The sequence below is a fragment of the Gossypium arboreum genome, chromosome 8, assembly GCF_025698485.1.
Source record: "Gossypium arboreum isolate Shixiya-1 chromosome 8, ASM2569848v2, whole genome shotgun sequence".
NCBI classification, from domain to species: domain Eukaryota; kingdom Viridiplantae; phylum Streptophyta; class Magnoliopsida; order Malvales; family Malvaceae; genus Gossypium; species Gossypium arboreum.
This window is the reverse complement of record NC_069077.1, coordinates 129,456,102-129,528,190: the sequence shown is the minus strand read 5'-3', so window position 1 is coordinate 129,528,190 and position 72,089 is coordinate 129,456,102. Positions and strand designations below refer to the sequence as shown.

Sequence of the window (72,089 nt, the reverse complement as noted above, 5' to 3'; positions counted from 1 at the left end):
GCTTTGAGTTAGATTATATGAAAATCAATCCTTTATTTTAAAAGAAAATATGTATTAATTAAACCGGCTTTACTTAGCAATTCAATTACAAGATTATTAATGTGAAGTTTTGAAAATTTGTTAAAGTTAAAAAGACTTTTCAAAACTTAAAGTATTTGTAAAGTAGTGGAAAACATTATTATAAGTAATAGTTTTCTAAACCAAAGAACATGCAATTATCATTTTATTAACTAAGTATCATGTTTAGAATTAATAAACTAAATAATCCCAAACCTAAGATATAAAAGCAAGAAATAAATATAATTACAACCCTAAAAACAAGTAAGGAAAACTTTAATTGAACTTTTAAAATAATAATAAAAGAATGAACAGCTAGTCTGAGGTTCCTCTAATGCCATTTCGGTCCTAGTTTTCTGTGTTACCTGAAAGATAAAAAAGGGGGAGTGAGCTTATGACGACTCAGTGTGAGTCTAATTTTTAAACCATTATATAAAATTGTTCAAACAGTAAAGCATTTAACTTATATCATCATAGAAAAATAAACATAATGCAAGGATCACTTAGTAAATCAATGCATGAACATAATAAATTCATGATGCAATTCAATTTTTAATTTTAAATTCCCATTCATCCATCATAACCGCCCTCAAGCATCGCTCGGCACACCAAAACACATGTCAATAACTTACCATCTCCGATTTCCCGATGACAATGGCCATTCACTTGTCATCTGTGACGATGAATTTTACAACAATAACTTACCATCTCGATTTCCCAATTTTGATGGCATTTTAAACTATCATCCTGGTTTACCCGGTTTTGATGACGTTGATACCTACTTCGTGCAGTACTGACTTTCAGTGTGAACTCAATTTGCCACTTTCTCCTATGGAACTCCTCCATGCTATTCATCATCAATTGATGCTATGCTTATCAAGCACATTTATTATTTCATACTATCATTTAATGGCATGTATTCATGCATTCATTCATTTTAATTTCGCATATACAATTCCTTCATGCAAAATAAAAACCTGTAACAATATATTGATATTAGATTTTTTATCATGTTTGTTCAGCTAACACATACATAACAAGTTCATATGTAGGGTTCGCACATCTAGAGTTCACACATCTAGGGTTTACACATCTAGGGTTTGCATGTATAAGGTTCACATACTAATTCATATAAAGGTTTGCATACCAAATCATATAGGGGTTCACCTACTAAGCCCATAGGTATTTGCATTCCTAAAGGTTCGCACACGTAAGTTTTCACATACATCAGTGTTCGCACATCTAGAGTTCACATATATGGGTTCGCACATCTAGGGTTCGCGCATATAGGGTTCATATACTAAATTATATGCGGTTCGCATACTGAATCCATAAGGGTTTGCATGTAGGTTTGTATACATGGAGGTTCGTACATCTAAGGTTTGCGCATATTAAATCACATATTATATAACATGGGGGTTTGCATACTACATCATACTGTATAACATAGAGGTTCGTATACCACGTCATACTATATAACATAGGGGTTCACATACTATGTCATACTATATATCATGGGGGTTCGCATACTACGTCATACTATATAACATTGGGGTTCACATACTACATCATACTATATAACATGGGGGTTTGCATGTTATGTCATACTATATAACATGGGGATTCACATACTACGTTATACTACATAACATAAGGGGTTTGCATATATAAGACTTATAGGGTTCGCATATAAAAGTTGTAGAGTTCACATATTAAAACTTGTAGAGTTTACATGTATAAAACGTATAGGGTTCGCATCTATACACTAAGGGATCGCACATATATTCCTCCTAAGGGTTCGCAAGAAAGGTTCACGCAATAGATTTGTAACACCCCTAAACCATATCCGTCGCCGGAATAGGGCTACGAGGTATTACCGATCAATCATAACACAAAAGCATACATTTAACATACATTAAGTATTTCCATATAAACATCAATCAAACATAACCACATCGTCCCTTAAGAGAGCCTATGAGACCTTAAAACATGCTTAGAATAAGTTCGGGACTAAACCGATAACAAACAAATATTTTTGAAACTTAGAAAATTTTCTTACATTTAGGGGTCACACGCCTGTGTGAACAGGCCGTTGCCTCACACGGCTACCAGACATACTCGTGTCACAAGCTGTGAAAACAGAGCATACATACTGACTTACACCACACGGTCATGTGCCTTGGCCGTGGGAAATCTGGAGGGGTTACTGACTTAGGTCACACGACTGACCATATGCCCGTGTGTCTGGCCCGTGTACCCTTCGAAATGGCTACATACGCCTATTTGCCAAAGCTGTGTGCCTCACACGACCACCAAACACACCTGTGTGTTTAGGCCGTGCACAAGACTGACTTGAATCTCTAATTATTTCTCAGGGGTCACACGGCCATGTACTAAGGCCATGTGTCACACATAGTTGAACCACACGCCCTTGTGCTCAGCTGTGTGGAGTGAAAATAGGCTTGATTTAAGCCACATTTCTCACCCTCCTCAAGCATACCTAAACCACATCAAATTTCATCATTTCCATACATAGATGAACAACCAAAACATGCTAATTCATTCACAATTTATACCATTTATAAACCATCCACTTAACTACTCAAATCCATAACCAAAACATACCCAATCAATATGCCAAAGTCATCAAACTTAACTTCTAAATGCACTTTCTCAACATTCTATCATCTATTTCATGCCTCAAAACATACCATTTCATTATCTCATCAAACCACAATATGTCAACTTCCAAGCATCAACATATCAATTAATAACTAATCAAGTGAGCAACCACCTAGCCATATCAACAACCATGACAAACATGCCAAAATACATGAATACTTATATACATCACATATATCACTTATCAAACACATAATTTAAGCCAACTTAAATGGCCATACATACCAACATTTACATCAAAAGCAAGCCAAGTCTCATGGCTAATATCATGACTCAAAAAAATACCAAAATGACACTAGCCTATACATGCCATATACCAAATATACAAAGTTTCAAAAGTACCAACGAGATGATCGATAGTGTGATGATGTTTCCCGAGTCTGAGCTACTTCGATAATCTATAAAACATGGAAAGAACACACAAAGTAAGCTTTAAAAGCTTAGTAAGCCATGTATAAATAAAGCCATCATATGAACATTTGCATATCAATTCAAATATGCTAAACATAGCTAATCATATTCAAATTTACAAACCTTTCTCATTGAACATATGTTCAATATCTTAATCAAGTTCATCAAATACTTTCCCTTTTCAATATTCGTATAAATTTCATACGTACCTGAGTCGTTTAACTCATTAACACATTCTTTCTCGACTTATCTTTGCCCATTGAACCATTCGGAATCGTTAAGGATACTCGGAATCACATAAAACTCGTACAATGCCATATCCTAGATATGGTCTTACATGTTATCACATATCGATGCCACTGTCCCAGACAAGGTCTTACACGAAATCGAATAACGATGCCAATGTCCCAGACATGGTCTTACATGTAATCACATCTTGTAACTTAATGTCATGACATTCGTATCTTATACTATTCCTAAGGTTCGTACGGGACTTTTGGATATCGTAACTTTATCGATTCTTGCTCATAATTGTTCATTCAACATTTACAACCTTTCAATGATAAATATACACATATAATTCAATTTAAAGGCATTCATTTGTATATGAACTTACCTCGTATTCGGGATAAACGAATTGGATCGACTATTTGATAACTTTCGATTTACCTAGATCTAAATCTTATTTCTTTCGTTCGTAGTATATATAAATTCAAAATTAACTCTTTTATTCCTCAATTCATTCAATTTTATCCAAAACACACAATTTTAGAATTTTACACATTAACCCCTATAATTTCACATTTTCTCAATTTAGTCCCTATTTCATGAAAACACAAAATTCATGAAATTCAAATTAACCCATGCTTGAAAAAATTTCATAGGGACCTCTAGCAGCCCAAACTTTCATTTATTCACACATTTAACCCACATTTTTATCTTTTCACAAATTAATCCCTAATTTGTATTTTCTTTAAAAATCACTTAACAAAATTCATCAAAAATAATTCAAAAGCTCAAGCATTCATTAATGGAAATTCACAAATTCATCAAAAATTTTAGAAATTAGGGTACGGGCTAGCTAGATTACTAAGCAACGATCATAAAAATATAAAAATCATCAAACATCGAGCTCAAAATGTACCTCAATCAAGCCACACAAGTTCCGAACCCTAAATGAGCTTCAAGCTTTTATTTTCTTTTGATTTTCTTTTATTTTCTTTAATTAACCTTTTATTTTACTAATTACCATAATATCCTTAATGAAATTATATTAAAACTTTTATATACATGATCATAAATGTCCATTAACCATTCCAAAAGTCTAATTTCAATATAAGGACTTCACATTTAATCAACCATAATAATTAAACACATTTAACATATAGAATATCATTTTTGCATTTTACGCGATTTAGTTCTTTTTTGTCAAATTGAGCTATTAAACGATAAAATTAGCTACGAAATTTTCACACATATATATTCACATGCTGCAAACACCAAAAATAATATTAAAATAATTTTACGACCTCAGATTTGTGGTTTCAAAAATACTATTCTGATTTGGCTAAAACCAGGTTGTTACAAGATTACCTTATTTTCTAATACTTTCAATTGATTAATCATACACAATGATTTAAGTTTAGATCCCACACTTGATTGAAGACAAAAAAACCTTAATTTTTGGATGAAGAAATAAACAATTTATTGGGAGGAGAGGGATACAATTCAAAACCTTGAAAACTTTGGTTGAGAATGTGATCCGACAATGGTGAAGAAGAAGAAAAATCTTGAGAGTTTTTCTTGAAAAATTTTCTAAATAAAATTCCTAGGTTTCTAAAAGATTGACTACTTATAGAACTTCTTTCCTAATTGAAATAGAATTAGGAATTAGTTTATAATTATGGTTTATTTAAATTAATGACTAAATCAAAAAATAGTTTTTGGTCCAGGCTAGTTTGAAAATTCAAGACTTTATAGGGATAAAATAAGAAATAAAATATTTTAGCTAAATGCAAACAAGGGATTATGAACTTGAGACCAAAAGGAAAGCTAAGCTTTACCATTGAACTAGCAAACTCATTCTTAACATCACCTTCAAGAAATTGTTTAAAGGTTATGGCTAAGCATTAAGGGAGTTTTAAAATAATCGGCAAATGGTGCAAATAAAGGAGTTTAAACCTAGGACCTCTAGAATAGGGAATAACACTTAACCATCAAGCTTAAGGCTCATTTCTTGTTAATTATTTATTAAAAATAATTTTAAGGTATTCTAAGTTCACTAGGGTGTGATATAAATAGAGGATGAAGAGAAGTTCTACTGAAATTATGAAAAGATAGTTATTCTAGTCAAACTAGGACTAAAATTTGTATACCTTAGTGTATGGGGCTAGATCATCTTGCGATCTGTGTGGCCTTTGGCGATCCGTTCGTCCAAACTCACCTAAGTCAGCCTTTACTCAACTGAGGATTCCTTAAGAAGTCCTCCAAGGCACCAATTGTAGAGCGGATGTAACGCCCCAATTTTCGGGAATTCGTGAATGTTGGCATAGGTTTAATTATGTCAAGGGCCTCTAGAAAGCCCAAGCTTAAGATAAAACCCGCAATTTTAGTTAATTTTGTTCCATAAGAAAAATGGGGTGAAATTATGAAATAGAACCTATGTGAAAATGTTTGAAAATGCTATAAGCTAAATTGAAGTGGCCAAATAAATAGGAGTGCAAAATAGAAGGATTTGCATGACAAACCTTCCATTTTACATGAAGTGGCCAGCCATCATGTTGTTGTAGACAAAATGTACACTTGATATCCATAATTTATGGTACAAATTGAAACAAATTGATAATAGGTTAGGTAAATGTTCCATGATAATAGGTTAGGTAAATGTTCCATGATAATGGGTTAGGTAAATGCTTCATGATAATAGGTTAGGTAAATGTTCCATGATAATGGGTTAGGTAAATGTTTCATGATAATGAGTTAGGTAAATGTTTCATGATAAGAATATCATGTCTTTTGTATTAAAGAATTAAATGGATGAAATATGAAGTTTTATTAAAAGAAAAGGGTGAAAAGAACAAAGTTTTGTCCATCTTTATTCATCATAACTGAAAATTAGAGAAGAGAAAGGAGAGGAGAAAGCTCTTGAGTATTCGGTCATTAGGAGGAGAAAAATTGAAGGTAAGATCTTGGTACCTTGCTTCTATTTTGAGGTTCATGAGTTCTTCTTGATTCTACCTTAACTCTTGAAGTATATTTTGATTTTTAGTTGTGTTGTGAGCATTTAGTCATGAATTAAAATGAAGGAAATGGTTGTTGTTTCATGTTCTTTTGATGAAAAATGGAAGATAGGTGAAGTTGAGCCAAACAAATGAGCATGCATGTGCCTTAGATGTTAAAGGAAAAATCAGCTAACATGTTGTGCTTGAAAATGATGAAATGGAGATTATACTTAAGTAAAATCATAGATATGTGATGATTGATTGGTGATATACATGTTTAAATAACAAGCATGCAAGTTAGGTGTGAAAGAGTGATTTGGTAATAAATCTGCTTGGGACAGCAGCAGTAACGTGACTTTGGAAAATCACCATAAATTGTGGGAGAAGAATTAGAAGCTGAATAAATTATGTAATTAAAGCTTATTGAGTCTAGTTTCTAATGAAATAAACAAGAACATATTTTGAATTCTGTACAATGAGAAATTTGATTCGTAATGAAGAGTGGTCAGATTAGTCAAACAGTGAAACATGGGAAACTTTGAGAAAAATCTGGTATTGATTTGGCTAAACCAAAAATTCTGAAAATTTTATGGATAGAAGATATATGAGTTTATTTTCAGGAAAATTAACGGAACATGATTTGGAGTTTCGTAGCTCAATTATAAATTATTTAGTGACTGTTGCTCGGGAAGACAGCTTGCAGTGAAATTATGATTATGTGGTAAACATTGAAAAAATTTGTTAATGAGTTGCTTATTGATTTCTTATAAGCTTACTATGATCTGTAGGTGTCGTTGGCGAATATTGTAAGGGGTTAATACGTAGTTCGTATTTAAATAGTTAGATTAACGTGTTAGTAATCCAATTGTAGGCGTTAGTGTGTGGATCTCACAAGATATAAATCATAAAAGTGTGTAACTAACACCCTCTTTCTTAGTCTAGATCGGAAAAAGTCGAAAAGCGAAATACCGAAAACTGGTATTTTTAGATTTATGAAAAGCGAATGCTCGTGAGGTAAATTGATTAATGTTTTTGGTAAACTGCAAAATTTGGACTAGAAAGTGTATGATTTCTGTGCCCTCGATATTTTTGGGCTTAATGGGCCAAATTTGGAATGATTGGCCAACGGACCCAATTCGGTAAGAACCCTCGGTACGTGATTCTATTAGTACGTGAAAAGTAAGAATATGCGTGAAAACCCTAAAATAGATAAATTACTGAAATACCTTTAAAAGTGAAAAATTTACAGCTTTACCCTAGGAGATAAATTACCAAATACCCATAGGGTTAAATTGACCTAAATGCATGTTTGATTGTTGTTATTTATGCATGCCATGTTGTTATTATCGATGCATGGGATTGGGATATTGACGAGGAAGTACTGAAAGTGGCTTGTCCACGTCTTGGAGGCTTTGCCTCAATTCTTCGATAATCGAGCAAAGCAAGGTTGCAATCTGTGGAGTGTTGGGTTGGGTGGGTTGAGCTATTCCCACATGGAGTGTATGGTGGTACGGGTGGAGTGTAGTGGTTGGTGGGTTGAGTAGTCTCCCAAATGGGCTTGCATATATTTATTGATGTTGCATGTATTTTGAAATGGGCCTATGGGCCATCTTCATTATCTGAATAAGGGCTAAGGCCCGGTTTATTGTAATCAAAAGGGCTCGCCCAGACCACCATTATTCTGAATAGGCTTAGGCCCAATAGGCTTGAGTGACTTGGGCTTTAAATGGGTTTTCCTTACATACTGAGTTTCCCCAAACTCACCCCTTTTATTTTCATCCACGCAGAAAATCCCCAACCATAGTGGGCTTGGAGCTGTGAGGGAATTCGGAGTGGCCACCCGTTTTGAAAGTTTGATTTTCTTCTGGTGAACTGGACATCCTTTTAATTACGTTTGTGGTTTTGGACTTTTAAATGTAATAAGGCCGCTTATTTATTTTTGGTGGTTTTTAATATGTATTACTAAGATAGGTAATACTTATTTTAACTGTTGAAATTGGATAGCTTTAGGGCGCGTTTTCAAAAATAACAGTTGATTTCAAAATAACACGACAACAAGCAAAGCTTCCGCAATGAAAGTATTTTCCAAAATTAATCACTTTTCCTAAAAATGATTTAATCGAACCGGTTTTCTAGAAATATCCATGACGTTAAGGTGTGGCAATGGCGGTATGCATGTCTAGGATTGGATCCGAAGGGAGCTTGGTACTTAAGCAGTCCGATGGACTCACCACCTATTTTCCGGTTTCCTACCTGGTGCACAGCTTCAATTCACTTTAACCCTTAATGAATTAATCTTTTGAACATCAAGTACGATTTTCTGGACTTAGAATGGAAAATTTTTTTAACATTTTTGATGTGGCATGCCGGATCCGGCCATAACTTCTGGGCTGGGTTTGGGGTGCTACAGCAGAAGCAATTTATGCCAAAAGAACAACAGAAAGGACACACATAGAAGCGATTTATGCCATATCAAATCCTATTTAATCTTTACAAGATATGATTCCCTCTATCTTCTAAAAGTAGTTACCAAATTTTCAATGGAATTAAAAAAGGAAGGGTGTAGCTTGAACTTGGGCAAATGGAAAGGGAATTAGCATGTTAACCATTAGACCTAAGTCTATTTCTTGTTTAGTTTTTAGTGTGGTTTTTATCCTAGGGTGCTAAATATAAAAGGAAAAAAAATTGAAAGGAATGAGATTTGAACCTAAGATTTCTAGGATGGATGCACTATCATTTTAATCATTCAACCTATATATTATTTTTTGTCTATTTATTACGATTAACCCCTTATATTTTGGGGCGTGACATTGCTAGATTTCAATTCCAGACTCAAATAATTGCAATTTTCAATTAGGAACTTAATTGATTTTAAATTATTTCACGTTTTTTTAATTTATGTTGAAAAATTTTAAGTCAACATTTTAACTAAAATAATTAACGGGAGCTTTTTTTTTGATTAATTGATATAAAAATAAAGAAACTAGATTATATCAAATTAAAATATAAAAATTTAAATATAATAAAAGACTAAAACCAAAATTTCAATAATAGATTGAAAATTTAAGGCTCCATTTGATTTCTTACAATATTTTATATTTATATTTTAGTTTTCATTTTTCAGTTGTCATTTTTCACTTTTGAAATTTGAAAAACATTTTGGTAAATAAGAATACAAATTTGTTTTGAAAAATGAAAACATAAAATAATGCTTAATACCTATTTCCTTACAATATTATAAAAATTAGAAAAAAATAGAAATATTATATTTTTTGAATATTATAAAATATTTTTATATATTATGAATACGTTATAAAATTATACAATTATAGAAAATCAGAAATATTATTAAATATTACTAAAATTTTATGAAAATATGAAATTATTATAAAAATTTAGAAATTATAGAAAATTATAAAAATTATTACAAATAAACCAACAAGTGGTTGAGTGGTTCAAATATTAGAGACAACATTGTTGGGAGGGCAACCAAGAACCCCAAATATGGACCGTAAAACAAACATGCATAAGATCAAAAAATATATTAAAACGATAAAAACCAAAAACTTATAAAAATTATAAAAAAATTATAGATATTTTATTTTAAAGTTTTGGAATCTTTAGTTTCGTTAATAAGGAAATAAAGAATTTAAATTATGATGGTGATTGAATTTGTACTGGGTGTCGAGTGAGGTGTTTAAGTGACAATAAATTTAGTGCTTGGCAGATTAAGGTGAGTGATGGATTAAGAAGAGCAATAAGTATTAGTTTTGGTTGATGAGGTGATGCGAGAGAAATTAATAAAGATAGATTGAGGTATGACGTAAGACGGTGTGTAAGGGAAGATAAAAAAGAGTAGTAACTTTTATTCAAAAATTTTTAAAATTAATACAAATTATTGAAATATTACAAGAAATTTTAGAAAACTATGTAAATTATTCAAAATTTATTAAATATCATAAAAATTCAAAATTGCTATTTTTATATTTTTAATAAACCTTTATAATATTTTATTATTTTATATTATTATATAAATTTTTATAGTTTTTAAAATAAAATTTTAATAATTTTCTATAATTTCTAAAACTCAATTAAGCTTCATAAAATGATTAAAAAAATCAATTAAGCCTTCCACTTTTAACAATTTTCAAGGTAAAAGTACCATGAAAGCCCCTGTACTAAGAGTCAAATTGTATTTTACCCCCTTCACTAAAAAAGGGCAAATTAGTCCTTACATAATAGATCAAAGAGCAAATTGGTCATTTCTGTTTAAAATTTCATCCATTTGTACTATTAAAAACTGATGTGGCTGATAGAATAATCAGATATTGACACGTGACATGCCACATGTACCTCATACTGACGTACAAAGATCAAATTTTTATAGCAAAAATGGATAAAATTTTTAAAGCAAAAATGGATAAAATTTTTAATAAAAGGGTCAACTTGCTCTTTAGACCTAATGTACAAGGACTAATTTGCCGATTTTTTTAGTAAAGGGGACAACATACAATCCAACTCCTAATACAGGGGTCTCTATTGTACTTTTACCCAATTTTCAATGACAAACACCACATCAGTTGCCACATCAGTATTTCCCACGCCAACTACCGTGTCATCACTTAACAGGCCGTCAGGGGCTTCAACGAAAAACTATATTTCAAGAGCTCAATTGATTGCTAATTTTTTTATTAGGAGGTTATTTGATTGTAATTTTCGATTAAGGTCTTGATTAATTTTTAATTATTTTACAAGGGCTTTTTTTATATTTAAATATTTTTTTCTTAAAACTCGTTAATGACATTATAATAATAGAAGGATCAAACTCTGTCAATTTGACTAAATTCTAAATTTGAATAGTACTAAAAGGAGTAAAATCAAAATTTGACAAATATATTCAAAATCTAAATTCCTTATCTTTTCTCCCTTGCATGTCTCGTTTTCTAAAAGTAAATTTGGAGCTTTCATAATCCTGATTCGACGACTAACAAGGCGGGATTACAACATTTTTATATACTAGAATAGTGTTGATTATTTATTTGTATAAATTTATTAAGTAAAAATTTGAAGGTAAAAATATGCTTTTAGTTTTTATACATTTATATATTTAGAATTTAGTTTCTAGCCATTTCTTTACGGCTTTATGGTATAATAGAAACAAAAGTTATCTTAAGGGATTAAGGAATGGGTTCAAGATATAGTGGGATTTATAAATGCATACAACTTAGAAATTGAGCAGTTGGGCAAATTGTCGATTACCTTGAATAATCCAAGCGTGTCTGTTTGGAAGCCTCTAAAGGGGGATGTTATAAAGGTTAACTTTGATGCTTCTTACAATCAACAGCTACGCATTTCAAGCTCGGGTATTATAGCACGTAACAAGGAAGGAATGGTAATGGCGTCCTGTACCTATCCATGGGAGAATATTCTGGATTTGACCATGGCAGAGGCTCGAACGTGTTTGCAGGTGATTACCTTTGTAGAGGAACTGGGTTTTCGTGAAGTTTGTATCGGAGGAGATGCCTTAAATGTTATCAAGAGAATAAATTCTACAGGAGAGGACAGATCTAACATTAGCAATATGATAAACGAAATTCAGAGAAGAGCACTTAATTTTAGAAGTGTAAAGTTCAGGTTTGTACCCTGGGCGACGAACGTGTCGGCGCATGGAATGGTGATGGAAGGCAAGAGGCATGACTACCCCATGTACTAGTGTCACGGACTTAGGATTCTTGCCTCACAATCCGTGCGGCCTTAGGCAGTTTCTTACTCCAAAAACGCCTAAGTCATTAACTTCTACAAAAGAAGGATTCAATGAATTCTTCCCAAAACACAACTTAAGCGAAAGCACCTTAAAGCCAAACAAGATGAAAGAAGAACGAAACAAGAACAAGCCAAAGAAAATAAGAACACAAGAGAGAGATTTGAGTGAATGCTCTCAAGAATTCTTATTGCTCAAAACTCAAGTGATTTACAATGAGGAAGAGGTCTCTTATTTATAGTTGAGCCTCTCCAAATCCAACAGTACAAAATTAAGTACATCAATGGCTAAGATTAAAGGCACCTACCACCAAATATAAAATCATATCTTCTAAGATTACATATCTTATCTAAGATATGTAATCTTATAAAATAATATCTTGTGAGATCATGTTTCCATATTTGTCTAACTTGTAGATGGGCCTTCAATCTCTTCAAGCAATGGCCCGATGCGATTGGGCCAAATAACCTCCTTCCTTCTTGATAGTTCACACAGATGTGTCATGGTTACGGGCTCCCATGCGCAACCCATGACATTCTCCCCCACCAAATCTAGCGACGCCCTCGTCGCGTCTTCCGCATGGTATCGATCTATCTTGTCTTGGAATTGCCACAAGGCTTCAGCAGGTTCCCAACTCATCTCACTATCCGGGAATCCCTTCCATCGGACTAAGTATTCGCGCCGCGGTCGGTAGTACTTACGTCTGACCACATGATCCGCTTCAATGTTCTCGACCTCTCGATCATAGGCGACTTTTACCCCCATTGGTGCTCGTTCAGACTTGCTTCGATTTGGGTCTCCTCCATCTTCATGGAATGGCTTAAGCATACTCACATGGAATACTGGATGAACTTTAAGCTTTTCAGGCAACTCAAGCTTGTAGGCCACCTTGCCTACCTTCTTCACAATTCAAATGGCCCTCATACCGAACGAGTCCTTTGTGTAACCCATCATGTCGCAGAATCAGGTGTAGTTTGGCAAGAACTGGGTCACCAACCTGAAATTGCACGTCCCTTCGATTTTGGTCTGCCCATTTCTTGTTGCGCTTACTTGCCTTATGTAGACAAGCTCTAGCTAGATCGTTTTGCTCTTGCCAATCCCTTGCAAATCGATAAGCTGCTGGATTCGGTCCTGCATAACGAGTTGCAACTGCATTGGGTGTAAGCGGCTGTTGCCCCGTCACTATCTCAAACGGACTTTGGTTCGTTGCCCCACTTCGTTGTAAATTATATGAAAACTGGGCCACATCCAACAACTTTGGCCAATCCTTTTGTGTTGCACTTACATAGTGTCGAAGATACGTCTCCAACAATGCATTCACTCGTTCGGTTTGCCCATCAGTTTGTGGATGCATGCTAGTGGAAAAGTTTAGGTCTGAGCCCATTAACTTGAACAACTCTGTCCAAAATCGACCCGTGAATCGCCCATCTCGATCACTGATGATAGATTGTGGTACTCCCCAATACTTCACCACATGTTTAAGGAATAAGCGAGCTGCCTCCTCAGCAGGACACTCCTTGGTTGCGGGGATGAAAGTTGCATACTTCGAAAACCTATCCACCACAACAAAAATACTCGCAAATCCATCAGATTTAGGCAAGCCTGTGATAAAATCCATGGACAAACTCTCCCATGGGCGCTCCGGAATGGGCAACGGTTGTAACAAACCAAATAGGGCTTTCAACTCAACCTTATCTTGTTGGCATATTAAACAAGTTTTCACATAGGTCTCCACATCATCACCCATGTGAGGCCAATAAAATCGATCCTCCAATAGAGCCAAGGTGCGGTGTACTCCGGGATGGCCAGCCCATTTTGAATCATGACATTCCTTCATGACTTCTTTTTCAGAATTCCCATGTTGAGGCACATATAGGCGTCGCCCATGAGTGTATAGTAATTCTCCCTCGAGCCAAAATCGCCTTGTCTTTCCATCTCTAGCAAGCTCCATCAGATTTTTGGTCGTGGGATCATGGGACAGTCCTTCTTGAATGCGCTCTAATAAGGGACTCTCGGGTTGGCTTATCGATGCAAATTCTATTTTTCGGCTAAGTGCATCGGCCACAATGTTGGCACTCCCCGACTTGTATTCCATGGTAAAATCAAACTCTGCTAGGAAAACCTGCCAACGAGCCTGCTTGGGGGACAACTTTTTCTGGGTTAAGAAATAGCTATTTGCAACATTATCAGTGAATACCACAAACCTGGAACCCAGCAAATAGTGTCTCCATGTGCGTAAACAATGCACCACTGCCGTCATCTCTTTTTCTTGGACCGTGTATCTTCGTTCTGTCTCATTAAGCTTTCGACTCTCGAAAGCAATCGGATGCCCATCTTGCATCAACACCCCTCCAATCGCATACTCTGAAGCATCTGTGCGTACCTCATACGCCTTTGAAAAATTTGGCAATGCGAGTACAGGCTCACTCGTCATCGCTTGCTTCACTTGGTTGAAGGCTTTCTTACACTGAGGGTCCCAATCCCACACTTTGCCCTTTTTCAACAGGTCCGTCAAGGGTGCAGTGATCTTGGAATAGCCTTCAATGAAGCGACGGTAGTAATTTGCTAATCCAAGGAAAGACCGCAACTCCGTCACCTTGGTTGGTGGCTCCCAATCGGCAATTGCTTGAACTTTACTTTCATCCATTCGAATCGTGCCACCTCCCACAATATGGCCTAGAAATGGCACCTCTCGTTGGGCAAAGGAACATTTCTCCTTTTTGACATATAGCTCATTTTCTCGTAGAGTTTGGAACACTTTCCCCAAGTGTCCCACATGTTCTTCGAGTCTTACTATACACCACAATATCGTCAAGATAAACAACCACAAAACGATCCAAGAAAGGTTGTAATACCTTATTCATTAGGGTGAGAATGTGGTGGAGCATTTGTCAACCCAAACGGCATCACCAAGAACTCAAAGGACCCATATCTAGTTACACAGTGTCTTGGGCTCATCCCTTGACTATTCTCACTTGGTGGTACCCGATCGCAAATCCAACTTAGTAAACCATCTCGCTACCAAGTTGATCGAACAAATCTGCAATAAGAGGAATGGGATACCTATTTTTATAGTGATTTTGTTTAGGGCCACGTAGTCGATGCACATTCTCAAAGATCCATCATGCTTCTTTTGAAATAACACAGGTGCACCAAATAGGGCTTTAGATGGTCTAATGAACCCGGCATCTAAAAGCTCTATCAATTGCTTCCGCAATTCCTCTAGTTCCGGTGGAGCCATTCGATATGGTGCCCTTGCTGGCGGTTCAGTATTGGGCAACAGCTCAATCTTGTGGTCCACCTCCCTCTTTGGTGGCAATCTTTTGGGCAACTCCATGGGCATTACATCTTGAAATGACTTTAGCAACCGTTCCACTTCCTTTGGAATTTCCCCCTCAAATTTATCATCCATATTGTCTCTCAAGGTAGCTAGGTAGGAGACTTCATTTCGACGGACTCCTTTGGCAAATTGGATTGCCGATAAGGTTTTTCCCTCCATGCTTCCCTTCCTTTTCATTCTCACCATATATCGTTGATTTGCATCGGAGATTGTCATGTAATTCTCGGAAGGGTGAATATCCGCATTAAGCCTATCAAGTAAACTTAATCCAACTACAAAATCATAATCATCAAGTGGGATTACCTTAATAGTCGCTTTGCCCGTCCACTCGCCAAGTTTGAGTTCCACCCCTTTTGCCACCCCCGTTATGGGAATGCTTTCTGAATTCACCGTTTTGATTCGTCCCGAATCTTCCTCGATTCTAAGGCCCAGTTCCTTTGCCATTTCTTTAGACATGAATAAATCAGATGCACCAGTATCAACAAGTGCATTCAATCTTTTGCCAGCTACGATGATGTCCACAAACATCAGCCCATTGCTTGACTTCTCTTCGACACCTCCTAATATCGAATTGAGGCTTTTGGTGTCATCTTCAGCCTCCTTGCGTGCCTCCATGGCATGAAAAGCGGCTCTCTTTGGACAGACACTCATTCTATGTGAGCCTTGGCAGAGAAAGCACTTCATTGGTCCTTTTCTATCCCAAGGCTTACCTTGACTAGACTTTGGGCCTTCGTCGCTCTTTTCCCTTTGATCCTTGTTTCCCCCACCATTGTCTTTTGGTCCCGACTTGGGTTTGGAAGAATCGTTATTATCAAACTTTCTTCCCCCAACATCATAGAAATTTTCTGCCTTTGCCATAGCTTCGGTCAATTCGGTGATATCTAGGCGACGCAACTCTTGCTTTGCCCACATTTTTAAACCATCCTCGAACCAATAGAATGCTTCTTTCTCATTCAAGTCCGAGATCTGAAGCATCAACTCGTCAATTCGAACATAATCTCGAGCAATTACCTTGTTGCGTAGTTTACGCAACTTAGCACGAGCCTCCTTTTCGCATGTTGTGGATAAAGCGCTTCTTCAACTCTCTTTGGAACTCCTCCCAAGTTCCAATGGTCATTCCTCCACGTTTCTCATCCGTGGACCTACGTCTCCACCACAAGAGAGCAACATCGAAAAAGTAAATGGAAGCGGTGTTTACCTTGGTGGCATCATCCTCAATGCCAATTGCTCAAAATATTGCTCCAATTCCCACAAGAAGTTATCCACTTCTCTCGCGGACCTAACTCCCTTGAACTTCTCGGGTTTTGGAACATCCACATGACATTGCTTCGGTCCCGGCCAACATCCCACTTCCTGGCGGCCTTACAGATTCGAGCTCCCCTTAAGCTCAGCAATCTCTTCTTTCATGGCGATCAATAGGGCCTCAAGAGCTTCATCCCTCCTGTCGGTTTGTCCGGTGGATCCGAGGAGTCCAACACAAACTCCTTGCTATCTTCCCTCGGTTCCTCCATACGGGTTAGGACCTCTTGAGTGTCTCCTTCATGTCACCAACGGACTCCTCGAGATTGACCACTCGAATCTCCAAGCTCGACAAAGATATCCTCGATCGACTAGCCTTTCTAGCCCTCCCACGGGTCTCCATTGGCTCATTCGATCAACAACTTCTTTCGACATATCTCAAAAGTGCTTTCAACTCGCTCGATACCAACTGTCATGGACTTAGGATTCTTGCCTCACAATCCGTGCGGCCTTAGGCGCTTCTTACTCCAAAACGCCTAAGTCATTAACTTCTACAAAGAAGGATTCAACAGAATTCTTCCCAAAACACAACTTAAGCGAAAGCACCTTAAAGCCAAACAAGATGAAAGAAGAACGAAACAAGAACAAGCCAAAGAAAATAAGAACACAAGAGAGAGATTTGAGTGAATGCTCTCAAGAATTCTTATTGCTCAAAACTCAAGTGATTTACAATGAGGGAAGAGGTCTCTTATTTATAGTTGAGCCTCTCCAAATCCAACGGTACAAAATTAAGTACATCAATGGCTAAGATTAAAAGGCACCTACCACCAAATATAAAATCATATCTTCTAAGATTACATATCTTATCTAAGATATGTAATCTTATAAAATAATATCTTGTGAGATCATGTTTCCATATTTGTCTAACTTGTAGATGGGCCTTCAATCTCTTCAAGTAATGGCCCGGTCTGATTGGGCCAAATAACCTCCTTCCTTCTTGATAGTTCACACAGATGTGTCATGGTTGCGGGCTCCCATGCGCAACCCATGACACTAGATAGAGGAAGTCCCGAGGGAGGTGGAAAAGCTCATTGATAGAGATATGAGAGGATTTGAGGAGAGTAAACAAGTGTGAAGGCTGAGTCCGGGCTCGAAGGCGATTGATAGTCTGAGGAACTCGATGGCCTAAGAAAAAGGCTAGTTACTAGTGTGTTGGAGTACGAAATGATGGAAGGATCTAATGACCTTTTTGTTTTACTTATGCACGGGGGAGGATCGGAAGGAGTTTGTAGATGAAGGGATTTTTCAAATCTGGGGACGTTTCATTTTATGTTTTTCTTATTTTGTTTTCGGTTGTTGTGTTGGCTTTGTTAGGATTTGTTTTTGTTTTTAATTTTTAGGTTGTTTTGTGATCCCTAGGCACCGTTTTGTTGGCCATTAGTTGAGTAGCAATTGTGTGGTCAAGCTCTAATGGTTTTGTCTCCAAGCATTTATGGCATCAACGGGCATTTAAAAAAAAAGAATTTAGTTTGTTATTTTTATTTTTAGGAATTTAATTATTTTACTTTTTGGATTAAAAATTCAGTTCAGTTCTTATCTTCATTAAAATTCTTCTATTAAATTATATGGTATAACATTTTGAAATTAAAAAAGACCACTTAGTAGTCATACAACAGTAAAAATAATGTTGATAATATTAATTAAGATTTTTCTTAAAAGCGTTCGTTTGAACTTGTCATTATAAAATAATTTTTATTGAAATAGTGTTAAGAAAAATTGACGTAACATTTTATTGAAATAGTTAACAATATTAACTATTTAGACTTACTAATAACATTATAAAAGTAGAAACAAATTATGCCAAAATTTAAAGTATATAGAAATCTCAAGTTTCAACATAGTCTAAGGGCTTTCCGTGAAGTTGCGACACCAAATGATTAATGTCGCAACATCGATCTCTGTAGTTGTGATTCCAAGATTTCAAGGTTGCAACTCCAAGTCCAAACATCAAAGTAAGGAAGTAGGTCACTTGAGGACTAAGGTCGTGACACCAAAAGGTCAATGTCGCGACACTAAAATTTCCAATCACCCAAAGTAGTTGATCGTTGAGGATGTCGCGACACCAAGGTCCAGGTGTCACGACATCAAGCTTGATGAGGAATTTCTATAAGGATAATTTGATATCTAACCAAGCTTTAGTTATTTTTCCATTCAAGGCAATTTTTTTCATTTCTAGGTTACTTTGACCAATGATTATTAGATTTTAGTACTTTCTCTTCTAGGTTAATTTGGAGGGATTGTCTTTCAGTATTTTTTTGCGGTTCTTCTTTTTACACTTGTTTTGGGTTTGCATTATAATTCAATAGATTTTTAGTATTTTTCTTATCCAAAATCTACAAATTGATAATCAGACTATGGAACTTCAAGATTCATCATATTTTCATCAATCAAATCAATGACTTCATAAAAAATTTCTATACATTTCTCAACTCTTTTCTTTTTCGTGTTGTTTGATTGTTTAATTTAGTATGAAATTGACTAGCCTTGTGCATTGATTATGGAAATCAACTAAATATTGTTATGGTTGATTAATTGAAGTGTCGATTAATTAGTTTGAGGTTTAAAGACTAGATTGTAAGAATTTTAATTAAATTAAATGAATTTAGAAACCTAAAATTGACGAATCTAGAGGAACAATTCGATAATTGAGACCGAGAAGAGATCTTATTGAGCACATATTTGATTACCTTGATTTAGTCTAGTGAGACCGAGAGAAAAATTGGACTAAATCTTTTAATTGGGTAAAATAGTGATCGAGAGGTAATTTTGAATCAATTAGAAAACTAACTAGTTTAGATCTCTAATTCGAGAATTAATTATTGACATGGAAATTAATCAACTACTCTATTTTTCGTTGATGATTACATTTTTTATTGTGGTATTTTTGCAATTTAGTCCCTTAGGTTAAAATTTAGTTTAAATCAATTCTTCTATTGTTTTTCATACTATGCCATTTAGCCATTAGCTAGCTAGGCTTTTTATTGTGAGCTTGGTCTTCGTTACTTCACCATATCACTCAATCTTCTTTGGGTTTGATCCTTAGAATACTCTGTGTGTTACATTGTAACAGTTAGAAATATTACAACTAACATATTACACTTGCAGTAAAAACCACTTTATAATTATCAATATTTGTGCTTATTTCTCTATGCAAAGTTTATACACTGTGGAGCGGTCATTAGTCTCTGAGATTCTTAAGGCATTCAATTTATATATAACTGATCTGCCACAAATCGATGTGGCAAATTAGGCTTTTCTGACACACTTAAGGAGCTTTTTCTCGAGCAACATAGAGTTTTTAGCTTAGTTTTTTTTGTTATTTTCGTATTTTTATATTTTTTGAGTAATAAGTTAAAAACTCTCATTTTTTCTAGTTTTTTACCCAAATTGGCTGATAGTGCCATTAAGAAGTCTAATGTGTGTTTAAGTGATGTAGGGACGTGTTGGAGGTCGAAAATGAGCGAGAACAACATCTAAGGCAAGGGTATCGTGATATCCAACCCTTGGAATTGCGATACCTCCGGCAGTATAGAAGACTAATGAAACCCTTCAGTGGTATCGCGATATCCACCTCTCAAAGAATACCCCCAAGTTCAATACTGCCCGAGATATCTCGATATTCTCTTCTAGGTATCGCGACTTGGACAAAAAGGGCAACCTTTGTCTACCCGACCCACCAATCACACAAGGTCCATGTAGGGGCAATTTTGGCATAAAAAATTCATCAGAATACCCTTAAAAATAGCTAAAATTGCTGAGGAGGAGAGAGGCACATTAACTTAGTTTAAGTTTAGTTTTCTCTAGGTTTTCTTTAGTTTTTCTCTACACTTTTCTAGGGTTTTTATTTTTCTCTTCTTCTACCTTAAATTAGAGTTCATTTTTCTGTATTTACTTCTTGTTCTTAATGTTCTTTATGTTAGTCAAGTTAGTTAACACTGTAGCTAAGTTTTACTTACATTTCCAATCCTTGTACCTTGCTTTCAAGACTCTTTAAGCTTTAGTTTAATATATTTCAGTTAATTTTACTTCAAATCTGTTAAAGCTTGTTCCTTTTATGTTTCTTGCTTTAGATTTCTTTGTTAAATGCTTTTGGTTTCATGTTATTTAAGTTTTATTGCATAAAAATCTCAACTTTCACATTTTTTTTAAGGTTTACTTTCATGGCTGCTTCGTTTTCTATTGTTATGTTTATTTTCTTGACTTTGAGCATGTGTAGCTAAATCCTTAAGGAGGTTGGTTGATAGAGATGTGGATACACTAAAATCTTTGGACAAAGGACTAAATCGTAATGAATTTGACTAATTTAAATAGAACAAAGAACTTAGGTAGTGACGCCTTTAAGGGAATATTAAGATAAAGTGAGACCGAAAGGTAATCTTGTCGCACACCCATTTGTTACTCTCGGATTAACTTGTGAGATCAAAAGATAAACTGGACCTAATCCATCTAAGTCTGTAAAATTGAGATCGGAAGATAAAAATAGAGCCACTTGGTAATATACGCAATTTATGTCCCTAGTCTGAGATTTGGTGAACCACATCGAAGTCAACCAACCCTTATTAGTCACTTGCTAGATAGTCCCTCTAGTTTACATTTCTTGTAATTTAGTCCCTAGAGTAGAATATTTAATTTTCTTGCAAACTTATACTTTATGAATCGCCGTAATATAAAATCGTATCAGTAGTTACTTAGCCTCTATTTTGTATGCTAGTTATTGCTCAATCGCCTCTTCATTTGGGTTCAATTCTTGGAATGCTTCGATGTTTCATTGTAACACAATAAATATTAAAACTAACCTGTATGCTTGCAGTAAAACCGGATTTTAAAAATTATTTCATAAATTACTTGTTTTAATGCGCACGCGCGCAGCCTATCAATAACCACATAATTTTTTAATTTAATAGTTAAAAATATAAACTATTTGGACTAATTAATAGCATTATAAAAATATAAAGACAAAATTATGTTAGAAATTAAAATATAGAGGTCAAATATCAAATTTAAGCATAATAGAGTGACCAAAACTGAAATTTAACTAATTTTATGAAATATAAAAAAAAAGCAAAAGAAAAAGAGAGAGAGGAGCAATTATAGAACAAAATGTTAAGTGTCAAGTTCTTATTAATCATATAACTTTTTATTTATAATTTTCTTTCTTTTTAAATGAAACCTTTTTTAATACATTTGTTAAAAGAAAAGTTAGAATATGCTTCAAGTCCTTGTACTTGTCTACTAAAATTTAGTCCTTTTATTTCAATTTTCAAGAATTAGTTCTTTTACTTTTCAAATTTTAAAATTTAGATTTAGTTGTTAACACAATTAAAATTCTTCTCTTAAATTTTGTACCACTTTACACCTGACTCAGTCGACAGATCCAAATGTGTGACATCACTTTAAATGGGCCCACATAGAAGCTTGGTTTATATGAGATCAGTCACAGAGTTAGGACATGAATCCAAACCCAAAGCATCAAAATTCAACATTGTGTCTCGAGACATGCCTCCCCTATTTTCCTATTTTTGCTTCAAAGTTGATTGTCTTAAGATATTGAGGGTTTATGTCTCAAGACAATGACCCTTATGTCTCGAGACTTGTCTCAAGACATAATTCTCTGTTTGCACCTCTAGCTTCGATGTTTAGTTGTCTCGAGACAATGAAGTTCTTATCTCGAGACTTAAAATAGGGCAAATCTAATTTAGCTTCAATGTTTGCTATATTAAAACATAGGTTATCACATCCCAAAAATCGGGTTAGAAGAAATTGAGTTAGTGAAACCAAGAGTGGTTACGTCGGCTTTTGAGTTAAAATTGTGGAAAATTTTGTAAAATGATTTAATTTGGTTCATTGGTTGAGAGTTGTCTTTGTGTGCATGAGGTTTTAGGTTCGAGTCTTTCTTCGAAATTTTGTCAATTTTTGTTCTAACCCTAAATCCTATTCAAAATCGTTTGACTTAGATATTATTATTCTGTAAGTTATGACAGAATGAGTTTACTGTTTAGTAGTAAGGCATCAGTTTACGGTTAGGTCTTGTGTGCAAATTTGAAATAATTTTGCTCATTGTTATTTGTTGAAGGTTGGGTTTTTTTTTAAATTCTATGAAATCTTTGGGTTAGGATTTGGCTCAAGTTAAAATATCTTATTTTATTTATTTGAAAAGTATCAACACCCTAATTTTTTTATCTCTCATCACTAACAATCCATACACCCCCTCTCTGCACATTTCATATTTTTCTTTTCCAGTCCTTTTTCATGTTTTCTTCTTTTTATTTTTGGCCATTACTCATTTCTATCGTTTGCTTTGCGGTTCAATCAATTTTTTTGCTTCTTTCTTTGTCATTATCGTCTTTGTTATGCTCATTGTTCTTTACGTTTCTTTGGATTTTTGCATTATCCAATCTTAGTCTTTCGTCATCTTTTTTGGGTAAGTGATGTTGATTTTGCTGTTGGGTTTTTGATGTTACTAAGTTATTGGAGAAAATGTAAGTGGTTAATAGGTGTTTGGGTTGGAGATGGGATTTTAATTGTAGTTTATTGGAATTGTTTAAGTGTTGGTTGTGGAACGGCTAATAGATCAACAAATTAGTTGCTATGGGCTGCTACTTTTATAAGAGGTAGGTTCGAATAACAGACTTCAAGGTTTTATGTGTAAGCTAAGTTTGGAAATCAAGTTTCGGTAACGAAATTGGATTGTTAGGTGATATAGTTTAATGACATATGTAGGTTTCGTTAGTTTCATACATGTGGTTGGTCAATGTCGCTACTAAGTGTGTGTTTCTAACCTAAAATCACCGTGTATAATCTGAAAAATCTGAGTGAAACTGTTATGCGTCACAAGGCCATGTGGCAGACCACATGCACCGTACAACCGTGTGCCTGGCCGTGTTGCTAGCCATATATTAGGCCGTGTGAGGGCACATGGGCGTATGCGATTACACAGACAAATCAGGTAGGCCATGTGGGGCACACGGTTATGTGAAATCAAACGGGTAGGACAGGTAGCCCGTATGGGCCACACGAGCTGGTTATTTAGGCTGTGTAAAACCACACGAGCATGTGACCCATTTTGCTTAAATTTTCATTTAAGCCCGATTTAATCTATAATTTGTAATTAGACCCTTCGTGGGGTTCAGTTTGTTTAAAAAAGACCCGAAATGAGGTATACGTGTTGATACATTTGGTAAGTAAGTTACATGTATATTATATGTGTCAATAATTGTTGAAAGCGTGACTATTATTGTAAAGCATCTATGACATTCGTATTTGATGCAGTCGTTGAGAGCACCAAAAATATCCTATTCCCTGTAAAATAATGAAAAAGAACAGTAAAGGGGAAGTAAGGTCGAATCCTCAAGGATCGAATTATACGAATGCTTGTTTCTCAAAATCTAGGGCAGAATCGTGCCCAAGAAAACTCAAGTGATGAAAAAAATAAAAAAATAATGTAATTAAAGATTTGATTTGGAAAAAATAAAAAACAGAATCTAAAGTTGACTCAAATTGTGATTACGAAAATAATAAAAATAATAAAGAGAGTTGAAGGAAAAGAAATTCTTATTGGTAGATTCCAGCCTCTAGTTGTCTCATTCCGCCTTGGGTTCGATCATCGGCTTTTAAATGACCCTTCTCAACTCAAGTAAGCCAGTTATAGTGGAAGAGGACGCCTACGACCACCAGCTCCAGTTATAGTGGAAGAGGACGCCTACGACCACCAGCTCCAAAGATTAGACTTATGATTTTTAGGGAACCTGACTCTAGCCAGTAATCTATGCTAGATCAACGCTTCTCAATGGCGAATCTCACGCCATTTCGTCTCTTTGGCTCGCCAAATTCTGACGCAGTAAGTTAACGAACCAACTATGCAATCCTTCCAAAACAAACAACGCGGTCGCCTTTGCGTATGCTGAAAAACTTACTTCTTAAGGGCCATGGATGAAAGCGTCAGCCCGTAGTGCGGAGAAACGATGAATACTTAGCGAGAAGGCTAAGTACGTATTCTAGGCCTCAAGAACCCTTTTTGGGGAATATTGACAACTTTCGACTAGATAGGTTTTAGTGGCTCATGATAATGGTGGAAAAAGAAATAAATATAAAAATGGAAAAGGGAATTTTATTGAAAGAAAATATGAAGAAACAAAAGCCTAGACTTTTAGGGGGAGAGTATTTACAGAAAAAGATGAACACCAAATAGAGTCACTTCACCCCCTATTTATAGTGCTAGGGAGATAGTCTAATTTAACTTAAATTCTAAAAAGATAAATACATTTAATTAAAGATAAATAAAGACAATTAGAATAAAATCCTAAAATTAAATAATCCTAATAATTATCTTAATATTAATTATCCTAATATAAATAAAATGGAGTCTTATAAAATAAAATCTCTTCTTTTTGCATTTTTAGTCCTTGTGTCTTCCATGCTCGCACTTTTGGCACAATCTTTTTCCTGTGTCGCATATCAGCCCATTGTGTCTCCAAATTCTCACTTTTATCCCTTAATTTTGCTTTTGCCTCCAAATCAATCCCTAATCGATAAAAAGACATAAATAGCTCAAATTCGTAGGATCAAGCTCAGAATAAACACATGATTAATACATAAAAATACGTTATTCTAGAGCATTATCAAATTTCCCCTACTTAGCCCATGCTTGCCCTCAAGTATGGTTCCTATCCACTGTGAAAGTTAGATTCTGCCATAAAAGAAATACCACTCCAAAGTTTTATAAGAATTAGTTAAAAATGCATATGAAAAATAAAGAGAACCCTAAGCCTGCTTTAAGTAAAGTAGAAAAAGTTTTCCAATTAATGCACACAGAGTTTAAAATCGATTTGAATTATTTCATGGAAATTAGGTAATTACCAAACCTATCAAGACACCTTATTTATTTCTCCCTTTAATCCCCAATTTTATTAATGCATATTTATTTATTGTTTTTTCTCTTTTTTTTAGTTTAATTTCAACTTTATTTATTTACTTTTACTTAGGAAAAATATTGAACCTTTTGACGCGAAGAGAGATGACAGCCAAGCACCCCACCTCGGTTACTCAGCCCAACACATTCCTAATTTTTATTTTTCTTAAGAACATATAGAACCTTTTGACGCGAGAGAGATGACCGAGTTCGGGATGAAGCTTGGGTGAAACAAAGTGGAGGTCCGAACCGACCGATGTTGAAGAATCACGGATGAGTTGTGGTTAGGGTGAAATGCCACTCGAACCCGAGCTAGCTGGTTCTCCCGAAATGCGTTGAGGCGCAGCATTGATCGGACATCTAGTGGTAAAGCACTTGTTTGGTCTTGAAGCATGAGAGCGGTACCAAATCGAGGCAAACTCTGAATACTAGATATGACCTCAAAATAACAGGGGTCGAGGTCGGGGGAAAGAAAAGGAAGAACCGAAAGAAGATCTCTCCTCACCCCGGTTACTCAGCCCAACACATTCTTAGAAATTAATTCCGGTTAGCGGAGTTTTACCTAACACGTCACACAACCTTTTGAAGTGAAATAAGATGACAACCCAAGTACCCTACCTCGGTTACTCAGCTAGTCACGTCTTAAGCTGCACTCATAACCACGGAAACGTTGTTATTATTATTAAACGAAATTTTAATTTTGGAGGACTTAGGAAAAATAATCAAGTGTCAAAAATAAGTTTCAGTAACCACCTTAATAGTCATGAAAATATTTTAAGCATGCAATTATATTAAGTGTCCTCTTATATTTAGACTTAATCAAATTTACCAAAATTAAGATAGGGTTAACTTCATTAATCATAATTATTTAAACTAAAAGAAATAAAACAGTGGAGATGAAATCTATCAAGAAAAATCATAATTAACTCAGCAGATAAGAATCATGCATGTGGGTCAAACAGTGGGCAAGTCGTGGTCAAATTCTTGGGCATGAAAAGAGGCAAAATATTCTTAAAAAAAAAATGGCAGCAACAACAAAAATTCAGCATCTAAAATGACAGAAATAATGAGGAATGTCTCTCCCCTACTTAAAACACATAGTCCTCGATGTGGAATAAATAAAATAGGAGAAAAAGGTGTAGAGGAACTCCCCGTGTTATTACTATCATTCGCGTATGATGGCAATGAGATCCGCTAGTTGCTGGCCAAAAGTGTCGAGTAAGGGAAGTTTGGCTGCAGATTTGTCTTTTCTCCTTTCTTCCTATCTTCATTTCGGTTTACCTAGAAGAAGAGAATTTTATTAATATCTGAATAAAATAAAATAATAAGATAAAATAAATAAAATAAAATAAAAATAAAATTTGGGTTGCCTCTCAACAAGCGCTTGTTTAACGTCATTAGCTCGACGCCTTGAACGGTTTTATGGTGGTTCTAACTGAATTTTTTTGACCGTGTGGGCCTGGAAATTTTCGTAAAATGGCTTCAGTCGTTGACCATTAACTGTGAACCGCTTTCCTGATACTTCACTTTCTATTTCAACTGCGCCATGCGTAAATACTTCAGTCACAATAAAAGGTCCTTGCCACCGAGATCGAAGCTTACCTGGGAACAGCTTTAATACGGAGTTATAAAGTAAAACTTTTTGCCCTACCGAGAAATGTTTCTGAGCTATTTTCCTATCATGAAACAGTTTTGTTTTGTCTTTATAAATTCAAGCATTCTTGTAGGCATTATTGTGAATCTCCTTTAATTCTTGAATGTCCAATTTTCTTGCCTTCCCTGGGGGCTCTAACTCCATGTTACATTGTCGAATAGTCAATACGGAGTCATGCCAATCGGGCCCTTATACGCTGTCCGATAGGCCCAAAACGCGTTATTGAGCCGAAGATTCCAATCCTTTCGATTGGGCCAAACTATTTTTTCCAAAATAGACTTGATTTCCCTGTTCGAAACCTCTGCTCGGCCATTCGTTTGGGGATGGTAGGCCGTCAATATACAATGATGAACTCCGTATTTAGATAATAGTGCCTTCATGACCTTGTTGCAAAAGTGGGTACCACGATCACTGATCAAAGCTCGAGGTGTGCCAAACCTAGAAAAAATAGTTCGTTTTAGAAACTCCACAACAGTTTTAACATTATCATTGCGAGTAGGCTTTGCTTCTATCCACTTAGAAACATAGTCTACTGCAAGAAGTATATATACATTTCCAAACGAAGAAATAAAGGGGCCCATGAAATCGATGCCCCATACATCAAAAATCTCACATACATGAATCGGGGATAGGGGCATTTGATTTCTTTTAGTGATGTTACCTGTATGCTAGCATTTATCGCAAGACTTACGAAAGGTATATGCGTCGCGAAAGATTGTAGGCCAATATAGCCCACACTCCAATACCTTGTGAGCTGTCCGTTTAGGGCCAAAGTGACCTCCACAAGCTTCTGTAAGACAAAAAGTAAGGATAGAGGTTACTTCGGTTTCTGGAACACATCGTCTTATTATCTGATCTGAATAGTGTTTCCACAAGTATGGGTCGTCCCAAATGTAATACCGAGCTTCCCGTCTAAGCTTGTCCTTCACGAAACATGCTAACTCAGTGGGTAACGATCCCGTGGTTAAGAGATTAACTATATCTGCATACCACGGATAGTGAGCCTTGGTCGAAAATAAGCTTTCATCAGAGAACTCATCCTTTATGGGAAATTATCAAATGGATTTTTTATCCTACTCAAGTGGTAAGCCACTAGGTTTTCACACCCCTTTTTTTCACGAATCTCGATGTTAAATTCTTGAAGCAGTAAAATCCATCTAATGAGCCTTGGCTTTGCTTCCTTCTTTGCTATCAAGTACCTAAGAGCTGCATGGTCAAAAAAAACAATCACCTTAGATCCCAGTAAATATGATCGAAATTTATCTAAAGCAAATACAATAGCTAAAAGTTCCTTTTCTGTGGTCGTGCAGTTGCTTTGTGCAGCATCTAGGGTTTTTGAAGCATAGCAGATGACATGAGGCTCTTTGGCTATCTTTTGTCCCAATACGGCTCCCACGCTGCATTCGCTTGCATCGCACATAATTTTAAAGGGATAGTTCCAGTCTGATGCCTGTACTATAGGAGCGGTTACCAACTTTTGCTTGAGTGTATCAAAAGCCTCTTTGCATTTTGGACCGAACTCAAATTTCTTATCTTTCTACAACAACTCGCACAATTGTTCAGCTATTTTTGAGAAGTTCTTAATAAAATGCCGGTAAAATCCTGCATGGCCAAGAAAAGAACGTATCTCTCTAACAGTAGAGGGATATGGTAGAGAATTTATAATGTCAATTTTAACCTTATCAACCTCAATTCCCTTAGACGAGACTATATGACCTAGAATCAAACCTCTGTCTACCAGAAAATGCCACTTTTCATAGTTCAAAACAAGATTAAATTCTATGCACCTGTTCAAAATTATCGTGAGATTTTCAAGACATTCAGTAAAACAGTTCCCATACACGGTAAAATCATCCATAAAAACTTCAATAATTTTTTCTACATATTCAGAAAATATACTCATCATGCATCTCTGGAAGGTAGCTGGTGCATTGCAAAGTCCAAATGGCATCCTCCTGTACACAAATGTGCCAAAAGGGCATGTAAAAGTGGTCTTTTCCGGGTCTTCTGGCGCAACAGGGATCTGGAAGAAACCTGAATATCCATCAAGACAACAAAAGTGAGTATTACCAGCTAAACGTTCAAGCATTTGATCTATAAAAATAAGAGGGAAATGATCTATAAAAATAAGAGGGAAATGATCTTTTCTAGTATAAGCGTTCAACTTCCTGTAACCGATGCAGACACGCCACCCGTTTTGCACTCGGACCGGTACTAAGTCCCCCTCAGTATTTTTCTTTACTGTCACACCCATTTTCTTGGGCACGACTTGTACCGGACTTACCCATCTGCTATCAGAAATAGGGAAGATAATGTCAGCATCCAGCAACTTAATTATTTCTTTTTTTACCACCTCCGTCATATTCGGGTTTAAACCTCTTTGTGCCTCTCTCCTTGGTTTCGTGTTCTCCTCCAAGTAAATCTTGTGGGTACATGTCAAAGGGCTTATCCATTTTAAGTCGGCAATGGTCCAGCCAATCGCCTCCTTATGACTTTTTAGTACCTGGATCAAACTTTCTTCCTCGGGTGATACGAGCACGCCCCGCGAACTTTATCGAGCAAGTCTGTCAATCCGAGCAATAACATGTTGGCAAGCTGATCCCAGCTCGTTTTCAGCTCCACGAGCTCCGTCCAGCTCAAATCCAGCTTATTCGAGCTCAATCCATCTTGTCTAAGCTAAACCGAGCTCACTCCTAGCTCACTTTCAACTCACGAGCTAAACCTTAGCTCAACTTCAGCTTAGGAGTTTAGCCTCAGCTCAACTTTAGCTCACAAGCTAAAGCTTAGCTCATTTTAGTTTAAACTCGGTTTTGTCTTTAATGGATTAAATAAAAATTTGCACATATTTATTTAAGCATTAAACTTGTCTTATATTAATATTTGTTATTAATATGTCATAGTCATTACATAAATTGATTATGTTCACATAGTGAATTAATGCATGACATTAATGTGTTCACATCATGCCAATTTATGAGTGTTCATGAGATATCTTAATGACTTGTTTATTTCATGTAGGTACATCCCTTTGGACGGTACAATGTATGGATGAAGAAACATCTCTTTTGGGCATTCCACACTCATGAATGAAGAAGTATTAAATCTTTGGTGCATGTACGGCTAGATGCAAGGTTTCTACAAATTCATGCATGTGTCGAATGCATGTATGGACATTAAAGGCTAGTCCATGAATGGATCAAATGCATGGGATGATAGAATGCATGAATGGCTTAAGTGCATGTATGGTGGCTGTCTCCTAACTTTCCAAGGCACTTATTCGCCCGAGTAGTATTCACACTTTGAATTGACCTATAAGCTACTACACATGCATGGATGGGTTCAAGAACGTCCAAAGAAAGGAATTAACTCAATAATTCAACACATTGATTGAATTAAGTGTATGCACAAAGGGGAGAACGAATTTACTAGGTTCATGCTGCCATTTATGAACCTACATGCTATTAAAGAGTTTAATTATGAGGATACATGTTCCATACAAGTGCATGAACGTCCCAAGGAGATGAATGCAACCTTTGGTGCACATACAAGTCACTTGAAGCCTTTCTTTATTATTAAGCATTCATGCACACACTTAGGTGGAAGAAAGTGTCCATTCAACTAGTTCATGAATCTGCCAAATTTATGAACTATTTTAATACATTAGTGTGAACGTTTTTATTATTGTGTGAACACCTAGATGCCGAATTTGAATGGTCATCTATATGCCTATAAGTATTTGTTTTCTTTCAATTGTAAGGGACTTTTGCCAAAATTGTTAATGAATAGTTGTTCTTGTAAGGTTGCTTCCTCTCATATCTCGTACAAGTTTCGAAAGACTTATCTGGCTTGTGCTAGTGGCGTCAATTGTCTTGTTTGAACTTATCACCAATCTTGGTGTGGCTTTCACCTATCCATCTATCCATCTTTTCACTTTAACAATATAGGAACCGGGGTGACACTTCTTAGTGTTGAATCATTCCTGACGTTAAGTTCATTTTCCATTCCCATCCTTCGAATTATTTTCTTGTTATTCCAAACCAAGCCATTTAACCATCATCCATCTTTGCTACTAAATCGAACCTATTACTAAATTCACCTTACTTGGAAACCTTCCGCTTACCCGTATCTTTTCATTCACTTCTAGTTCTAAAACCCGAAACACGAACGACGATCGAACAACTAAGTGAATTCGACTCATCATCCCGAGCTGGATCACATCATTTGGTATCAAAGCTTGTAAATCAAGAGGCTCCGACGTTCGTATCAAGATCGAACTAGGTTCGTTGTGAAAAAAACATCAAGTTGTAATTTTCGTTCTCTCTTGTAATAGTGATATTGTGAAGTATTAAAAAAAAAGAGACAAAAAAAATGAAATTATAAAAAAAAAAGTGAAGCGATCAAGTTCTTCTTTTGTTTATATTTTAACCCGATCGACAAAGTGTTCTTTTCCTCAACTTTGCACCCCATTTCCAAAACGCCACACTACACTAAAGAAAAATTTTCTTTTAGCCTACCCATAACCTATACATCTTATCCCTTGTAACAAATTTTGAAGCCGACCCCAAGGCACCTAGACGAGTCTAAAGAAATAAAATACGAGGTTACGAGAGTAAGCTTGAATGGTAAAAGGCTAGAGTGTATGAGATCATTCGAGTGGAGGTAAAAGCCAAATGAGTGTAAACACGAGCGGGAGTGACACCTTTTTTTTTCTTCTTCTTTCCGAGCGAAATTGTGAGGTTTGTGGAGAGGTACTTAATTTTTTTTTATTTTGTTTTGTGATCTAACATTTTCTTTTTAGCAACAAAAATCATGTCATGCGAAGAGTTCATCGAATCGGAATATCAATACTTGGTGCAAGAAATGCGAAGAATGGCGACTAAACAAGACCAAAGTGATCGAGTTTCTTCAAGTCGTAAAACGGAACCAAGAACCCCATGGAGATATACCCCCGACTACTACCTGAAAAAAAGTTCCAATTGTGACTCCTTTTCGCCATCTACGTCGAGACAAAGAGATTCATACTATGACTCATATTCATCAACTAATTCGAGAAGTGACTTTGATCAAAAGTCCTTTTCATCAAGAAATTCAAGAAGACGAGAAGCCGATTACGATTTTGATTCGTTCCAAGATGGCGTTCGAAGAGAAAGACATACTCCTACTAGATCTTCAAAGAAATCTTACTCGAAGTATTCTTCACGAAGTTTTGATTGTGAATCATATGCAAATAGTTCTTCATCTTTCGAACAAGATTTGTATTCTCATCGTTCTTTTGTACATTCTTGTAAAGAGAAAACAAAGAAAAGAAAAGAAAAAGCAAAAGAAGAAAAAGAAAATGAAATAAAAAGAAAAGAGAGGCAAGAGGCAAGTAAGAGAGAAAATGAGCGAATCTTGAGAGAACTTGAAAAAGCCTTTGAAAAAGCCTTTGAAAAGCAAAAAGAAAATGAAAAGAAAATGAGATTGAAAAGAGAACGAAAAAAATTTGAGAGTGAAAAAGAAGATGAAAAAGAAATTGAAACAAAAGAAATGAGTGATTCAGAAGAAAAAGAATCGAGTGAGAAAACAAGTGAGCAAGTGAGGATTATTTCTACTAACCCACTTATTCGATCTTCTTGTGAATTAACTTTTCAGGTTCCTAGAAGTTTGTGCGACCAATTCCATCTACATTACCTTCTAAACGAGAGGTGTTTTAGGTTGTTCGAAAAACGTAAGTTCGCGAATGACTACCACCCACTTGCGATTGAAGGTAAGGAAGGTAAGGATTCTTTGTTTATCGAATCAAAGTCACTTGATTTGGATAATTTTGTTCACTTACTATTGTTAACAATTTGTTTTAAAAGGTGCCATATCTGACTTTGCTTATGACGATTACTACATTGGCAAATTTGTTGACAACATTGGATTAGTTTTCTCTAAGCTTAATTTTGAACATGTTTGATCAAAGTCATCACGTAAAATTCTCATGTGTTTGACCTCGCAAACTTTTTGAACTCATGTGTTAAATCTTTATGTTTAAATATGCCTCGCTCAATTGATTTGTGATAAATCACTTTGTTTGAAAAGTTGCATGTTCGTTAAAAATTCTTTGTTTGGCATCCATGTTAAAATATCTTCACATGATATGTGCAATTGTGTTCTTCATGAACAATCTTTGAGTTTTTATGCGAAATTTCCATGTAGTGATTTGCATTCCCGATTAATACTCGTGAAGTTAAACCTTTTCATTTTGGTATGCTCGGTTTTGTCAAATCAACATGTGTGTTTAAACTAGTGAAATATAATTCGTGTGGTGAGTTGATTATATCTTTTTCTAATATGTTGCTTGTTGGAATTCCTAAACAAGTTCGTGTGTTCAAGCCTGGTTTTTGCTACATGAATTCATTTTATGGAAACATTAAGCACTTTGCATTATTTGCAATCAAAATATGTTTGCTTGATGTTCAAACTTTTGATAAGAAGGTGAAATTCAATGATTTGGGTTTCAATTTTGATTCATTTATTAATCACCTTGTTTGGCCACATCTGAAATTTTCGTTTCATTTCGAGAAGGTAAGGCCAACCTATGTTTTTGGAATTGAATCAAATTTCCATGGTAGCTTTCCTTTTCCATTTAAGTCCATAGTTTTTGATAATACTAACCAGTCTTATTTTTGTGAATTCCACCCCTCGAGGAGCAAGACATGTCATGGTGCGTCACCACCTATTCAAATTTATCAGAGTACTAGGTTTGTCTTACGTTATCTATCCAAAGAGAGAAGCTTCATTTTGACCGAGAAAGGTAAACCCAATCCTCAATTGTCTTCTCTTCATATTCGTCAAGGTAAGTCATCTGAAAATTTTCAAATATCTTTGCTCAATTCGATTGAAGTTGAAAATTCCATTGATTGGTTGTTTGGAAATTATTTATACTTTGATGTGATGGATTTTTCCTTTTGGCATTGTGATGATGTGATTATTACATTGGAATTTGGAGACTCCCCTCATGTTGTTAAAAAACGAAAGGAAGAGTTAGCATACCTTTGGCCATGGCATACCTTGTATGAGCAAGACAGGGACCAAATGAGTTACTATATTCGATTAAAGAAATTAAAATGTTTTGGATGAGGAATAATGTGTTTAAGTGCCTACCATCATTTTCAACCAATTATCCCTTGATCCAACTTAGTTTTCATGTTTGTAACAATGGTATAACGAAACTCTTTGATAAATTTACGTATGCTTGCTTTGTTCAATTGAGATTTTTGGCATATGTTCGATTGAATAAATATTTTATGAACTATCGAACACATTTGAATTTGACTCCTTTGAGTTTCTTTTTACCGGCTGTGGTAAGAATTTTTCAGGTTTGTGTGACATCTTCCATCCCATTTGATCGAGGAAAACCATGCACGAGTCAAAGTTCTTCCATGGATAAACAGCTCGACTTGAGGACAAGTCGCCTAAAAGAGGGGGAGAATGATACGAGCACGCCCTGTGAACTTTATCGAGCAAGTCTGTCAAGCCGAGCAATAACATGTTGGCAAGCTGATCCCAACTCGTTTCTAGCTCCATGAGCTCCGTCCAGCTCAAATCCAGCTTATTCGAGCTCAATCCATCTTGTCTGAGCTAAACCGAGCTCACTCCTAGCTCACTTTCAACTCACGAGCTAATCCTTAGCTCAACTTCAGCTTAGGAGTTTAGCCTCAGCTCAACTTTAGCTCACAAGCTAAAGCTTAGCTCATTTTAGTTTAAACTCGGTTTTGTCTTTAATGCATTAAAAAAAAATTTGCACATATTTATTTAAGCATTAAACTTGTCTTATATTAATATTTGTTATTAATATGTCATAGTCATTACATAAATTGATTATGTTCACATAGCTGAATTAATGCATGACATTATTGTGTTCACATCATGCCAAATTTATGAGTGTTCATGAGGTATCTTAATGACTTGTTTATTTCATGTAGGTACATCCCTTGGACGGTATAATGTATGGATGAAGAAACATCTCTTTTGGGCATTCCACACTCATGAATGAAGAAGTATTAAATGTTTGGTGCATGTACGGCTAGATGCATGGTTTCTACAAATTCATGCATGTATCGAATGCATGTATGGACATTAAAGGCTAGTCCATGAATGGATCAAATGCATGGGATGATAGAATGCATGAATGGCTTAAGTGCATGTATGGTGGCTGTCTCCTAACTTTCCAAGGCACTTATTCGCCCTGTAGTAGCTGTTCACACTTTGAATTGACCTATAAGCTACTACACATGCATGGATGGGTTCAAGAACGTCCAAAGGAAGGAATTAACTCAATAATTCAACACATTGATTGAATTAAGTGTATGCACAAAGGGGAGAACGAATTTACTAGGTTCATGCTGCCATTTATGAACCTACATGCTATTAAAGAGTTTAATTATGAGGATACATGTTCCATACAAGTGCATGAACGTCCCAAGGAGATGAATGCAACCTTTGGTGCACATACAAGTCACTTGAAGCCTTTCTTTATGATTAAGCATTCATGCACACACTTAGGGGGAAGAAAGTGTCCATTCAACTAGTTCATGAATCTGCCAAATTTATGAACTATTTTAATACATTAGTGTGAACGTTTTTATTATAGTGTGAACACCTAGATGCCGAATTTGAATGGTCATCTATATGCCTATAAGTATTTGTTTTCTTTAAATTGTAAGGGACTTTTGCCAAAATTGTTAATGAACATTTGTTCTTGTAAGGTTGCTTCCTCTCATATCTCGTACAAGTTTCGAAAGACTTATCTGGCTTGTGCTAGTGGTGTCAATCGTCTTGTTTGAACTTATCACTAATCTTTGTGTGGCGTTCACCTATCCATCTATCCATCTTTTCACCTTAACAATATAGGAACCAGGGTGACACTTCTTAGTGTTGAATCATTCCTGACATTAAGTTTGTTTTCCATTCCCATCCTTCGAATTATTTTCTTGTTATTCCAAACCGACCCATTTAACCATCATCCATCTTTGCTACTAAATCGAACCTATTACTAAATTCACCCTACTTGGAAACCTTCCGCTTACCCGTATCTTTTCATTCACTTCTAGTTCTAAAACCCGAAGCATGAACGACTCTCTCGAACGACGATCGGGCAACTAAGTGAATTCGACTCATCATCGGGTTTAGAGAGTTTATTTGAAATTATAATGGGTATGGTATTACCTTTTCCTAAAAATGCATATTTAAGATGCTCAGGAAGTGGTTTCAATTCCAAATCTGGAGCCTGCACGACAGAAGGTAGAAGTTTAATTTCTGATGGGGACAATAATGTATTAACAAATTCATAATCATCAGTTCTATATTCAGATTTGTCTTCATAAGTTGACTCAAAAGCCTCATCTACTAATGAGTCAATCATGTCGACACAATTTATGCTCAAGATTTCACTTGGATGGCTAATGGCATCGTAAACATTAAATTTCACGATCTCCTCATCAACTTCCATCGTAAGAGTGCCACTTCGAACATCGATCTTGGTGCTAGCAGTACTAAGGAAGGGTCGGCCCAACAAGAGGTCTGAAGATCCAGCAGTGTTGTCCTCCTCCATTTTTATTGCGTAGAAATCTGCAAGGAAAATAAGTTCATTAACTTTTACCAATGCGTTCTCGAGGACTCCTTCGGGATGTACAATAGACCTGTCCGCCAATTGAATAATAACACCTGTCTTCGTCAAAAAACCCGCGTTAACTGATTCATAAATAGAATAAGGCATTACATTTATAGACACCCCTAAATCACACATAGCCTTTTTAATTCCTAAATGGCCAATTTTGCATAGAATAGTGAACATACCCCTATCTTTGTATTTAACCGGCATTTTTCGCAGTAGCACTGCGGAAACATTTTCACCAACACTTACCTTTTTTATTGCCTGTTAACTTTCGTTTATTGGTGCAAAGCTCTTTAAGGAATTTGGCATACCTTGAAATCTATCTAATGGCATCCAACAGTGGTATGTTGATCTTGACATTTCTGAATGTTTCTAAGATTTCTTTCTCTTCTTTACCTTTCCAACACTAATTTAGTCATCCTGGAAATGGAGGTTGGATTTTTGGTAGTGGGGCTTTCGCTCGGATCTGTTCGTCATTTTCTGGAGTTTCCTGGGCGATTTCTTGGCCAAGATTCTTGCCAGGAATTGGTTTCAGCACCTTTCCACTTCGCAACATTACTACATTTGCATTCTGTCTCGAGTTTGGTTCTGTTTGCGACGGCACCTTCCTTTGAGAACTCAATTTCTCAATTGACGCGGTCAATTCTCTTATAGATGCCTTCGTTTCTTTTTGGAAATTAAGAGAGTGCTGTTGAAAATCAAGGAAATTAGCTGCTAATTTATTGACCAAAGTTTTTAGAGAATTGCCTGAATCTTGTGGCTGTTGTGAGACTCGATTTTGGTATGGCTGGTTATATCGTGGATTAGCCTATAACTAAAGTTAGGGTGGTCCCTCCATCCTGGGTTGTAGGTATTGGCGTAAGTCGTATCGCCTTTGTGGTGGCCCAGGAAAATTTCCCACAGCATCTAAATAGGCCATAGTATCGTCACACAGACTCGGGCACGCATCAGTCGTATGTTCAGGTGTAGCACATATTCTGCATACTCGGGTTGGTTTTACTTTTTCTGCAACAAGAGAATTCGCAATATTAGTAAGTCTATCAAGTCTATCCTCAAAGGTAGAATTACTTAGCTGGTGAACCCTTCTAGAGGGTTCAGGATTAGCTTGAAATTGCTGAGAATTTGTTGCCATTGTGGAGATCAAGTCTCTTGCTTATTGGGGAGTCATGTTGACCAATGCTCCTCCACTAGCGGCGTCTGCCATATTCATCTCCATGGGTTTCAGGCCTTCATAAAAGTATCGGAGGAGAGATTGCTCTGTTATACCATGTTGTGGGCAACTCGCATACAACTTCTTAAATCGTTCCCAATAGTCGTACAAAGATTCTACCTTTTTTTTCCTTATTCCCACGATCTCCCTTCTTAACTCAACCGCTCGTGATGCAGGGAAAAACCTGTTAAGAAATAAAGCGAGATAGATCAGCCCAAGTTGTAATGGATCCAGGAGGTAAATAAAATAACCATTCCCTAACTGAATCTGCTAGGGAAAAAGGGAAAGCACGCAATTTAATTTGATCCTCAGTTACCCCCTGAGGTTTCATACTCAAACAAACCATATGGAATTCTTTTAAATGCTTGTGGGGGTTTTCATTTTGTAACCCACGGAAAGTTGACAGTAGCTGAATCAATCCTGATTTTAGCTCAAAATCAGTATCCATAGTAGGATACGCGATGCATAGTGGCGGTTGTTCTGTTGACGCTTCGGCCAATTGTCGAATTGTCTGAGCCATAGGTTGAGGTGCTAAATTAGGGTTTACGTCAACCCTAGTATTAAGCACTTCTTCTGATGAATCGACTTCTACTTTTTCACCTTCAAAAATTTGAGTAGGGTTTTCGTTAACCCTAGACTCTGCTTCGTCGTCGATTCTGATTTCTGGTGGTGGATTACTTTGAGTCCCAACCACCGCTGACTGCTTTTTCTTTAGCTTTGTTTCCTTGCAATTAGCTCTTGCAGTCTTTTCAATCTCCGAATCAAACGCAAGAGTTCCTGGAGCAAATCTGGTCATAAGAAACAAAAAAACAAGATTAGTACGTTACCGATCCCCGACAACGGCGCTAAAATTTGATGCGTTCGTTGAAAGCACCAAAAATATCCTATTCCCTGTAAAATAATGAAAAAGAATAGTAAATGGGAAGTAGGGTTGAATCCTCAGGGATCGGATTATACGAATGCTTGTTTCTCGAAATCCTAAGCAGAATCGTGCCCAAGAAAACCTGCGTGACAGAAAAAATATAAAAAAAATAACAAAATTAAAGATTTGATTTGGAAAAAATAAAAAATAGAATCTAAAGTTGACTCAAATTGTGATTACGAAAATAATAAAAATAATAAAGAGAGTTGAAGGAAAAGAAATTCTTATTGGTAGATTCCAGCCACCAATTGTCTCATTCCGCCTTGGGTTCGATCCTCAGCTTTTAAATGACCCTTCTCAACTCAAGTAAGCCAGTTATAGTGGAAGAGGATCCCTACGACCACCAACTCCAAAGATTAGACTTATGATTTTTAGGGAACCTGACTCTAGCCAGTAATCTATGCTAGATCAATGCTTCTCAATGGCGAATCCCACGCCATTTCGTCTCTTTGGCTCGCCAACCTCTGACGCAGTAAGTTAACGAACCAACTATGCAATCCTTCCAAAACATACAAAGCGGCCGCCTTTGCATATGCTGAAAAGCTTACTTTTTAAGGGCCATAGACGGAAGCGTCAGCCCGTAGTGTGGAGAAACAATGAATACTTGGCGAGAAGGCTAACTACGGATTTTAGGCCTCAAGAACCCTTTTGGAGAATATTGACAACTTTCGGCTAGATAGGTTTTAGTGGCTCATGATAATGGTGGAAAAAGAAATAAATATAAAAAGGGAAAAAGGGAATTTTATTTAAAGAAAATATGAAGAAACAAAAGCCTAAACTTTAAGGGGGAGAGTGTTTACAGAAAAAGATGAACACCAAATAGAGTCACTTCACCCCCTATTTATAGTGCTAGGGAGATAGTCTAATTTAACTTAAATTTTAAAAAGATAAATACATTTAATTAAAGATAAATAAAGATAATTAGAATAAAATCCTAAAATTAAATAATCCTAATAATTATCTTAATATTAATTATCCTAATATAAATAAAATGGAGTCTTATAAAATAAAATCTCTTCTTTTTGCATTTTTAGTCTTTGTGTCTTCCATGCTCGTACTTTTGGCACAATTTTTTTCCTATGTCGCATATCAGCCCATTGTGTCTCCAAATTCGCACTTTTGTCCCTTAATTTTGCTTTTGCCTCCAAATCAGTCCCAAATCGATAAAAAGACATAAATATCTAAAATTAGTAGGGTCAAGCTCAGAATAAACACATGATTAATACATAAAAATACGTTATTCTAGAGCATTATTAGTATTCTGTTATCTGTTCTGATATGATATCTGATTCGACTATGTGCTATGTATATATGTTATTATGATTTTGTATAAGCATTTAAGTGGATTTTGATGATGGAGGAAGCGTTTTCAAGTAGTATTACTATAATTTTGGCGGTTAAACTATATTATATGTTTGACAGCTCAACTGTATATTTAATAGTGGCATACCACCACTTTTCAGTGTGATTGGATGGATTGACTCATGTAGTCCTAATTAGTGTGATTGGTTGGTTGGAGATAGTGTGTAGCTAATGATGATAGGATTTGTTCTGAAATGATATGACATTTTAATTTGATATATGTATATATATGTTTATGAAATTATGACACTCTGATATGATATATGCTTCTAGATATATGACATTCTGATATTTTATTTGCATACGTGAATACTATAAGTAAAACTTTGTTTTGATATTTGCAATTGTGCATGTTGTAGTAAGAAAATTCTTTATATGGGTTAAATCACACATTGAGCTTCTAGCTCACTCTTTCATTTAATATGTTTCAGGTAATCTTCTAACTTAGGACTAGACGAAGTGCGGGAGCTCAGATTGTTTTCTTAGTTAATTAAAAAATGGTGATTTTCCTAAACATCTATTTTGGACTTTTGGGACTATTTTTGGGCTCTTTTTTTTTTGTTTAATTTGTCGATAATTGATTTTTTTGAACGTGATACTGCAAAATCACACGAGTTAACAAAATGGATTCCAATTTTCAAAACTAAAACTCTGAAAATTTTCCACTACAAACTTAAGTAATTTCTTAAGTGTTTTTCTATAAACGAATAAATAGCTTTTAATGAATGTTTGCCATATTTATATTTTCTAAACACTCATTGAAATCAGGAGTTTTCAAACGAGATCAAGTTAAGAGTTATTCTATAAAATAAATTGTACGTAATTTCCAAAATAACATGCAAGTATTTTGCTAAAAATACTTTTTTCAGAATTCTCGGTTTCTAAAGTTAGGATTTAACTTCTGAGTTTTTAAATAAACTAATGTAATCTCTTCATATTCGTTCATAATGACTAGGCTATGTTTAGGGTGTTACATGGGCCAGTATGTCTCAAGACTTAAATCAAGATATCTTGAAACTTGCTTTGTAAGTCTTGAGACCTATACCTAAAAATGTACCAAATGGTCATTTTCATTCTTGATATCTCGAGACCAAATAGTAAAAATGTAAAAAAATGCAACTTTAACCTATGGAAAAAGTGACACCAAATCACACCTACATAAGACCATTATATCACTCGATCATAAAGCATCAATTTGACATCACCAATCACAAAATCGAACACCTTAAGACATAACAACTAAAGCATGACATAAAAGTATACAAAACTAACTATTTACTAGCATTAGAACATGTTTGTACATGATCATATCCCACTATCAAAGTTCACCACATGACTAAAATGTGTTCCAACATAAATACCAACAATTCATAACATCCAAAAGACCCTATTAAACTTTTAATTATCTAGTTACATGCCATTTACAACACAAAACATAAGAGAGCATTATAGAGATGTAGTTGAGCTGAGATGTAAGATCTAGATGCCGCTACTATTTATTGATCAACCAAACACCTAAAGTTACATGTGCACAGAAACAAACAAATTCGCACGTTGAGTATTGAAACTCAGTGGTGCTAACATAATTTGAATTCAACACATAATTATATTAAATAGTAAAACACAATAAGATAACATTAAAGTACATTGCAACTAAAATTTTATTCCAACATAAAAAATCATATAATCATATATCATTTTACAAATTAACCCTCAGGATATTCATGCAACACTCACCATGTGTTAACATAATTAGTTACTGTAACAGCCCATTTTTAGTCAAATCAGAATAGTGGTTTCGGGACCACAAATTCAAGGTTGAAATAATTATTTTATTATTATTTTAATGTTTATAGCATGATAGTATGATTGTGTGAAAGCTTCATTAAGAAATTTTATCGTTTAAGTGTTTAATTTGATAAAAAAGACTAAATTGCGTAAAGTGTAAAACTTGAGTTCTAATAGCTAAAGGTGTCTAATGGCTATGAAATTAAATAGTGCATACCCTTATGTAGTAATTAGAACATTGTTAATAGGAGTGGACATTCTTGGACATCATTTAAGTGATTTTAATGTTTTATAATAAAGGTTATATATGTAATTCAATAAATAAAATCCAAATTAAGTAAAACAAGTCAAATTCTCTACTTCATTTCATCTTCTTCCACCAAAAATAAGAAGGAAAAATCTCCATGGAAGCTATCTAGGGTTCAGCTACTTCCTGGTTAAATTGGTGAGTGATTTTTGTCCCGTTTTTAATAATTTTTATGTTTTTCAGATCGTTGTAGCTTAATCTAGCTAGCCCAGGGACTAATTTGAAAAAATTTTTAAAAGTTTAAGGTTTTTCCATTGATGAATCTATGCGTATTTTGATTTTTAATGATAGAAAATGTATGCTTGTTGTTAGATAAACAACATTTGTAAAGTAATTTTTAGTAAAATTGTCATTTAGCAATTTAATTGAGAAATGTGGAAATTTTGTGGTTAAATTGTGAAATAAATGAAAAATATGGACTGCTATGGTAATAATAGAAATTAGGCTAGCATGGGTAGGGACCAAATTGTATGAATTTTTATTTTTATGAGATAAGGACTGTAACACCTCAAACCCGACCCAGACGTTATGGTCGGATCCGACATGCCACATCGAAGCGTTCAAAGCATTTTATATTGTTGATCCAGAAAAACCTACGTAGTGTTTTAAAAGATAATTTCATTATAGGTTAAAGTGAATGGAAGCTGTGCACCAGGTAGGAAACCGGAAAAGAGAAGGTGAGTCTATCGGACTACTTAAGTACCAAGCTCCCTTCGGATCCAACCCTAGACATGCACACCGCCATTGCCACACCTTAATGTCATGTATATTTCTAGGAAACCGATTTAATTAAGTCATTTTTAGGAAAAGTGATTAATTTTGGAAAATACTTTCATTGCGGAAGCTTTGCTTGTTGTCGTGTTATTTTGAAATCAATTGTTGTTTTTTTTAAAACGCGCCCTAAAGCTATCCAATTTCAACAGTTAAAATAAGCAATACCTATCTTAGTAATACATATTAAAACCATCAAAAATAATTAAGCGGCCTTATTACATTTAAAACTCAAAACTTCAAACGTAAATAAAAGGATGTCCAGTTCACCGAAGAAAATCAAACTTTCGAGCGGGTGGCCACTCAAATTCCCTCACGACTCCAAGCCCACTATGGTTGGGGATTACTGCGTGGATGAAAATAAAAGGGTGAGTTTAGGAAACTCAAGTGTAAGGAAAACCCATTCAAAGCCCAAGTCACTTAAGCCTATTGGGCCTAAGCCCATTCAGTAATAAAGATATTGGGCGAGCCCTTTCAGATTATAATAAACGGGCCTTAGCCCTTATTCAGATAATAATGGGCCCATAGGCCCATTTCAAAATACATGCAACATCAATAAACATATGCAAGCCCATTTGGGAGACTACTCAACCCACCAACCACTACACTCCATCCGTACCAGCCATACACTCCATGTGGGAATAGCTCAACCCACCCAAATTTAACACTCCACAATTGCGCCCTTTTGCTCAGCTTATCAATAAATTGAGGCAAAGCCTCCAGTATGTGGACAAGCCACTTTTAGTACTTCCTCCGTCAATATCCCAATCCCATGCATCAGATAATAACAACATGGCATGCAGTAAATAACAACAGTCAAACATGCATTTAGGTCAATTTAACCCTAGGGGTATTTCGGTAATTTATCTACTAGGGGTAAAACTGTAAATTTTCCACTTTTAAAGGTATTTCAGTAATTTATCTATTTTAGGGTTTTTCATGCATATTCCTACTTTTCACGTACTAACGTAATCACGCATCGAGGGTTCTTACGAATTGGGCCGTTGGCCCATCATTCCAATTTTGGCCCATTAAGCCCAAAAATATCGAGGGCACAGAAATTATGCACTTTGCAGTCCAAATTTTGCAGCTTACCAAAAACATTAATTGATTTACCTCACGAGCATTCGCACACTCGCAAATCTACAAAATATAGGTTTTCGACATTTCGGCTTTTCGACTTTTGCCGATCCAGACTAAGAAAGAGGGTGTTAGTTACACACCTGTTTGCGATGATATGCTGACGAGATCCACACACGAACCGCCAACAATTGGATTACTAACACGTTAATCTAACTATTCAAATAAAAACTACGTATTAACCCCTTACAATATTCGGCCAACCACACCTACAGATCATAGTAAGCTTATAAGAAATCAATAAGCAACTCATTAACAAATTTTTGTCAATGTTTACCACATAATCATAATTTCACTGCAAGCTGTCTTCCTGAGCAACAGTCACTAAATCATTTATAACTGGAGCTACGAAACTCCAAATCAAGTGCCGTTAATTTTCCCTGAAAATAGACTCATATATCTTATATCCATAAAATTTTCAGAATTTTTTGTTTGGCCAATCAATACCAGATTTTTCTCAAAGTTTCACATGTTTCACTGTTTGACTAATCTGACCACTCTTCATTACGAATCAAATTTCTCATTGTACAGAATTCAAAATATGTTCTCGTTTATTTCATTTGAAACTAGACTCAACAAGATTTAATTACATAATTTTTTCAGCTTCTAACTCATCTCCCACAATTTATGGTGATTTTCCAAATTCACGTTACTGCTGCTATCCCAAGCAGATTTATTACCAAATCACTCTTTCACACCTAACTTGCATGCTTGTTATTTAAACATGTATATCACCAATCAATCATCACATATCTATGATTTTACTTAAGTATAATCTCCATTTCATCATTTTAAAGCACAACATGTTAGCCGATTTTTCCCTTTAGCATCTAAGGCACATGCATGCTCATTTGTTTGGCTCAACTTCACCTATCTTCCACTTTTCATCAAAAGAACATGAAACAACAACCATTTCCTTCATTTTAATTAATGACTAAATGATCACAACACAACTAAAAACCAAAATATGCTTCAAGAGTTAAGGTAGAATCAAGAAGAACTCATGAACATCAAGATAGAAGCAAACTACCATGAACTTACCTTCAATTTTCTTCCCCAAGTGACCGAACATTCAAGAGCGTTCTCCTCTCCTTTCTCTTCTCTAACTTTCGGCTATGATGAACAAAGATGGACAAAACTTTGTTCTTTTCACCCCTTTTTCTTTTAATAAAATTTCATATTTCATCCATTTAATTCTTTAATACAAAAGACATGAAATTTCCATCATGGAACATTTACCTAACCCATTATCATGGAACATTTACCTAACTCATTATCAATTTGTATCAATTTGTACCATAAATTATGGATATCAAGTGCACATTTTGTCTACAACAACATGATGGCTGGCCACTTCCTGTAAAATGGGAGGTTTGTCATGCAAATCCTCCTATTTTGCACTCCTATTTATTTGGCCACTTCAATTTAGCCTATAGCATTTTCAAACATTTTCACATAGGTTCTATTTCATAATTTCACTCACAAATGACAAAATTAAAGCATGAAATTTTGCCAACATTCACAGAATTCCCGAAAATTGGGGCGTTACAAGGACTAAATTGTAAAAATGTTGAAATATTAGGGGCAAAAGTGCAAAGTTACCTTAATGTGTATTTTGGATTAAAGTGAATAGAATGATAATTAAACAAGTTAATTTTGATTATATTTAGATCCAGAAAACTAAAATTCGGATTTAGATCGGGGAAAAAATAAGGTTTTGGACTAGTCGATCCGTTTCGTCGTTTTAGCGATCGAGGTAAGTTCATATGTTAATAAGCATTAATATAATTGTGTTTTAAATGATTTATTATTAAATAATTTGTGTATATGAACTTTTGGATATAATCAACGAAGATTCAGCATTGAGAAATCCCGTTTGAACCTTAGGAATAGTTTAGGATACGAATGACATATCATTAAGGTTTATGTGATTTGGGTGCAGGTCCGTACGTCCTACCGGTGGCTGAGTTATCCGACATGTGTTGCAGATTCTCGTCAGCTTATGTGAGCAGCATCGTGTAGCTTCGTCATGACAGTCAGCTTGTGTGAGCAGACCCATTGATAGCTCGAGAGTGAGCATTATATATGATATGAGATTGAGAGAGCTTCGGCTATGTATTTGGCACTTAGGGTGCGAGATTTCTCGATTATCTGATAGTATTCTGAATGGTTCAACGAGTATATTAGAGATACGGATGAGTATGAGATTGATACGAGATGGTACAGGTATGTACATGAACCGTACTAGTATTGAATTGAAGAAATTGTGAAAATTCATATCTAACCTTGTGAATAAATTATGTGATAGGTTTGCGTATCAATATGAATTATATCATGATATATTAAATTTCTTAAATTGTGTATGTATAGTAAGATGAGTTTATTATTATACAAACTTACTAAGCTTTATAGCTTACTTTGTTTACTTTTCTATGTTTTATAGTGAATATCGAAGCTAGCTCGGATTTGGGAATCGTTAGAGACCTCATCACATTATCAAACTATCTCTTTGGTACTTTTGAATCTATGTATTTTGGTTATATGGCATGTATAGGAGCTTTGGTCATTCTGGTATAGTTTGGAAATGGATTTAGCCATATGTGTTGGCTTGTAAATATTGAATGTTTTGTTATGTTTTTGGCCATGTGATTTGGCTTATTTTGGTTGCTTTGGTTCTGTATATATATATATGTGTGTAAATGACCTTTGTTATGCATCTTGGTAATTACTATATAAATGCTTGTGGAGTATGGTTGTTGTGAATTGGTATGATTGTGATTTAGGTAATGGGATGCATAAATGAAAGTGATCATTTAGGTGATTTGAGAATGTGGAATTGGTATGAATTGAATAGTATATTGTGGTATTTGTGTGCCTTGTAATTGGTGGTATTGAAATGGTATGAATTATGCTTGGATGAGGTTGGTTGAATGCCTATTTATGCCATATTATGTGCCAATTGGTTTGGTGTAGGGGTGGGCTATTTGGGTGAGCAAAATGGCTTGGCAAATAGCCTATTTTTGTCCACACGGGTAGAGAAACAAGCGTGTGTCTCAGCCGTGTGTGACACACGGTCAAGTGACACGGTCGTGTGTCCCCTAGTGTTTATTTAGAAATCAAGTCAGTATGCTCTGCACGGCCCAGCACACGAGCGTTGACTTGGTCGTGTGGCATAAGTCAGTATACCCTACAGGTTTGGCACGGCCTAGCACACGGTCTGGTACACAGGCGTGTGAGGCCATTTCGAAGGGCACACGGGCAAGTCACATGGGTGTATGGTTAGCCGTGTGACCCAAGTCAGTGAGTTACACAGGATCGGCCACGGGCTGGGACACAGCCATGTGATCCCATTTTGAATGTCCACACGGCCTGTGATACGAGCGTGTCTTTGGCCGCGTGTAACACACGGCTGGGCCATATGGGCATGTGTCCCATGTATTTTAAAAAATTTTCTAAGTTTTCTAAAAGTTATCTGAGTTATCGGTTTAGTCCCGAACCACTCCTAATGCATGATTCGGGCCTCGTAGGCTCGTATTAGGGACAATATATATGTTTGTGAATGATTTATATTTGAAATAGAAAAATGTATGAGAAATGTATGTTTAATTGTGTAATAAGTCCAGTAATACCCCGTAACCCTATTCTGGCATGGCATTGAATACGGGAGAAGGGTGTTACAGTTACGATATTAATGAATCATTTTGTTTTTCAAATATTATACTATCGATGCACTTTTAGGTTATTTGCATCTGATCTCATATATCACAATCAATTCATTTTTGCTATTCTTTTCCACATTTTATTATCACATCAAATTCACATTTTAATTTCACATTTTGACCCATATTAACTGATTCAGACTCAAGAATAGATACACGGATTAATCCACCAACACACCAGAATAAACACATCAATGCTGACCAAGCACAAATGCACTGATACCTACAACCACACAAGTATACGCTTGTACCCGCTAGGTATTTGAGCTAGAGACACATTCTCAACCTTTAGGGTATTAGAGAATTATCAAATAGTAATACACACTCAACACTAAAGTTCCCTCTGATATAACAAACCCTATAGCATGCCAACTATACCCGTAACTCTATTTGACACCGTTAATAGGGCATTTTTCATTACCAATCATCATTAAATCATATTCAAACATAATTAATATCATGATATTGCCATAAGAAACACATGCTTTTAACATGTACTAGCATTTCAAAGTGATCAAGTACAACATATATTTCATGTCTTTATCCACCACCAATAGTTTATACATTTAGTTGATTAATAAATCATGTAGTGAAAACAAATTATGAAAGCACAAATCGAAAATACTCCTCATTGATGGCTTTTACTTTCCTTTATCTTTTAACATCCTAACGTCATCTTTGACTACGTTTGATAATACAGTTATGGAAACAACATCAGTTACACAATCAAACATACAAGCCATTAAGAATCAAACATGAAAATGCATTTTCTCAACTTAACTTGCTGGGCTTTTAATATTTAATTTTTTCGTAACTCTCGATTCTAAATCCAACTTTATAAATATATTAAAATAACCTCAAACTGTCTAAAAAAACATAATTATTTTCAAAGATGTTAGCACTACCAACCAAATATTCTTCTATGGCTATGTAATTAAAACCTTAACAATTCACATTTCTAATACATGGGTCATTTATATTTATTCACTTAAAGCTAGAAATTCATCAAATATTAAAGGAAAAATCCCCCTTACCTTACGGATTAATGTTGGGCAATGAGAGAAAAAGACCATGCAAAAGTTTTCTTCATTCTCTCTTTGGTTTCCTTGGCCAAATGAAGAAGAAGAGAAAATATTTTTTCCTCTTTCACTCCTTTTCCATATTATTATTATTATTAAATGGTTATAATTTCAACATAAAATGATTAGTGGGATTTGGTTGTGATCATGTTAATCTTCTAACCATGTTTTAATGGCAGCTTAATTATAATTGAGGAACTTGATTATTTCCTTTTCCTAATCTCCCTAGTTTAGGTCACTTACAATATAATCTCTATACTATATTTAACAACTTATCTAATTTAGCCATTTAATAAATCAGTACTATAATTTCGCACTTAACGCATATATTCATTGATTAAAAATTTCAACTTACTTATTTTATAAAATTCGATTTCGAAATCGCATTTTTTCTACTTCAGCTAAAATTGGGTCATTATAAATTCATTTGTGTGACAATTTTAATAAAATATATTTACTTAGAAGTCGTGTAACAAAAAAAAAAAAGAAGACCAAATGCTCAAATTGAGGTCAACCTTTTTGTGAGTTGCTCACGTAAAGGTCTAACCTTTCAAATTGATCAAATAAAGGTCAAACATTTTCAATGCTACTTAAAATATATTTATTTTCTTATTTTCTTATTTTCTTTTAAAACGATATCTAACTCAAATGCAATGTGTTGCACTTTAAACACATTAGCATTCACCTAATTTTTGTTTTACAAATTGGGTGAAGTGCGTGAAAAGTCTTTCTTTGACCATTATTTGACCGTTTAAAAGGTTTGGCCCTTAATTGAGCAATATCTAAAAGATTTTGTCCCAATCTAAGCATTTAACCTAAAAAAATGACACTGGTGATAAACATGAATTTAGTAGAAGAATTTTATAGGTATTAGTAATTGGACTTGCATTTCTAAATTTGAAAATTAGGACTATATTCTTGAAAATAAAAACAGGGGACTAAATTCAAATATACAAAAAGTACAAGGACTTAGAGTATAATTGTAAAAAAAATGTGAATCTCCTCTTTCATAAACCTTTCTACTCAAAATCAAACTCTCTTCGTATAATGTCCCAAAATTTCCAGTACAATATTTAGTATTATTCCATGAGTCGCTATTGTGAGAATTTTGAGGAATTTCGAAAAAGAGACCAATAAAAAGAGAATTTTTAAAGGAATTCAAATGATTTATGATTAGAAAACAATGAAGTAAAATTTGTATATAAAAATGTGAAAATGATTAAATTGAAAAGTTGAAAAAATAGAAGGAATGAAGTGTAAAGTGATAAATGGGAGAAATTATGGATTGATCATGGTTTGTTGATATCAAGATGACATGGGAAATGTATTTTTAACAAGAAAAAAGAGTCTGGATTAATTTGAATAAAATGAGAGAAAAATGGATTAAATTACAATTTTTCCATTTTAGTCTAGAAAGGAATAAAAACACAATTTTTGCATGGTTAGGCATGATTATGAATGTTGATGATGTTATGTGTAGATTTAATGTGTTAAGTGTGTTGTAGGGGTAATAATTAAATGAAGTAAGAAGAGAAAGGGGGAAAAGTGTGATTCCCCATTAAAAAATAATAATTGTTACTTCAATTTTGTTGGATGAATTTGGAAAAAGTTTCGCCTTAAATTTAAATCCTTTAGCTTAATTGTTTAGATGAGATTTTGCTGTTGATTTTAATCTTCTTTAATCAATTAACATTATATAAAATTTAACACTAGTGGGCCAAACCCCAAAATTTATTCAATAATAAGATAAAAGAAATGATCCATTAGCTCAAATCCACTTGTGGGCCGAACCCCAAAATCTCTGTAAACCTGCACGGCACAAAATAAAGAATGTCATATCTTCACCACAAATCTTACTTTTTAATTGGAAAATGTTGAAATGTTAAACTTAAAATGACTTTTTTTTTTCTTCCAACTTTATCATATTTTAGGTTGTTATACATAAATATTACACTAAAGATCCTTTTATATATATATATATATTTTTTTTTTTTTTGGGGGTTAGAGTAAGGGAGTCTCACTGTTGGGGTTTTCTCCTCCCTCCCGCCATATTATGTATCTTGGTTCCCTCTTCCACCGGGGAGCACTCTATTGCTTCGCCCCCTTATAAACATCAATTGTTATAATTAGAAATGTTTATGGGTCGAGTTTAACAAAAAAATAGGTCCGTTTTTTAGGCTCAACTTAAAAAATGAGTCTAAAATTTTACCCAAATTCGACCCGAATAAAATGTTAAAATTCGAGTCCGGCCCGATCCATATTAATTTTTTATATAATTTCTTTTAAAAATATAATACATAAAAATACTAAAATATTAAAATAAATATTTTCCAACAAATTTAAAATAAATTAAAAAATATGTATACTTAAATAACATTAAGATAAATATAACTTAAAAGTAAATGTGAAAAATAGTAACAAAATTAACAATAAAATAAGTGTTATAAAATACCCAAATAATAACAATAAAATTGTAGCAACATAATTGTGAAATGGTAGTAAAATAGTGAAAAAAACAACAATAAAATATCAATAAAATAAAATAAAAATAAAAAATTATTTTTTTATATTCGCCAAGTCGAGCTAGGCTCGGGTCAAAAAAGTCTTACATGAGGCCCGACTCGCTTTCTAAATAGGCCTTCTCCTCCCACCTTCTCCTCCTTGACTCTTCATTGTTGATTTCTTGTATCAATATAGGTATAATAAAAAATATATATTTTTATTAATAAATACGATTAACCTTTTTTATATATATAATTAGGGATGGGGAGCTCTCATGCCTACAATATAATACCTTTGTTACTAGACTAAGAGGTTGGTGGCTGTAATTAATCTTTTTTTTTTTGGTACAATAATTGGGTGCGGGGATGGGGTAGCACAGTTTGAACTCGTATCAAATGAGTGTCTGATAAAAAGTTTAACCACTACTGCATACAAGTTAAGATGACTACAATTAATCTTAAAACATATAAATTTATTTAAATAAATGATCAATTGTAATACAAGTTAGAACACGTAAATTTTACATGAGAAACACTTATCTAGATAAACTACAGTAGAGGAGGAAAAATTCACTAATGTTGAACAACGACAATACAAGAGGTTTTCGACTGCGCACATTTTAAGGGTTAAATAACCCTGTTATAATCAATGTCTAATAGAATAAATATAGTTCTATACAGATTTAACTTGTGCGGCATGGCCCCTATTTTACCTCTCTATTTTATTTATCTAACAAATGAGTTGCACATTAAACTTTTCAGACCAGATCAAACGAGATTCAAGTTACACAACTCTAACAATTTATTTATTACTAATATATGTAAAACCTTTATCCATATGTTTACATGTGGGTCGGTTTAGTATTTGTATCCAATCCTCTTGAAAAATAATTTATATATATTTTAACATAAAAATAATTATTTGATACATGAGTTTCTTAACTCTACAAGTTAAAATCAACAAATCATCACATACCCTTAATTAATATTTAAAAATAAAAATTAATTTAATAACACACATGACACCTTTTAATATTGCTTATAAAATTGAAAAAAAATCTACTTTGTATTATTTCCTTCAAATTATTAATTTACATATTAATGCAAGCTAATTGTCTATCCATAGGTGAAAAAAAATCTAAAGCCATCTTTAATTAATGACTATAAATTTAATTTTAATAATTGAAAAAATATAATTCTTTTTAGTTCTAATACTGATATTTTATTTTAAATGTATTCTTTCTATTGAAGATTAAATATTAAAGGTGAGTTTGGATGGGTAATGTGTTTACTTGCGTTAGTGTAAAAATAACAATGATAGTAAGATTAGATATTTTAACAATACTGTAACGTGAGACAAAAAGTAAATTAAACACATCATACCATACCATCCATCCAAATTCACCCTAAGATGATAGAAAGAATGAAGTAGATAAATCATAAAAGATTATAAAACCATACGTAAGCGGAAGTTAACCCTAATTTTTTAATTAATTTAGTGTATGTTCCCCAAATATAAATAAAATAAGCAATGAGAGGCAAAACTCAATAAATAAGGAAAATAATAGGATAACCGCCTCACCTTATAATATATATATATATATATATATATATATTGGGTTGGTTATTTGTTTGTATCAAATTATAAAATAAAATTTAAAGGTTAAAATATGATTCAAAGTTTTATACACTTTGAACATTTGAAATTTACTTCCTTACTTTTATCTTTAGGACTTTAGTTCCCTACATTTTAGATTTAAAAATTCAAGTCAAGTTATTACAACTATTAAAATTCTTCAATTAAATTCACTGGTAAAATGTTTTCAAATTTTAGAAAAATTCACTTTTGAGTTATAAAATTATAAAAAAAATTAATAACATTATAAAAATTTAAACACAAAATTATGTTAGAAATTAAAGTATACAAGTTAAATTTCAAATTTAGGCATAATATAGAGACCAAAATTAAAACTTAACTATTTTTCTATTATATTAAAAAAAGAAAAAGAGCTCCTACCCACATGTCATCAGAAAGAAGGTTAGTGGGATCTTTTTTTTATATATAGTTACTAGTATGGTCTACCTATGCTTCGTATTAGATTAATTATTTGCTTGTGTCAATTTATAGAGTGGAGTAAAAATTTGAATATTAAAATATACTCTAAGTCCTTATACATTTCATATATTTGGAATTTAGTCTCCCTACTTTTAAGAATTTAGCCGTTATACTTTTTAGATTTAAAAATTTGCTTTGGATTATATATAACAACGCAACATTTTAATCGAAAAGTTTACAATATTAACTATTTAGATTAATTAATAATATTATAAAAATATAAAAATCAAATTATATTAAAATTAAAAATTAATGATTAAAATTTAAATTGAAGTATAATAAAAGTACCAAATCTAAAATTTAATAAATTTTTATAATGCGAAGAAAAGAAGAAGAAAGCATCAATGTGTCTCTTTGTATGATTAATATCCATAACTTAATTTATAAAGTTATTAAATATCCATTATATATATATATATATATATATATATATATATATGGAGGATCCACTTACACTTATGTAAAAGGTGTAAAATTAAATTACACATTTCTATATCTTTTTGTACAAATAATATTTTAACAATCTAACCATTAAATTTATCATGTATATAAATTTTAAAAAATTCATTATCTCTATTATATCAATTTAAAATATTATATATTAATATTATTGAATGAGAATAAATTTATTAGGTAAAATATAAGTGTAAATGGATTATATGTATAAAAGGGAGAAAAGGTTATTGTTTTATTAGAAATGGAATTTAGTACAGGGATTACTGAAACACGTGAATATGAAAATAATTATAAATACCTTTGTTTAAGAAACACAGGATCCGAGGCTCTCTTGCCTCTCCCACTCAACTCATCCATAAGCCTACGCTTCTAAATTCCATTTGTAATAAAACAATATGGTTCTCCCTTTTATATATAAAATTAATTATTTTTCGGCTAAATTATTAGTAAGTTTATATTTTGGTTATTTAATTTTAAAAAGTTATAAAATAGTTATTAAATTATTTAAATATTTTCATTTAAGTCACTGAACTATTTGAATCTTTTTATTTAAGTCACTGGGCTATTAAATATTTTTTTAAAAAGTACGGCTAGCGAGTTTTAAGTGACAATTCGACGATTAATACGATGGATTAGTACAATCGGCTAGTAGAAGAACATAAACTAGATCTAAGTCAATCTGACAATCAGTGTCGGATTGAAGAAGAAAACAACTTAGATTTTGGTTCGCAGATTTGTGATGCTCAAAGTTGTTTCACACACAAAAAAAACTAAATTTAGAAAAGAAGTGGAAGGAGAGCTTGCGATTGGTGCAAGTAGTGCAAATAAAGAAGGTCATAAAACAACGACTTTATCAGTCTAGTGACTTAAATGAAAACTTTTGATAGTTCGGTAACCATTTTGTATCTTTTTTAAGTTACATGACCAATATGTAAACTTATTAATAGTTTAGTGACCTTGGTGTAGTTTACTCTTATTTTTTGGGTTGAATTGTACGTAACAATTAAAATGTTAAAATATGTTCTAAGCCCCTATACACTTTGTAGGTTTAGAATTTGGTCCCCCAACTTTAATTTTCAAGAATTTAACTTCTCAACTTTTTAGATTTAAACACTCATTTGAATTCGTCATTATAAAATAATTTTTATTGGAATAGTGTTCTCAAAAGAAATTAATATCAGTATTGATATTAACTATTTAGACTAATTAATAACATTATAAAAGTAGAGATCAAATTATGTTAGAAATTAATATATATATATATATATATGAATCTCAAGTTTTAGTACAGTTAGGGCCAAAATTAAAATTTAACCATAATATTATAATGTAAAGAAAATGCAAGGAAAATCCAAAAAAAAAAAAAAAAAGGAAAAAAGAGAAGAAAGTTACATGTCAACCTCTACAATCTTTGAGATATTCAAAATACATATAATTACGTATTATTTTAATCGAAAAATTAATAATATTAATTATTTAAACTAATTAATAACATTATAAAAATATAAAGACAAAATTATGTTAGAAATTAAAGTATAAAAATTAAATTTTAAATTTAAAAATAATAGAGATCAAAATTAAAACTTAATTAATTTTCTATAATGTTAAAAAAGAAAAGAAAAAGGGCTCCTACCCATGTGTCAGCAAAAAGAAAGTCAATTACTAGTATAGTCTAATCACACTTTGTATTGGATTGGTTATTTTATTTGTGTTAATTTATAGAATAGAGTAAAAATTTGAAGATTAAAATATACTTTAAATTCTTATGCACTTTTTATATTTGGAATTTAGTCTTCCTACTTTCAAGAATTTATCCTTTCTACTTTTCAAATTTAAAATTTACTTTTGCATTATATATTACAACGTAACATTTTAATCGAAAAGTTTACGATATTAATTATTTGGATTAATTAATAACATTATAAAAATATATTGATTAAACTATACTAAAAATTAAGTATAATGATTAAATTTTAAATTTAAGTATAATAAAAATATCAAAATAAAATTTAATCATTTTTATAATGCGAAGAAAAAAGAAAAAAGCATCATCGTGTCTCTTCTTTTTATAAGATTAATATCTACAACTTAATTTATAGAATTATTAAATAGATATAGATATGAAATATCCATCAAATAGAGAGAGAGAGACGGATTCACTTATACATCTTTTTATATTATTAATATTTTAACGATTCAATCATTAAATTTATCGATGTAATAGTCATTATTATGTATATAAATTTTCAAATTGATTCGTTGTCTTCATTATATCAATTTAAAATACTATATATATTAATATTTATTGAACGATACATATTTTTTACTTAAAATAAAAAATTATGATTTTATATTAAATTTATATATATAAATAAAATAATAAACTTAATTATTAAATCATAGTGGAAATTAAATTGGAATTTAAAAGAGGGGATAAGCAAGAAGATAGAGTGAGAGAGCCTCGGATTGTGTACAAAGTCCACAGTTATTAATTAATGAAACACGTGAATATGAAAATAATTATAAATAAAGACTTGGAGGAAATAATTAATAAACTTAAAATAATTAACAAATACCTTTGAATTATTTGGTTTACGAAACACAGGATCCGAGGCACTCTTCCCTGTCCCACTCAACTCATCCATAACTTCATTTATAAGCCTATGTTTATCCTCTTTCCTTTCTAAATTCCATTTGTAATCATACAATATGGTTTGAATTAATTATTTTCTACTATCAACTTTAAAAATTATAAAATAATTATTAAATTATTTAAAAATGTTATTTAAGTTAATGAATTATTTTGAAATTTTTATTTAAATCAATTGCAATTAAGTATTTTTTAAAGTACGGCTAACGAGCTTTAAGTGACAATTCGATGATTAGTACGTTGGATTAGTACCAAAATTGACCTGACAATCAGTGTCAGATTGGAGAAGAAAGAAACTTAGATTTTGGTTCACAGATTTGTGACTTTCAAAATTATTTTATAAAAAAAACCCTAAATTGTAAAAAAGAAGGGGAGGGAGAGCTTGCGATTAGTACAGGCAGTGCAAACAAATAAGGTCATAAAACGACGACTTTATCAGTCTGGTGACTTAAATGAAAACTTTCGAATAGTTCAATGACAATTTTGTATCTTTTTGAAGTTGAGTGACCAAAACATAAACTTATTAATTGTTTAGCGACCTTGGATGTAATTTACCCTTATTTTTTGGGTTGAATTATAGAGTAACAATTAAAAGGTTAAAATTTGTTATAAGCCCCTATATACTTTGTAGGTTTAGAATTTAGTCCCCCAACTTTAATTTTCAAGAATTTAACTTCTAAACTTTTTAGATTTAAAAATTTAGGTCAATTTAATCACGGTTAACATTTTTCTATTAAACCAACTGATTTGACATTTTGAAATTAAACAAATATTCACCTGGTAGTCATGTACAATAATGTTGAAAATGGTTATGTGGATTTTTAAAAAAAAAAATTCATTCGAACTCGTGATGATAAAATAATTTTTTGTTGAAATAGTCATTCTTAAAGATCTTATTCGAATAGTGTTATTAAGAAAGATTGACATCAATATTTTGATTGAAGTAGCTAATAGTATGAATCATTTAGACAAACTAATGACATTATAGATTAAAATTTGAAAAGCAAGGCAAACCTAAAAAAAATGAGAAGTCATGTGTCAATCCTCAAAACCCTTAGGGCATTTAAATTATATATAATCACGTAACATTTTAATCGAAAAATTAACAATATTAATTATTTGGACTAACTAATAACATCATAAAAATATAGCAACCACATTATGTTAGAAATTAAAGTATAAATGTTTAATCTCAAATTCAAACATATTTCTAGAGGGACCAAAATTAAAATATAATCATTTTTTATAATTGATAAAAAAAAGGAGTTACCAATTAAGATCCACTTTATTATTTTTTATCCGTTAATATTCAATATAAATATTATCACCATTCAAATGTATAGAACCATTAGTAGTGGAGCCAAACCCAAGAAAGAGAACCCTCGTGAATTAGTGCTACACTGTCCTGCTTTTCTGTTTTACAATATAATATAATAGTTGAATTACAATTTTGATCCCTTTTACCATTTTTTAATTATAAAAGGCCTTAATAGGACACGTGTCCTGCTTATTTTTACATACAATATAATGGTTCAATTATAATTTTGATCCCTTTAACATTGTTTCTCATTTTTTACATTATAAAATGATGGTTCAATTGCAATTATGATCCCTTCAATTTTCCTAGTTTATATATAATGATCAAATTCTAGTTTTGGTCTCTATACTACGCTCAAATTTGAGATTTTATCTCTATATTTAATTTTGACATAATTTGATACTTTTCAAGAATTATTTATATAATTTATCATAATAATTGGATACAAATAAGTATATTTTATTACTTAGTGATTATTTTATTTTGAAATTATATTATAAAGTTATTGATTCAGGTGTGTCATGTTTTAATTTTATTGCACATATTTTAATATCAATTTATCTCATATTTTATTAATTTAATTTCATAAAATATTAAAATATAAAATAATATTTTAACTGACAGTTATTCAATATAATTAAAAATAATAATTAATTATTAATGTTGTGAGGTATACAATCTAGAAATATATAAGGTGATGTCGTTATCCTATCCTTTTCCTTAGATATTTATTGAGTTTTATCATTGGGCTTTGGAGAAGACTTATATGCTAAATTAATTAAAAGATGTAATTATTGTAAATTAAATGGATGTTATAACCCCTTTTAAGCATATTAAAGTAATGAGATAAAACTCTTTACTTAATTTATAATCAAGAGATTATTAAATAGAGTAATTAAGAAACTTTAATTCATTCAATGTAATACCTTTATTAATTGAATGTAAATGAACTTATAAATAGCACATTATGAATCGAAAATAAAATAATGAAATTCTCTCGTATTTTTATCCTCTTTTATTTATTATTTTATTAATTTTTCTATAACACGTTATCAGCACGAGTTTTCATGAGTTCATAGTGAAGTTCACGTCATTTCGACTTTATATAATTTGCCCGTATAACTCTGTTAAACTATATACGGTATAATATTTTCATAATTCTTTTATTTTATTTTCTAGATGAAATATTTGCTTTGGGTAACATTTGCACATTTATTTTTACAACTAAAATCTAATAATGATAATTATATATACATATTTTTTATTTAAAGAAATTTCAATTAATTTAATTTGTTTTAAGTTATTATTATGACTATTCTGTTTATGCCAATATTTGACATACATATTATTATTTAGCAAATTTGGTATATATAATTGAATTATTTTACGATTGAGAATACTTATTAATTTGCTAATATTTTTTTTATTTTGATTCAAGTGATTATAATATCAAATCTTGCCAAACTTGAATTTGCGGCCTTAGACATCTCAGGCAAGAACTATTTGTCATGGGTGTTAGATGCTGAAATTCACCTAGATGCTAAAGGTCTAGGAAATACTATATTAGCAGATAAAGAAGCATCTAATCAAGACAAGGCAAAAGCAATGATTTTCATCCGTCATCATCTGCATGAAGGATTAAAAGTGAAATATCTCACTGTGAAAGACCCTCTTGAGTTGTGGAAAAATTTGAAAAAACGATTTGACCATCAGAAAACTGTGATACTCCCTAAAGCTCGTTATGATTGGATGCACTTACGGTTGCAAGATTTTAAGACTGTAAGTGAATACAATTCAGAACTTTTCAAAATTAGTTCTCAACTAAAATTATGTGGAGAAAACATAACTGATGAGGACTTGTTAGAGAAAACATTTTCAACCTTTCACACTACTAATGTGCTCCTGCAGCAGCAATACCGTGAAAAAGGTTTTAAAAGGTATTCTGAATTGATTTCATGCCTTTTGGTGGCTGAACAAAATAATGAGCTATTGATGAAAAATCATGGAATTCGTCCCACTGGTTCTGCACCATTCCCCGAAGTGAATGTAGCAGTACACAATAATTATGAAAATAGAAAATATAGAAGTCGCGGCCGTGGTCGTGGACGTAGTGAGGGACGTGGTCGAGGACGTATTAGTAATCGCTATCATGGTGGTCATAACAATGATACTTCTAACCACCAGAAAAAGAATAACAATGAAAGACAAGAAAGAAGTGGTCAAAATAATCCTTTAAAGATTGTTGAGAATATATGCTACCGATGTGGTATGAAAGGGCATTGGTCACGTACCTGTCATCCGTCTGAGCATTTAGTGAAACTTTATCAAGCATCCGTTAAAAGGAAGGGAAAGCATATTGAGACAAATTTTATATCCCAAAATGATGAAATAGAGGCAAAAGATGAAGATATTCACTATAATAATAAAACTGACCATGCCTACGAGGATGATAAATTTAATGACCTTAATAATATAACTCACCTAGATGTCGCAGATTTCTTTGAGAATTATTAGAAAAATTGATGTTATTTTGACATTTTTTAAGTATATTTTGTTTTATTGCATAAAAAATAATTTATATATTTAATAAATATTTGTAATGTTTCTCATATTATATTTTGTTTGTTTTTATGAAGAATATGAATATTCAACAAAATTTCGATAGACCCAAAATCAATGAAGACATGTGTCTTGCAGATAGTGCTACAACACATACGATACTCAAAGATAAAAAATATTTTTCTCATTTGACAATGAGTAATGCCCATGTTAATACAATATCGGGTAGTTCAAAACTTATTGAAGGCTCTGGAAGAGCTATTATATTATTACCTAAAGGTACAAAATTTATCATTGATGATGCTTTATATTCCACCAAGTCTCAAAGAAATTTATTGAGTTTTAAAGATATTCGTCTTAATGGATATCATATTGAGATTATGAATGAGAAAAATGTTGAATATCTATATATTACAAATGTTGAATGTGGAAAGAAATATATTTTGGAAAGGCTACCTGCTTTTTCATCAGGTTTATATTATGCACATATTAGTACAATTGAATCATATGTTACTACAAACCAGAAGTTTGTAGAACCACATACGTTTACTATTTGGCATGACCGATTAGGCCATCCCGAATCTATTATGATGCGAAAAATCATCGAAAATTCAATTGGACACCCATTAAAGAACCAAAAGATTCTTAAATTCAAGGATTTATCTTGTGTCGCTTGTTCTCAAGGAAAATTGATTATTAGACCATCACTAGCTAAGGTTGGGATTGAATTTCCAACATTTCTGGAACATATTCAAGGTGATATATGTGGGCCCATTCATCCACCATGTGGACCATTCAGATATTTTATGGTATTAATAGATGCATCTAGTAGGTGGTCACATGTATGCTTATTATCGACTCGCAACCTGGCGTTTGCGAGACTACTTGCTCAAATAATTCGATTAAGAGCACAATTTCCAGATTATGCAATCAAAATTATTCGTCTTGATAATGCTGGTGAGTTTACATCCCAAGCTTTTAATGATTATTGTATGTCAATTGGGATAAAAGTTGAACATCCTATAGCTCATGTTCATACACAAAATGGTTTAGCTGAATCATTTATCAAACGCCTCCAACTAATAGCTCGGCCATTGCTTATGAGAACAAAACTCCCTGTTACAGCTAGGGGATATGCTATTTTGCATGCTGCAGCACTTGTGCGCTTAAGGCCAACAAGTTATAATAAGTACTCCCCATTACAATTGGCTTTTGGTCAGGAGCCAAATATTTCCCATCTTAGAATTTTTGGATGTGCAGTATATGTTCCAATTGCTCCACCACAACGCACAAAGATGGGTCCTCAAAGGAGGTTGGGAATATATGTTGGTTATGAATCTCCTTCTATAATTAAATATGTTGAACCATTAATTGAAGATTTATTTACTGCACAATTTATTGATTGTCATTTTGATGAGACAATATTCCCAACATTAGGGGGAGAGAAAATACAACTGGTCAAAGAAATTACATGGAATGGATCATCATTATCTCAATTAGATCCTCGTACAAGTCAATGTGAACAAGAAGTTCAAAGGATTATACATTTGCAAAACATTGCCAATCAACTGCCAGATTCATTTACTGACCTAAAGAGAATTACAAAATCTCACATACCAGCTGAAAATGTTCCAATACGAATTGATATCCCAATAAGGCAAATTGTTAGTGTAAAAGAAAGTAATCCATGCCTGAAGTGTGGAAGGCCAATTGGTTCCAAAGATAAAAATCCTCGTAAAAGGAAAGGATCAATTATTCAAGATGGTAATATTGTGGAGGCAAGTGCTCCAGAAGAGTCCAAAGATATAACTAATCAAAAAACCCCAGAAGAGGTTCAGGTACCTGAAAATGGTGATAACGAAGAAATCTCAATAAGTTATGTTACTTCAGGAAAAAGATGGAACCAAAAAAATATAGTTGCCGACAACAATTTTGCATATAATGTTGCTATTGAAATAGAAAAAGAAATTGAGGATCCTGAGCCTAAATCTTTTGAGGAATGTAGAAATAGAAAAGATTGGCCAAAATGGAAAGACGCAATTCAAGCAGAATTAAATTCACTTTCTAAACGTGAGGTTTTTGGACCTATAGTCCAAACACCTAAATATGTAAAGCCAGTAGGATATAAATGGATATTTGTGCGAAAACGAAATGAGAAAAATGAAGTCGTAACATATAAATCACGACTTGTAGCACAAGGATTTTCGCAAAGGCCCGGCATTAATTATGAAGAGACATATTCTCCTGTGGTGGATGCAATCACGTTTAGATACCTTATTAGTTTGGCAGTACGTGAAAAACTTGACATGCGTCTAATGGATGTTGTTACAGCCTATTTGTATGGTACACTTGATAGTGAAATTTATATGAAAATCCCAGAATGATTTAAAATCCCTGAAGGATATAGAGTTTCCCGGGAAAATTGCTCAATCAGATTAAAGAAAAGTTTATATGGATTAAAACAATCTGGGCGTATGTGGTACAATCGTCTTAGTGAATATTTGTTAAAAGAAGGTTATAAAAACGATCCAATCTGCCCATGTGTTTTTATAAAAAGGTCTGAATCAAACTTTGTGATAATTGCTATTTATGTTGATGATCTAAATATTATTGGAACTCCTGAAGACCTTCAAAATGCAGTAAATTATTTAAAGAAAGAATTTGAGATGAAATATCTCAGAAAAACAAAATTTTTTCTTGGCCTGCAGATTGAGCATTTAAAAGATGGAATTCATGTCAATCAGTCAACTTATACGAAAAAGATCTTAAATAAATTTTATATGGATAAAGCACATCTATTGAGTACCCCGATGGTTGTACGATCGTTAGATGTTAATAAAGATCAATTTCGTCCTTGTGAGAATGATGAAACGTTTCTTGGTCCTAAAGTACCATATCTAAGTGCCATAACACAAGACCTAATATAGCTTTTGCTATAAACTTGTTAGCAAGATTTAGTTCTTCTCCAACACGTAGACATTGGAATGGAATTAAACATGTATTTAGATATCTTAGAGGGACCATTGATATGGGGTTATTTTATTCAAATGATTCAAAATCCCTATTAGTTGGTTATGCTGATGCTGGATATTTATCGGATCCACATAAAGGTCGATCTCAAACGGGATATTTATTTACATGTGGAGGTACTGCCATATCATGGCGTTCGACAAAGCAAACATTAGTTGCTGCCTCTTCAAATCATGCTGAAATAATTGCAAGGCATGAGGCAAGCCGAGAGTGTGTTTGGCTAAGGTTATTAATCCAACATATCCAGAAGATATGTAATTTGCCTTTACAGGAAAATATGCCAACTATCTTATACGAAGATAATGCAGCATGTATAGCTCAATTAAAAGGTGGTTATATCAAAGGTGACAGAACGAAACATATTTCACCAAAATTATTCTTCACTCATGATCTTGAGAAGAAAGGTGACATAGAAGTTCAAAAAATTCGTTCTAGTGATAATTTAGCAGATCTTTTTACCAAAGCATTGCCAACTTCAACATTTGAAAGACTACAAAACAAGATTGGAATGCGTCGACTCAAAGATATAATGTGATGTCGCCATTAGGGAGAGTCTAAAACATGTTGTACTCTTTTCCTTTAACCAAGGTTTTGTCCCACTGGGTTTTCCTGTTAAAGGTTTTTAACGAGGCAACTTGAAATAGGAGATTGTGTACTCTTTTTCCTTCATTAGGTTTTTATCCCACAGGGTTTTTCCTAATAAAGGTTTTAATGAGGCACATTCTTATTTAAAAGACATCCAAGGGGGAGTGTTGTAAATTAAATGGATGTCATAACCCCCTTTAAGCATATTAAAGTAATAAGATAAAACTCTTTACTTAATTTATAATCAAGAGATTATTAAATAGAGTAATTAAGAAACTTTAATTCATTAAATGTAATACCTTTATTAATTGAATGTAAATGAACTTATAAAAAGCACATTGTAAGTGAAAATAAAATAATAAAATTCTCTCGTATTTTCATCCTCTTTTATTTATTGTTTTATTAATTTTCTATAACAACAATAATTAATAAAATAAGTAACAAACAACTTGTGTGTACATTAACATTATTCAACTAAGGGTGGGCTTTTAAGGAAAAATATTATTTATTGGAGATTTTAGATTCCAGAATCTGGTTTAAAGTTTAATAAATATGTTGTTGTGTAATAAAAATAAGAAAAATTTACTTAAATAAATGTAACACTAATCATAGTTTTAAATCTCTTGTAAAGTCTAAAAGACTCCAATATATCAAATAATTATCTAAATAAAATAATAATAATAAGTTGTAAGTGGTTTTTCTAAGGCAATAATTCAAAAAATTTATTTTTCCTTTTCTCCAACTTTGACATTAATTAAATTTGTGTAATTATTTAAATCACCTGTGGAGTTTTTTAGGGTCTACAAGTGGATCGAAGATATAATAAGTGTCGCATTTATTTATATATTTTTTATTTTTACTATACCTTATAAGACACTTGTCACACCTTAAATTCGCTTGTGGAGATTAAGAAACCTTACAGGCGATGTATGAATAATTTTTAATTAATTAAGATTAGTATTTGGTAAATTAACGTGTACCTTTTTATTCCACAAATCCCCTTGAAAAATTGTCATATGTCTCTTTCTTTTAAATATTTTATTATATCCTTATAGAATACTTATTAACACTTAATCTTACTTGTGAAATTTAAAAACTTCACTATACCAAACATTTTCCCTTAAGTTAATTGAAAAGGATAGAGAGAACATAAAATTAAAATATTATTTTTAAATATTAAGAAATATCAATGGAATTTTGTAAGGAAAAATTGATAATTTTAATTAATTATATTTTAGAAAATTTTGGTAAGAAAAAATATATATTTAATGATAATTTTGTTTAAATGAACAATTCAAAAATAAAATAAAATTACTAAGACAAACCAAAATTGGAATCTCATCATATTTGTTTGGTACTATTTCATATTTTTTATTCCTTATAATTTTTTTATACTTCTACGAGACATAATTTTGGAATAATTAAAAACATTAATTTTAAATATTAAAAAATATCAATGGGATTTTGTAATGAAAAAAATTGTAATTGTTAAATTATAATTTTAATGCAAAAATTTGGAACTAAAAAAACTATATTTCATGATATTTCCTCATAATTTTAGTATTTTCGTATCCCTTATAATTTTTAGTATGCTTTCGAAAATAAAGTTTGGCACAAAATATAATTTGAAGTAATAAAAATATTTAAATATTAAGAAATTTCAATGAGATTTTGTAATAAAAAGAATTTGTAACTGTTAAATTATAATTTTTAATGCTAAAATTGCACTGAAAAATTATATTTCATAATAATTTTTAAAAGTGCAAAATTAAATAAAAATTACTGAGACAAACCAAAAATTAGTGTGCCTCACAAATTTTGTCATCCTATCATGTTGTTTGGTATTTTCTCGTAATTTTTTGTACTTCCACATATTTTTTAGTATTCCTTACTGTACATTTTCATATTTTTTTTATACTTTCTCATTTTTTTTGGTATTCCCTCATAATTTTTAATACATTCTCATGTTTTTTGGCACTTCCTCATAATTGTTGGTATTCCCTCATAATTTTTGGTATTTTTTAAGAATTTTTAGTACTTCCTCATATTCTTTTTTGTATTCCCTCATAATTTTTTTGTACTTCCTCATATTTTTGATACACCTCATTACTTTTGATAATCCCTCATGCTTTTTTTTTGGTACTATTTTTTTAATATTTTATGGTAATTCCTCAAAATTGTTTATACTTACTCTTAATTTTTTGTACTCCCTCATATTTTTTTTTGTACTTCCACAGGTTTTATGGTATTATCTTTTTTCTTTTCTTTTTCATTTTTTTGTATTCCTTCAAAATTTTTGGTCCTTCGTCATGCACCCTCATAATTTTATGTGGTTTCAAAATGATGTTTTGGTATTAGATATAATTTTGGAATAAAAAATATTATTTTTAAATATTAAGAAATTTCAATGAGATTATGTAACGAACAAATTTGGTAACTTTTAATTTATTATTTTTATGCTAAATTTTGCAAGGAAAAGAATATATTTCATGATAATTTTAAAAATATGAAAAATTAAATAAATGGAAAAAATTAGTAAGACAAACCAAAATTGGTATCCCTTCATATTTTTTGATACTTCCTCATATTTTTTTGGTATTCCCACATAATTTTTTGTACTTCCTCATATTTATTGGTATTCTCTTAGAATTTTTGGTATTCCATTGTTATATCTTATCCCAGATTTGACACGTGGCAGCACGATGTTCGATTTAGTGCACTGAGTGTAGTATATTCCTTTATAAACTTGTAATTTTCTTGAACAAATTGATTGATAAAACAAATCCATTGATTACATTAGTATACTTTGTATGATTGTCCTCATATGATTTTTGCATGCCGAGCAAAATGAAAGCAAATGTTGCTCATTGGTTGTCTAATGTTTAAACTAATATTAAATGCTATTACGTGGTCGGATCGTAATGCAAAAAGACAGCTTGTACTAGTTGATGAACCTAAACATGTCATTAGTCTAATAAAAAATGAGCAAACCGATTGAAAGACTAGTATATCGTCTATCAAGTCTAGTTGGGGAGATGATTTGTCTTGGGCATCGGCGCGGATTTATCAAGATAGAGACATAGATGTGACTGATTGGACTAACAGTATATCAGACATGATCCAAGAAGAACATATCCTGAATCCGTTTATAGATTTATTCACTTCTGACGTTTATAGTGTGACATACCTAAATCCTGAGTGGATGACAAACTATGGACATACCTAAATCCTGAGTGGATGACAGACTATGTATGCGTGACTCGTACACTTTGGTGTAAGTAAAAGCCTAAGTTTGAGTAGATAAGAAACTGAAAGTTGGTGCATTGGCTATATGACTTCTGCAGTATGTAGCGTCATTCACAACAGCAAAATTCATAGCCCGAGACATGGGTAAATGATATCCTCTCATTGGCATTACATGGTTGATGAAAAGTAAACATGGTCACGGGTCGTTCATTTTTGTGATGAATGACTTGATTACTATTTGATAGTAATTGACTTTTCATGAAGGAAGATGTAATGGTTACCATGAGATAAAATAGGACCATATTGGGAGAATAAATATTATCCCAAAGAGATCAAGGATATCCTACAAACGTAACGCATTTATGACAAGTTCATTAGACGAGCATTGAATAGTTGCTTTCATAATGGTATGTTGTTAATGAGAGTTCAGTCACAATATTATAGTAGAATGACTTCATGATTAAATAAGTTTATAATTAATAGGCAAAAAGGTGGGCGTGCTTTTCTTCAACGGTAAATTCCCAACAGTCAAACTTCATATCCAGCCAATGGTAAAATTGTAAACGACCCAATGATAACCCTTTTTCTATATAAACCTAGGCCATTTTCCACTCTTTTCACTCAAATCCAATTCTATCAATTCTTTCTATTCTCTCAATTCTCTCAAGATTAGTTCCAAATTTTCCAATAAATTTCTATAAAAATATTCTAGTTTTACTTTATTATTTCGTAAATTATTTATTTTAATTAATTTTCAAGAAACGATAAATTATTTTATTCATTTTTTGATGACAAACACATTTCCGTCATGCAATTGGAAATGGTAAGAAATTTTTATTAATTTTAATTAAGTTAATTTTAATGTTTTTAAATTTATAATTTATTTTGTTGATATAAATAGGCATGATTTTGGAGGAGTTCATACTCAATTTATCAAAGAGCGCACCCAATACAATTTGTTGTCATTTGCAAAATGCGGGATTCTTACATGTGTCTCGTATGCTTGGAGGGCTATAAATTGGATCCCACACTTATTGCTGTGTTGGTGGAAAGATGGAAACCTGAGACACACACATTCCATCTTTTATACGGTGAGTCTACAATCACACTATAGGACGTGACTTTACAATTGAGCTTACCGGTGGATAGGGGAGTTGGCACAGGGCTAGTGATGTTGGTACAGGGCTAGTGATCATTCCCAGTAATGAGGACCTCTACTCTATTAAGGAAGGTGTTGAACAAGTTTCAAGGTGGCCAGATAAAGATCAAATGGTTGGAAGATAATTTTAGTGAACTTAATGAGCATGCGGTTCCCTCGAAAAAGAACAATTCGCCCGAGCATTCATCCTGAAGTTAATCGAAAGCCTTCTAATGCTCGATAAATCTCAAATTTTGGTATACATAAAGTGATTACTACATCTAGTCTACTTCAAATAATACGGTCAACTTAGTTGGGGATCAACCGTATTGGTCACGTTGTATTGAGAGTTGTGCCGAGCAATGAAACCAGATAAGATGTCAATCAATGGTTGCCTGCTCCTACTGCAATCATAGGCATGGTGGCAGCTACCATTTTTACATCCTCAAGTAGACGCTCTTATACATTTCCACTGGTGACAAGGTAAAATTCATTTGAAAATAATATAGTTACAGTAGTAAATATTGTTTAGTTTTTATATATTTGAATTAACATATTGTTTGAGTAGGTGGAGCTTTGGGCCGAGTTATTTGGGACTACCAAAGCAACTCAAAGATATCCAACAGTTGTTAGATCAACGCTCAGAAGCCGATGTGAGTTATTGAATTTTTCAAACATATAATAATAATGTAATGATTTAGAATTTAATATTTTGAAGATAAAAAAAATTTATAATTGTGTACTACAGTTTGAATAGATGGCATACGCTAATCCAACAATCGTAGAATGCATCCCGTTAAAAGAATTGGTTAATTGGAGTATGTGGGATGCGAAGGTGCCATTGGTAGTTAACACGATGATGGAGATGTACGAATCCGTTTGAGTGATGCAACAATTCGGGTGGAGGCAAAATATTCCACCGCCATCGCAAGACATTGAAGCACTGCACAAGCTTGATTTGTAGGGGAAAACCAACGAAAATTGGTAGGAATTCCACAAGAAATATATCGACATTTGGAATTGTATGAGTGATTTCATACCTATGTGAGAACCTTTTTTTGCACCGAAGATGGAAACCTATGCAGAGTATATGTTGTGGTTTAGACACCACAAAAAGCCATATCTATTGTCAGTAAAGGCGAGAAGTAGACAAATTTGTCTGAAAATGTCACGACGAACGCCCCAAAATCTTAAGTCCAAACCATGTGATGTAACGGGTTCATCATTGGCTATAAACCAATAAGAGGCACCGATGTTTGCACCACATCCCAGTTAGTTCCCTCTATATTTTCCTATTCCTTTCACTAACCCAAGGTATTTTACATAAGCACCACACTATGCATCACCGCAACACCCTACTTTTACACCTTGATCTACCGTAAATTGATATGTCAAATTAGACTTCCCGTTATATTTAATGAGCTTATTCTTGAGTAGTTTTAATGTATTTCTCATAGTTTTCGTTTAATTTTTGTTTTTTAGCTCTAATAAGCCATTCATGCATTTTGTGCTTATTTTGTGCTATTTTAAAACCCAAATTGGTTAAATGTGTCATTTGGACCCTAATGAATGATTGAGTGGTGTAGGAAGTTAAGAATAGTCGAGTCAGCTACTCGTGACCTGAATAGGTCCCATTGAATGATTGAGTGTGAGACAAATCATGAGGGGACAATAGGGGAGTTCGCTAATCTAGTTTGCGGATCTAGCTCGCTCAAATCGAGTGAGGATCGTGGCCCCCAATCCAAATATACCCAAGGTGCTCATTAAAGGCCCAAGGTACTCATAGAAGGGAGATCACGTGTTTTGCAGGTGACCTAGAGTGAAACACGTGTCTAGTGGGCCTAAAGCCCGCTCAGAATGTCAGTCCCAAGAATAGAGAGGATTGCATACACTACAGGCGACCTAGGGCAAAACACATGTCCAGTAAGCTTGGAGCCTGCACGAAATGTTAATCTTAGGAACGATGGAGTCAAGACAAAACAGTAGGGTCAGGTTGTGAGCTGTGATAATATAAATACCTGAATGCTCTTGTTGATGAGATACGAGACAAAATTACTCAACAGATCTCAAGTTTCAACATAGTTTAGAGGCCAAAATTAAAATTTGACAATTGTCTTATAATGTAAAAAATGTAACACAAACTTAAAAGCAATGTAGAGCCATGTGTCAAACTGTAAGACTTTAAGGGTAAAAAATTATATATAACCATGAAATATTTAATTGAAAAATTAACGTCATTACCTATTTGGACTAATTAATAACATTATAAAAATATAAGACCGAATTAAAATTAAAATAATAAATTAATTATTAAATTTAGACATATTAAAGGGATTAAAATGTTATTTAACCTTTTGTAAAATAAAAAGAAAAAAAAAATGGTTGATGTGCCACGTGTTACCTTCTTTTTATATATAAATGTCAACTTACTTTTATATATAAGTGTATAGATATGGCTTAGTATTTTATATCAATGAAACTTTTATATATGTGTATAGATATGGCTTAGTATTTGATATAAATAAAACTTTTATATATAAGTGCATGAAAGCTGAGACTTAGAATTATATTTGCTTTCATCCATCAAAATTTGTGAAAGCAAATATGACTCTAGGTCTTGGCTTCCATGCACGACAAAGGTACATTGTATTGTTGCATGAACCTGTAATGTTGCAGTAAAAGAATGTCAACCCGCTGTCATCCTCCAATCTTTCCCTCACTTGTAACACAATCACTCAAGCAATTCACTCAAGTAATACCTAATCAAAATAACATTGATTGAATTCATCAATTCACTCAAGCAATACCTAATCAAAATACCTATCAAAGGTACCACAATCATAACATTTCAATTATATATTAACCATACATACTAGCATAATAACTATACATCATTCTCATATAGTATGTAAGTTGGTTATTTGCACAAAATATCAATCATAATAGTTACATAAGCCAAACATTAACCAAAATAGCACAAGAACCTATGCATGCCATATAATCCCAATTAAAATGTTCTAAAAACTACTGAAATAAGCTGGATAGTGTGACTTGAGTGCCATTCCGATCGTCCAACCTTCCGAGAATCTACAATGACATTAAACAACACAAGTAAGCTTAATGAAGCTTAATAAGTTTGACAAGTTAAACGATCACAAGTAAGCTTAATGGAGCTTAATAAGTTTGACAAGTTAAACGATAAATCTTACCAAACTAACT

At 33.2% G+C, this 72,089-nt stretch overlaps 1 protein-coding gene and 1 long non-coding RNA gene across 2 annotated transcripts; both read left to right on the top strand.

The window, feature by feature from the left end:
* The first annotated feature begins 6,236 nt into the window (after nucleotides 1-6,236).
* LOC128296576 (uncharacterized) lies at nucleotides 6,237-8,400 on the top strand. Its single transcript, XR_008287219.1, has 2 exons — nucleotides 6,237-6,330; nucleotides 8,159-8,400. It is a non-coding gene; the product is annotated as an uncharacterized LOC128296576 (long non-coding RNA).
* Nucleotides 8,401-37,399: 28,999 nt separating this feature from the next.
* On the top strand, nucleotides 37,400-60,826 carry LOC128296660 (uncharacterized). The gene is made up of 3 exons (XM_053032099.1): nucleotides 37,400-37,553; nucleotides 59,751-60,091; nucleotides 60,221-60,826. The coding sequence occupies exons 1-3, from the start codon at nucleotides 37,400-37,402 to the stop codon at nucleotides 60,824-60,826; spliced, it is 1,101 nt and encodes a 366-aa protein (XP_052888059.1).
* The last annotated feature ends 11,263 nt before the right edge of the window (nucleotides 60,827-72,089 follow it).

What these genes read in the sequence shown, in the direction of transcription:
- LOC128296660 (XM_053032099.1), top strand. Translation starts at nt 37,400, where the DNA reads ATGGAGGTTGGATTTTTGGTAGTGGGGCTTTCGCTCGGATCTGTTCGT. An exon ending in ACATTTGCATTCTGTCTCGA is followed by an intron (nt 37,554 to 59,750) that starts GTTTGGTTCTGT and finishes TTTTGATTCAAG; the next exon opens with TGATTATAATATCAAATCTT. An exon ending in GGTTGCAAGATTTTAAGACT is followed by an intron (nt 60,092 to 60,220) that starts GTAAGTGAATAC and finishes GTGCTCCTGCAG; the next exon opens with CAGCAATACCGTGAAAAAGG.